General features: G+C 42.1%; 2 protein-coding genes across 5 annotated transcripts; one reads left to right on the top strand and one right to left on the bottom strand.

The window, feature by feature from the left end:
- Nucleotides 1–3937: 3937 nt before the first annotated feature.
- On the bottom strand, nt 3938–14243 carry DUSP13B (dual specificity phosphatase 13B). Of its 3 annotated transcripts, XM_065894100.1 has the most exons (6): nt 14157–14243; nt 11648–11851; nt 10536–10630; nt 6685–6858; nt 5058–5278; nt 4181–4383 (listed from the first exon to the last, which is right to left on the bottom strand). In XM_065894100.1, the coding sequence occupies exons 1-6, from the start codon at nt 14241–14243 to the stop codon at nt 4181–4183; spliced, it is 984 nt and encodes a 327-aa protein (XP_065750172.1). The 3 variants fall into 3 exon arrangements, with proteins under 3 accessions (XP_065750173.1, XP_065750172.1, XP_065750171.1); XM_065894101.1 differs by lacking the exons at nt 10536–10630; nt 11648–11851; nt 14157–14243 and adding exons at nt 7732–7821; nt 8131–8229 and having other exon boundaries at nt 3938–4383; XM_065894099.1 differs by lacking the exons at nt 10536–10630; nt 11648–11851; nt 14157–14243 and adding exons at nt 7732–8103; nt 12899–12933.
- Nucleotides 14244–36058: 21815 nt separating this feature from the next.
- Nucleotides 36059–60581, top strand: SAMD8 (sterile alpha motif domain containing 8). Of its 2 annotated transcripts, XM_065894797.1 has the most exons (5): nt 36059–36642; nt 51116–51211; nt 55046–55163; nt 59954–60104; nt 60277–60581. In XM_065894797.1, exons 1-5 carry the CDS (start codon nt 36065–36067, stop codon nt 60579–60581), a joined length of 1248 nt encoding a protein of 415 aa, XP_065750869.1. In that variant the 5' UTR covers nt 36059–36064. The 2 variants fall into 2 exon arrangements, with proteins under 2 accessions (XP_065750869.1, XP_065750868.1); XM_065894796.1 differs by lacking the exon at nt 60277–60581 and having other exon boundaries at nt 36065–36642; nt 59954–60118.
- The last annotated feature ends 10904 nt before the right edge of the window (nt 60582–71485 follow it).

Below are 71485 nucleotides of genomic sequence, written 5' to 3'. Positions count from 1 at the left end.
AGGTTTTAAAAGGATAACATGAATTTGCAGTATTTTAGGCCTAAAGCCAATAATAATGGCACCATTTTAATTCAGAATAGTTCCTAAAACCCATTTGCTGATGGCTTTCAAAACCTAAATATAGAGAATAGAATGTTTCTAATTTTAAAAGTCAGTCAATTTATCTTTGATTTTTTAAATTAGGAAATATTTTAAGAATACAAAAAAAATAACAGACACCTATATTCCCAAAGCTCAATATGGTCAAATCTTAACATTTTGCTGTATTTGATTTGTGTTTTTTCTAAAGAAATAAAACATCACGAATGAAACTGGAAAAAAAAAAAAAAAAGATGTATGACGTATCTAAAGCATTAAGCAAAGTACCTGGCATATGCAAAGCAGTCAGTAATTGTTAACAAATTTTTAAAACGTTTTACTTTGAACTAATTTTAGATTTACAGAAGACTTATAAAGATAGCAGAGACATTTCTTAGACACGCTTCACCCAGCTTCCTTTAATGTTAACTTCTTATATAACCATGGTCCATTTACCAAAGACATTAAAATTGGTGTAACACTATTAACTAAACAACAGAATTTTTTCAGATTTCACCAGTTTTTCTGCTTAAGTCTTTTGCTGTGCCCAAATCCAGTCCGGGGTACCGTGTTGCATTTAGGTCAGCTAATTTTTTTTTTTTTTTTTTAGGTCAGCTAATTTTTTTTATCATTCATTCATTCAATTCACTGAGAGTGCTGCCAGCCTTTAGTCCAGGACTGGGAGTTCCTGTGCAGCAGGTGATGCCAGGGCCCCCGTACTACGTACTATGACAATAGTCAGAGCTCTCATTTTTGAGAGCTTGCCACATGTTGTACAACGCACTTCCTATGTGCCCCACTTTATCCTTACAACAATCCTGTATGTTGGCTATTATTACTCCCATGTTACAGATGGGGGAAACTGAGGTATGGAGAGGTTAACTGAGTTTACACACCTGGTAAGGGGCAGAGGTAGAATTTCAACCTAGGCAATCTGGCTCCAAATTCACAGTCTTAACAATACCTCACTCCTTTCACGAGGCTGCTCTATAGAACAGGAAGAGTAGATGCATCATCGCAGACTTCCTGGGCCAAGTGTGGCAGGCAGGAAGGGTTCCCGGTGGAGGCGTCAGTCTGGAGCTCAACCTCTGTTTCCTTGTGTGCTCTGGGGAATGTGTGGCTTTCCCTGCCTCGTCTCCCCATAACCCCAGAATCTGAGCCCAACCCTCGGAGCCCCAAGAAGGTAACCTGCTGAAACTCAAGCCGCAGGCCCAGGGTGTGGCTCTGTCCCAGGTTCAGGGCACTCTACCCCAGCCAGCAAGGGCAGGCTGCCCACAGTCATAGACCCGGATGTTGATTTAGAGACTGGCTTCTGGAGCCACTATTTTGGATCCTGCTGACCATGCATAAGCAAGAGATAGCAACAAGGGCTGAGTTGTCAGGCTGAGTGGGGGGACCCAAGGGAATTGGGGGTGCGCAGAGTACTGACGGGACTAGCTTTGTCTGCTCTGGAAAATTATAGGCCCCACCAACCTGAGGATGAACTGAGAAGTTTTCCATCCTGCCTGGTTGGACACAGCAGCACCAGCCCTCCTGCCAAACTCCAGCTAGGACATGTGCTTACCCTTTGGAAAAGGCCCAGAGAGCACCTTAGGTAGCCAACAGCCAGCTGGGATTAGGACCAAGCACTGCAGGCAGCAGAGCAGGGGATCTGCTGGGCAGTACCTGCCCTTTGAGGCCAGAGCCCGGAGATCCTGGATCCAGGAGGCAACATCCAGCCTCATTTTAGCTTCTCTGAGCATCAGTTTGTTCATCTGTAAAATGGGGCTATGAATCCCTTTGGCCCAGGGAGGGCTGTCTACATTTGTGCAGTTTATAAATTGAAGGAGGAGTAAATGGGCCTAAAACCCAGCCTGTGCTCAGCTCACGGAGTTGGCCAGCGTAACTTGGAACTACGTCTACCTGGGAGGAAGGGACACCTTTTTCTTGACCAAACTGTTTGCCCAGGAGTGCTCCTGCCTAAAAGGCTGGTTTGGTCAGAGGGTGCCCCTTTTTGGATTTGCACAAAGGAAAAGCACTTGCCCTCTGGAAATAGAGCAGATGGTGGAGAAGGGCAAAGGGCCCTTAAGTTCCCAGGAGAAGGCAGGGCTGTTCCCAGAGAGCCTTGGCAGGGGAGCAAAGAGGGAAGTCAAAGGTGGCCCAAGGGGGACAAGATGAGATGGGAAGAGGGTGTCAGGGTGACCAAATGGTGAGATGCTGTGTGCACGTGGAGCTGGGGGGAGAGGAGGTGCCCTCTGGAGGCTGGCCCAGTCCCAGGGGCAAGTCCTCTCCCCCTGGTGGCCCCTGTAGAGAGGGCCCAGTAACACGGAACTCTACCTGATGGCAGGGTCGTAGCCAGAGAGTGTGGGAGTCATGGGGACCTTGAGCCCAGGGAAAGCCTGGTGAGAGACAGCCAGCTGGAAGAGAATGACAAGGCACCAAGCAATTATAGTTCAGTGTGACAGGTGATCCCACAAGGGGTGGATGGACATTTTGGTAGCATGAGGAAAAACACTTCACTCAGGTTTGCTGGGTCCAGGGGCGTCCCCAGAAGTGACATCTAAACTGAGACCTCAAAGAGACCCCAACAAAAATGAGTGAGGATGTGCATTCAGGTGCTGCAACCTGAAGCATGTGCAAAGCACCAAGAGGTAAGCAGGTGGTACATTCTGGAAACTGCAAGTGTATTTAGCATTTCTTAATTACATGGCATGTATGGGAACAGAATTAGAAGAGAGATGTCTGGAGACATGAGACGGTCTCAGAAAATGAAGAATCTTTATGCTTTGTCAAGGTGTTTGTCCTTCAGGGGTTGTAAGTGTCGGGGTGATGTGATGCGATTTTCCTCTTAGTAAGCTGTCTGGGGCCCACATGGAGATTGGAGGGGGCAAGGCTAGAAGCAGAGAGACCATCAGGGGCCTGAGCAAGAATCCAGGTGAGAGGTAAGGTGGCTTGAACTTGGGTAGTCAGCAAAGATGAAGCTAAGTGAGCAGGTCTGAGCCCTGTTTAGGAGGTAGAGTTGGTAGGCCAATTGGAAGAGTGGCAGAAGTCCACCACTGACTTGGATGACAAGGCCTATCAGAGCCCTTCACTAAAGTGGGAACTAGGAAAAGGAGTGGGTCTGGGTGGGAGGTGATGAAAAGTTCAGTTTGAAGCTCAGGTTCAATATTCAAATGAAGGTGGCCAGTAGGATACAGAGGTTCTGAACTCAGAAGAGAGAATTGGGCTGCTGTAGGGGTCTGAGAGTCATCAGCCTAGAGATGTGAACTGAGGCTGTGGGGACAAGAGGATCCCCAGGAGAGCGAGAACACTGAAGGAGAGAAGAGGCAGAGGCCAGCGTCCTCGGACACCTTGATGTTTAAGGGTCAGCCGGAGGAGGCCAGGGCTGCATGGAAACAGCCAGAGAGGGAGGAGGAATGCCAGCCCATCTAATCCTCATAAATACCTCACGTACGGGTGAGGAACCTATGGGCTTTTTACATTGTTTTATTTTATTAGGGTACAAACAGTAAGAAACTCACAGCCAAATGTTGCCCCATCATATAACCGTCCCTCACCAGGAATTCTGGCATGTCTCCTCCCAAACCCCTGTGCTATTGTTTAATGCTTCTATTAGGTTTCTGTGACTTTTGTCAGTCCTTTTTGGAAGAAGAACGAAAATGAAAAAACTGACCGGATTCAGGAGATGCTGTTTGTGCACAGCGAGTTTTGATAGTCGGTGTTTGATACAGGGTGGGCATGGAAAGGATGGTGATGCATTGAACTTTGGTCTTTACTCAGACAGTTGACTCACACCCCACCTCTAGGCTGCCCTCATGGGCTGGCAAGCCTTCTGGAGCCTCGTGACCACTGCCCCACAAACCACCAGAGGTCTCCTGTCTTTATTATGATGAACCTTTTATTATAGAGACAGACTGAACTCTTTTCTGCATAAAGAATCTTTGGATTGGGTCAGGGAGATACACCTGCTAAAGGTCACCACCCAGCTCTCCCTGCCTCTGCCTCAGCTAAGCCCCCACTTGCTATTTACATCTCAAGGTCACTGGAAGCAAGGTCCCCAGGGCCAGGCTGGTTGGGTGGGCCATGCTGGCTGGAGGGTCAGGGTTCCTGGTTGCCCACCAGGTCACAGCCGCCCCGTCTCCTGCCCCAGTCGGTTGTCCAGAACCTGGAGCTGCCGGAGGAAGCCTGAGTTGGGGCAGATATCCCGGTGCGCTTGCACTGTCTGGATGGCCTCCACCAGTGTCATGTTCTCGCAGATCATGAGGAAGGCCAGGACAACCGTGGCAGAGCGGCTCACCCCCATGGCACAGTGTACCAGCACGCGGCCTGCGGGGAGACCCAACCTAGCATCAGCTATCTGTCCTCACACCGCCTGCCCCTTAGGGAATCAGGGATGCTTCTGCCCACCTATCACAGCATCCTGGAATACTGACACTGTCCTCATTGTCATATGGGGCAACTGAGGCCCAGAGAGGAAAGGGACTCGCTCAAGGTCACAAAGCAAGTTAGTGGCAGGGTGAAGGTTAGCAGCGGGACTCCCTTCTCCTGGTGCAAGGTGCCTCCTCTGGCATCCCTTGCCACTCTAGCACGGTGGGGGGTCAGTACTCCTGGAGTCCCCTGGGTTTGCAGGGGGTGTCCACCTCCCTCCCTTTCCCCCCAGTTCTGCCCTCTCCCCAGCCCCTGCAGCTCTACACTGAGGCCTCATCTTAGCAAACGCTCTTGAGCAGTTTTCTCTAGGTCCTGTACCTTTTGCCCAACACCTGGCCTCTTACCAAGCGATATGGTTACCCTAACGACAACACTGGACCTTAGTTATATCTATGATTGTTGGTTTCCAGGGTGTCCCTGAAGGGGATGCTCACTAAATGGTAGTAGTGAGCCCCATGCATGAGGTGGGAGGGTTGCTGAAGAACCCCACCATCCATGCTCCTGGAAAAGTAGATAGCCCCAGATCCTGCCTGCACCCCACCTCCACCCCAGTGCCTTCCCCAGCAGCTGACCTTGGGGAATGATGAGGGCACTTTGGATGTATCGAGCAACGGGCAGAAAGTAGACACTGAGGTCGAAGAAGGGGTTGTCATCAGCCTCAATGCCATAGTACTCCAAGGGCATTCCACGGTAGAAGTTGGCACCTGTGTCCACCTGAAACTTTCCTGCGGCAACATTCACGATGTGGGTGATGCCCAGCTGGGTCAGCTTGTTCTTGTCCCGGGCTGCGTACCTGGGGGGGAGGGGCACGGGGGGAGTTGGGAGGTGGGGTAGAGCTCACTGGGTCAGCTCTGGCTGGCCTGGAACTTGCCCCCTTGCCTCCTCTGCCATCCTCCTCCAAGGGTAGACTGGAACCAGTGAACTGGCTCGGGTGTAGGGGCTCCTCTAGTAGGAGTTCAAGACTCCCTTTCACTCAGCCCAACTTTTCTGGAAGGCAGGTCGGCCACATGGCATCAGAAGCCTCGAAAATGTACACTTACTTTGCCCCAGCAGGTCTCCTAGGAACTTAAAGAATCCCAAATGTGCTCACAGACAAATGTAAACTGGATCTAATGTTTAAGATAGAGAAAAAGTGGGGAAAAAAATCACTAAATAGCCTATAAAAGAAGATTGACTATGGTATAGCTAAATGAAATACTACACAACCACTAAAATGTGGTAGATAGATGCTGGTGAACCAAGAAAGGTGTTGCTGCTATATTGAGAAAAACGGAGGATAACAAAACAGAACATTGTTTTAAAGTGTTTTAAAAGTATGTTGTGCAATTCCATTTAAAAAGTTTTCTATATAAAGCAGATTACAAGATGGGATTATAAAGCGATACCATTTTTGTATGCATTTTTAAAAAGTCAACAAGGATTTTATTACTGGTTATCTGTGTGTGTAGGGGGGATACATATTTGCCCTATTGTTAATAGGATATTGATCTATATTTTCTAAATATTAAGGAAAACATAAAATGCACATATATTCATCCATATGTTCTAAATTTTAAGAAAACTTTTGGGGAAAATGACTCACTTTCCACTCTATATATACATCCTAGAGAAACGTGTGTGTTCCCAGGGCACATGTACTAGCTTCTAGAATCACCATTTATAATAGCCCCAAAGTGGAAACAACTCAAATAGAATAAATAAACTATGGTGTATTCATACAAACGAATAATATATAGCAACCAAAAATGAATGAACTATAGCTACACATAATGTCGGCGAATCTCCCAATTTTGAGCAAATGACGCCAGGCACAAAATACACAGTATGATTCTATTCCTATCACTTTAAAACATAGGCAAAACTAACACAAATGGCGAAACTAAAAAGAAAAGCAAGGAAATTATTATTTCAATACTGAGTGATTATCTACAGGGAAAAGGGTTATGATGAGAAGGGTTCCACAGGGGCTTCTGAGGCACAACTAATGTCCTATTTCTTGACCTGGGGGATGAAACTGTTCGTCTATGCTCTGTGTACTTTTCTTAGGTGTGTTCTATTTCCACAAAGTAATAATAGTGTAAAAGGAAATAAACATGTGGAAAGAGATGGTTGGAGGCAAAGAGGGTGCCAACTCTGCCCCTTGGCTCTGGAAGAGGCTCCCCTTCTGTTCTCCCAACACCCACTGTGGATCGTACTTACGCATCTCCCAGGAAGAGGTTGGGCCAGACTTCGTTGATATGGCTCAGCACGGCAGCCCGAGGGACCCACAGCAAGCGCTGCAGTGAGGCCAGCGTGGGTGGCTGATAGGGGGTCACCCGGACTGCCCCGTGGATCTTGGGCCTCCGGAGGTCCTGTTTCTGCAGCGAGTCCATCCTGGAACAGAGTGGAAACTGTGGTGGCGAGGGGCAGCCTCCCTGCAGGTGGGTCCAGCTGACAGGGAGGCCCAGGCATGATGCAGTGCCCAGGTGCCACTAGGATGCTTCAGAAGGGCCTCAGTTATTTCACATGAGGTTATTAACCAGCTCAGCTGGGGCTGAGGCCTTTCCCCAGGGAACAAGGGAATCAACCCCTCGTCACCGCTGTGGAGCTGGGAAGCCCTCTCTCCTGCCCTCTCCAGAGGCCCCTGATGTTGGAAGCTTTTTTCAAGGGGCTCTTGGAGTTCCCTGTTTGTAACAACTAGTCAGTGCAGACCCCACCCCTTAAGTCTCTGGTTACTTGGGACTTCGTAGGGGTGGGGACTCCAGATGGCTGTGGCCCTCACAGGGCACCTAGGAAGACCCCTGCCAACTGGGCAGCTCATCTCAAGCCCCCTTCTCCTCTACTTCCAGGGCTGGTCCTCAGACTCCCATCCCTGTAACAGGTGCTTGAAGGTCAGAGCCCGTCTCTGGAGGAAGGGGCCTGGGCTATGAACTGACATTTGTTAGCACTTCCGTACTGAATGAGCTAATGCCTCTTAGGGGCCTGGTGCCTCACGCATGGTAGGTCCCTATCATACATAGGAGGAAGCTGAAGCAGGAACATGAAGGTCACAGAGAATAATTTTTAAGTAATGCTCAGTCTTACGGCTGTTAAGGAGCAAGGCCGGGGTTTCAGTCCAGTTCTGTTCTCCTTCAGTTCCATCCCCAAGCCTTCGAGTTACCACCTTCAGGGACTCCAGAGAATCGTCGCTAACTCATCTGTCTCTACAGGGGAGCCTAGTGTAGCTGTTCCATATCTGCCTATAGGCCCTGGGATTTCATTCCTTACCCGCATGACTCAGGCCAGTGCTGCAGGTCAGGCCTCACCCAGGTGGGGTGGCTTGTGTCAGGAGTCAGCTGGCTGAGGGGGTCCGAGACCCTGCAGAGCTGGGATGTCAGTGGCACCAGAACCTGGTTCTGGTGCTGGGCTTGGAAGGAGTGCCTCTCTTGGCTAACTGTCCCTGGTCCCCTCAACCAGTAACTAGGGAAGGTACAAACTGGGAAGAACTTCTTTGCTCTTTGGTAGGCAGTGCCAGGGCCAGGAAGAGAAATGGGAACCTGGAAGGCCACTGGTTTGGCCAAGCTCACCCAGGGAGCAGTGGGAGGGCAGGGCGGAAGCGAAGGCCCGGCTTTCCCTTTCATCCCCCACTGTGACCTCTCAGGACAGGCTGAACTGCCTGCCACCTACCTAGGGCATGGTCTGGGCCTGGGAGTCGGGGTGTGGGTGCAGGGACAGGACTCAGCACGTGAGCGGAATGGGGCCGGGGCAGGTTCTGCCCGGAACACAAACACTATGAAGCAGCTAGAATTCCAGGTCCTCCCCTTGGAGCCCATGGGGGTGGGGCCTGAGAGCAGACCTAGGCCACTGCTGACTGAAGTGCAGACCTTCCAAACGCCCGGACCCCTCTCTGCTTGGTGTCTCTTTGCGATTAAAGGCTCTTGGCCCTGGGACTCCCCATGGAGATGGGAGGCTATGTGAACTGGTGGGAAGAGAACTTTAGAGGGAGCGGGGAGAGCCTGGCCACAGCTAATTCCGAGGTCAATAGCAAGTCTTTGCTCCTGTCTGGGCCCCGGTTTCTCTTTCTGAACTTAAAGATGCTGGCCTTGCCTGACTTTAAGGAATCTCTGGAGGGTCTGACCTGAGAATGAGAGAGGAGAGCCTGGGTTTGCAAAAACTACAGGGTACAGCACAGTGTATTGTGTTGGGGTGGGGAGAGTCCAACAGCGACACTGGGCTGGAGCTACCAGCTGGGCCTGCAGGAGCCCCAGGTCGGTTGCGTTGGGGCTTTGGGAAGTCTGGCAGGCGCCGCTGCAGGCCTCTGAGCTTGGTGTGGGGTAAGGCTGCCACCCAGTGGCCAATTGGTGCCTTGCAGCCCAGCGGTGCCTGGGCGCGGATAGCCAGGCTCCGGCTGAGACAGAACTTGTCCGTGCTCCTCCTGGAGGCTCCTGGGAGGAGAAGGAGCCAGTAGAGGGGTCAGGGATGAGGGCTGACCCCTCTACTGGCTCAGCCTCTTCTACTGGCTCACTCCTCAGCCTCTTCGGGGCTTAGGCCCAGGTCTGGAGAAGGGGGCTTTTTCCTCGGACTTAGGAGTACCCCTTGCTAGGCCTCACGTTGGACCTCACACCTGATGCTCATGGATGTACCCCCTACCTGTCTGCTCTATCCCAGAAGGGTCCAGCCCACCTTTTCAGCCAAGGTCAGGCCTAGCCCCCACCCAGCGACTCATCCTTCAAGCTCCGGGCACACCCAAAGAAGGGGAGTTGGTGGCTGCAGCAGCCCCCTGGTTTCTGCCATCCCCAGACCTAGATGCCGAGTGCCCCGCCTGACACCTCCTTCCGCATCTCCTCAGCCACAGCAGGGTGAAGCCTGGGCCCAACATCCAGCAGGGACAGGGCCGGCCTGGCTCTTCTCTCCCTTCCCTCTGGTACTCCTCCTGCGACCTTCCTGTGTCTCCTCCCTAAGCTGAGCAGCTGCCTCTGTGGGCAACGGTTTTCCTGAGTCGCAGCTGTTTACAAGTTCAGACATCTGTGTTCTGCCTTTGTTGGTGCCTCTCTGTGTCGCGCTCCTCGGTTGCCTCTGTCTCCCTGCCTCTCACAGGAGCTTGTGCTCCTCCAGCAGCCTCCCAACACACCACCCAGCACGCCGGTAGCCTCAGGCCAAGGTCCAGGCCTCTGCAGGGCAGGGGGCCTCTGTCTGCCATCCACCTCCTCCCTGAAGCTCCAGACGTGCTCCCCTGGTCTTCCCTCCTGTTCACTCTCCCTGCTTTCTCCTCCTCCCCTCAAGGTAGACCACAGGGACTGTGGCCACAGGACAGCTGGGGCTGGACATCTCAGGGCAGGACAAGTGAGGAGTCTGGTGAAGGAAGCCTTGGGGAGGGTGGCCGGCGGGTGGCCTGTGGTGAGCTGCCTGAGGCTCTGCACTCTGTGTGCAGGCCTTGGAGGAGGGCAGACCTGAGCCGAGTTCTCAAGTCTGGGGCTTGTTTCTGTGTAGTCTTCTCTGAGCTAGTTTTCTCAGTGGAGCTGCTGTGAGAATTCCATGAGATAAGAAATGTTCAAGGCACCTCCCACGGGGTCTTCCTCCTGGTAGATGCCCCATAAATGGTGCATCTTACTATTATTATCATCACCATTATTACTCTTTCCCTTTCAAGACTCAGCCATATCCCATGGACTAATGAGGCTTGGTCTGTAACTCTTTGTATTTCTTGATTTTTCTTTCTCTGTCCAGCAATAATTATTGTATTCACCACTAACTAAGGACGTACTATGTATCAGAGCTAAATGCTTACATTTTTTTCACTGAATCTGCACATTACCCTTATGAGGCAGATGATATTATCATCCTCTATGCCGTAGGTCACACAGCCAATAGGTGTGGGAGCCAGGATTCAAGCCCAGGTCATTCTGACTACTCTGCTTTGTCTGTGCTTCTATCTCTGACCCAGTCCCTCCCCAGATCTAACCCACCCCCCCACCACACACACACACACACACACACACACACACACACACACACACACACAGGCACAGGTGTTCTGGCCCTCATTACCCAGCATGCTCTGCAGCCCCCCTGAAATAGGGGCACTCACCCACCTGTGGGGGTATCTGGCCCAGGCTGAGGTCTTCTCTGACGGGCACTTTTTGCTCCCGGCTTCCAGCCGCCTGTCTCTGCACGCTTGATGCTGTTTCTATTTTTTGATCGGAGTTTAATTATAAAGCATGATGTGCTGCTCCCCTCCTCTGGCCTCCCCCTGCCACTCCCAACTCACCCACTGGTCCCCTGGCATGGTCAGTGCCAAGCCCAGCCAGGCACCTGGCCCTGCTGGGAGTAGAGACAGTCTGGCAGGGGTCTGCCTGTGGTATGTGTGGATGTGGATGTTGCTTGTGAGGCAGGAAGAAGGAAGACTGAATAAGCCATTTTGAAAGGTCGGTTGGCCTTCAAGGGTGATGTGGAGCGTGGGCAGAAAGTTAAAGCTACAAGAATCTTCCATGGAGGGGGACAGGGAAGAGAACAGCCAGATCACACCCACACTGGCCGCACTGCCAACATCACAAGCCAGGTCCAGGGGCCCTTGGTTGGGAGCCGAGGATTACAGGACTGGCCCAGGATAAAGATCCAGAAGACTCAGGCTGAGGGAAGTGGGGGCAGACAGAGATATAAGTGGAGTTCAGAGCAGGTCTTTGGAGCAGGCCCGGCCTTCAGTCAGAAGCTGTGTGTCTGCAAACCACTCTGCCCTCTGCCAAGCTCCTCCCTCCCGCAGAAGACGTTCCTGCACAGGCCTCACTGCTCCTCCAGGCCAGTGAGATGGTCTTTAAAGTCCCTTCCAAGGCTAACGGCTCAGTGAGGGACCTTGGATTTGGGCCTATTAAGAACACTCCCTGCTCTCCAGAGACCCTCTTCATATACCCATACTTTAATACCCTTCCCCACTCATACTCCCAGATGACTGACACACACACAGACGTATGCATACCCGTAGCCATGCCTCCACGGGGTCTCTGAAGCCCGAGCTCCAGGGAGCTAGGGCTCAGCCCCTACTGGGGCTCCCTGAGCCCTGGGGAGAGCTGATGGAGACAGCCGTGGCCAGGGGCCATCATAAACGCTTAGAATCCCCCCTCCCGTGTCCCCCCACTCCTGAGGGGGACAGGGAAGAGAACAACCAGATCACACGCCCAAGGGGCCTCAACCAGGAGCCCCTTCCCACCTGTGAGAACTGGAGACAGTGGCTGAGAGGGGGTGCAGGCAGCAGGAGGAAGCGCATGGAGTTGCAGGCTCTAGGGCGGACCCCACACTGGTCTCTTACCATCTTCTGGGCACCCACCTGGGCCAGAGCCTCCAGCAGCACCAGCAGGGCCAGCGCCAGGGTGGCAAAGTGGCAGAGCCCTGTGGCAGGGAGTAAGGACCAGTTCTGGGGGAGAGATGAGCTCCATGTTACAGGCAGGTAAACCATGGTTCAGATTGGCCGGGACTCATCAGGGCAGGGACAAGAGCTGTCAGATAAACCTGCTTCTGCCTTGAGCCTCTGTGTAAGGTCAAGTGGGTACGGGTGCCGAGAGAGATGAGGCAAGTTCGGGGCCCAGGGCTCATGGAGGGAGATGACCTCCCCAAAGCCCCCTTATCTCTCAGAGTCCCCAGCCCCAGGGCTGCTGTGTACAGTCACACAGGTTGCTCACTGCACAACTCCTGGGGCTCCAGCTGTTGGATACACTCCCAGTAATTGTGCAATGCTGTAGTCCAAATGATTCTCCCAAAGCTAGCTGCCCGAAGGGAGAGATGCTGAGGGCTGAGGTCAGAGTATTTTAGGGCCCCAGGCCGCGGAAGTGGGATGATTGGGCATGATCAGAGATTTGCTGTTCTCCCAGGTTCCTAAACCTTGTTTAGAGGAAAGAGAGCAGGATGGGAACATGCCATTCCTGTCCGCCTCTTGGCTCCCACACCTGCAGAACTCCCCACGACAGTTTCCCGCCCAGCTTCACCCCAGGCCTAATCCCAACGCCAGCCACAACACTCATTTTCTTCCTTTACACTCAGCCCCAAACTCTAAACCTCGCCCTCCATCCTGCCCTAATCCCCGACCCCAAGATGCTCATGGTCCTGACAGCATGTGGGAAGGGGTCGATATTGCTCAAACGCTCTCCTTGGTTGGGCTGGCTGTGCATTCAGAGACAAATCCACCTCTTATGTGTGGGGGCAGGGGGAGATTCAGTCCATGCCCCAGGGAAGGTCTTGGCAGGAGGAGGAAGCTGCTGCTCTTCAAACTCCCAGGAGAGCCTAGGCCAGTGCCCCACTCCCACCTGGCAGCGGTGGGGCACAGCCAAAGTCAGGGTTGAGGAGAGATGAAGGAAGGAGCAGTATGGGTAGCAGGAGCTGGAGGCTGGATAGGGGGAATGGAGAGCAGCTCTGGAGGCTTAACCTTCCATCAGATGGCCCTCGGTGGGGATGTTGAGTGTGAGGAAGATGGGCTGTTGGGGACAGTCCCAGCCTGGGCATGATGGGAGAAGAAGGGCAGTAGGAATTCTGCAGCTCCTTCACAATCTGGCACCCTCACAGCCACTGACCCCAGAAAGAGGCACCCCTGCCTCTCCGTTGAGCTGGAGGAAAACACAGAGCTGACGCCAAAGAAATTGTGGCAGCACCTTGGCAACCATTTGTGGGCTGGGAGCCTGAGAAGCATTGTTGCTGCTAGGGGAGCCCAACTCCTTCTACTGGGCAGCTGGGGACGCTGGGGCCTCCGGCGGGAGGGAGGTGCCTTGGGAAGAGGAGGTACTGGGGATCTGTTCCCCTTAGGCAGCTTAAAGACGGGGCGCTCTTCCTCCAAATGCACTGAACATGGAACAGGAGGAAGGCAGAAGGTAAATGGACAGACTTCAGGGAAACCTTTATGTCCTAAAGGGTCCCCAGGACCAGAGAGGGAGGGAGGTTAGGGAGGGGCCTTCTGTAGGTCTCTGAGATCACATTGGGTGGGGTGAAGGTAGACAGTGGGGTGCTGGGTCCAAGGCAGAGAACTGAACGGTGTGGCGACAGAAGAACTTTATATCAAGCAGGGCTTGTGTGAGGAGGTCATGGCTGGCGGCAGGAGCACCTGTTCTCCTTCCCCGTGGTGGGAATGGATGCTCAGGGCTGACAGAATTAACTAAGCTTGGAGCAATAGCTGCAGGACACTTTTTCCCTAGAGCTGGGATCCAGACCTGAGGGGAGGGTGTGCAGAGGCGTGGGAAGGGCCAGACAGCCCTCAGGTGCAGGACTGGCTGTGCTGCTGCCTCGGTGGGGTTCAGGTGAGCCCCACAAGCTTTCAGCCAAGGAGGCAGGACAGATCAGCATTAGGACCAGGTTGGAAGGCCTCACCTCTTCCATTTTATGCTTTCCACCCCTTTCCTTCCTAGCCTTTCCATCTTCTCTGGGTCTGAAGAATCTGGGTGGGCTGGAGAAGAGGGTCCTAGGAGAGGGGTGCCTCAGCCAGGCCCAGGTGAGACCTTGGATTGGTGAGGGGATCCCAGCAGCTTGGGGAACGGGCCAGGCCCCCTTCAACCCTCTCTTCCAGCCACACACAACCTTGATCTCCAACCTCTGAACTGGTCCCATCCATGTCCCCTGCCAGCCCTCACCCAACCCCTTACTTCCAATCGTACCCTTGCCCTCTGCCCAGCCCTCACCTGACCTCTCACTGCTAACTGTACCCAGCCCCGGCCCCTCACGCCCTGCCCGACCCTCACCTGGCCCCTCAGCTCCGGCCTGCACCCCGCAGCTGCTGGTCCAGCTGGCAGAGCTGGTGGAGGAAGCCTCGGTTGGGGAAGACCCATCGATGCTGCCTCACGGCGATCACTGCCTGACGCAGGGACAGCTGCTGGCGCAGCATGAGGTAGGCGAGGACCAGCGTGGCGGAGCGGCTCACCCCTACCACGCAGTGCACCAGGACCCTGGCTGAGAAAGACATCCTGCTGAAAGACCCTTTCCCACCCACCAGCCCACCCAGGGGCTGAGGTGCGGACCCAAGTTCCTTTCCCTCCTCTGCCCTGGGTATATTCTGTGACCCTGAGTAAATCATTCAGCATGTATGGGCCTCCATTTCCTGCTCTGTCAAATGGGCACACCAGCACCTATTATGCCTACCCTTGGGATGGGGTTCACACTCCCCAATGTGGCTCACAGGACCCTCTGTGAGCTGGCCCCTGCTGACCCTGCAGCCTCACCTCAGGCTGTCCCCCCACCCCCCACCCCTCAGCTCTAGGAACACTGCGTAACTTTCAGTTCCTTGAAGCTGTCATGGTCCCTGGCCTCCAGCCTTACCATATGCTATTTCAACTACCTGTAAAAGTTTTCCCCTTCTCTTGGTCTGATTAACATCTACTAATTTGTCAGGTTTTGGCTGAGACATGGCTTCCTGACCACTCATGGTATCACTTGAATCACAGAGCAGCTCATCCTTTTTGCATGTGGACCGGTGAATACAGTTGTAGAGGGAAGTCCCCCCCACCCCACCTCCCTTTGCTCTTCACATTTGCCCACTCATCTGAGTAGCGCTTGTAATACTTCACAGTTTGACTGTCTTTCCACTGGGAGCCCTGCCTTGCCTAAGTGTGGATTCCCAGTATCTAGCTCCGTGGCTGTCACAGAGAAGATAATAGTTGGTGAATGAATGGTGAAGGAAAATGAATGTCAGAGTGCCTTGGATTGAACAGTGCTATGAGCCATAGTCTTGTCTTTCCCACGACACAGAGAAACTGAAGTCCAGAGAAGACACTGGCTCACCCGGGGTCAGGTGGCAAGGGGCATGGCTCTCACCCAGGATGAACATGAAGCAGCTTCCCCAGGCTCCTTTGTTGTACCCCTGGTATTAGAAGATTTTTTCCATTCGAAAGTACTTTGGGGCAGAAGCCAGACATCTAGGTACCAGATAGCAATGTCCCAAGGCTGAGTGATACAGGAAGAACTGTTTTGTTGTTTGGGAGACCTGGCTTCTAGCCCCAGGGCTGCTCCTAGCTCATGGCATGACCTGTATTCTAGGCCTCAGTTTCCCTATCTGTGAAGCAATGCTGTTGGATAAAGTGCTGGAACACTGAGCAGAGAGTTTTAAAAAACTGATGGCCCTTTAAAAACTAGGGGTGTGAGGACACTGATGTTTAAGGGGAAACTGGACATCCCCCCATGACTGAGCAGGATGCGATATGGGTTCAAACCCCAAGTCTTACCCCCGGGTGTGCTGAGGGCACGGTGGATGAAGTCCGCTGCAGAGGAGAAGTAGGCACTGATGTCGAACTCAGGGAGGTCGTGGGCTGGCACCCCCAGGTAGCTCACAGTGCTGCCGTAGAAGTCAGGGCTGCCCTGACAGTAGAGGCCCCCATGGGCAGCATTCAGCACGTGGGTGATGCCCAGCTTCCATAGCTCAAAGCGGTTATTTGCCGTGGCCCTGGGGAGGGGAGGAAGGGGAGCAATGAGGTCCAGGAAGGCTTTGTCTGGACCCCCGCTTCAGAGCGATGAATCCATTAGGGTCCAAAAGGAGCCAGAAGGAACCCATGGGGTCTGCGGCTCACAGCCCCACCATAGGAGCTTTCTGGTAGGGGAGCTGGTGGTCAAGGGATTTAGCTTTAGCCTCTCTTTGCTCCCTGAGGCAATCCACCCTTGCCTTGGCCAGGACAGGAAGGAAAAGGATTGCTTCGGCCCTGGGACCCAGCTGCACCTCCCTTCTTGCCCCATGCCCTACCATGCATATCTGGCCTCTCCTGGCCACTACCTCATACCTGCTTCTAATCTGCAAATATTTAAAGGTGACACCTCCCCTGATTCACCTTCAGTCAGCCTTCCTCACCCACTCTGTGTCCAGAGGAGGGAGGCTGGAACCGGAAAGGCAAGCTCTCTGTCCACCTCATCTCATACCCCAAATCAACATTCCCCAGTCCTTCCCCCGCCCCAGACCCTCCAGTTGTTCTGGATGTGCCAGAAGACTCTGGGAACCTCTGGGAGCTCCCTTCTTTCAGGCAGGCAAAGTCTCTGCTCCCCCTGGTGGCTGCACCTGCTCACTGCACTGTCCCCAGTACAGAGGGGTCCTGGAGAAAGTCCCTAGCCTGGGAAGCTCAGAGAAGAACTATTGCCCTTATACCCACCCCACCCCCATCTCTGGTGAAGATCCCAGGAACTGTCTCTCCTTGTCTCCACCCCCTTATCCCTTCAGTCAGCTACCACTCACGCATCTCCTATGTAAAGGTTGGGCCAAACTTCGTCCACACGGCTGGAAGAAAACTTCCCTGCCCTCAGGAGCTCCTCTAGTTCCAGGACAGTGGGGCAAGGCGTGACTTCGGCATCTCCCCTCAGCTGTGGGAGCGAGGCCTCCGCCATGGGCCGGCCCACCTGCCCCTCTGTCTCTGCGGTCACTCCTCTCTGCCTCTCTAGTGTCATTCCTTTCCTAGAGATTGGCAGGGACAGGTGAGACAGCAGCAAGTGACTCAGCAAGTCACAGGGGCCTCTAGAGAGAACAGGACATTTTCCTCCCCAGGCCACCCCCTAACCCCAAATTCCATGACAACATGGAATCAGACATACCTCTCTGCAAGTCACCTCTCAGCCTCAGTTTCTTCACCTCTGATGTAAGAATTGTGAGGATTAAATGAAACAAAGGATATTCTGCATCTAACACATAATAGATGTTTAATAGATTTAGACTCCTGTGTAAGGCTATTTGGTTCTGAGGACTGAGTTAAAGTAGAGATCTGGGGTGCAGAGGAGGTGATTGCCTCCAAGGATTCGTGATAGGAAAAGTTCTTCAGGCCTGGGTCACAAACTAAGTGGGAGCTGTATGGCTATTGGATGAGCTTCTGGATTATGGGGCTCAGGGGAGGGTTCCTGAGTTATAGAGTCGGAGAAAAGTGGCGAGGAGGCATGGAGGACCTCATCTAAAGGGTGCCCACAGGGTTTATGGGGGAAGGTTTGAACAGTGGTTCTGTTATGAAAATGGCTGATTTCTCAAAAGAGAAGGCTAAAATGGGCTGCATATGTCAAAGGGGGGGAGAAGGGAGATGAAAGTTCCCCTAGACTTTCTGAAGAACCAAAGGGCTATCATCAGAAATATTTTGGGGAGGGGGAGGGAGAGTCCTCTGCCTATAAGGGCTTTTGTCTTCACAACAGAAACAGAGAAAAGTCTGTATCTGTCCTTCTGCCAGAGCTAGTTATGGGATGAAGAAGTGATATGTCTTGCCGGCTCTCAGATGACTTCATGAAGGCTTGATCCGGGGCATGAGCTGCAGTGGGGAGGCTCCCAGCTGCCTCTGGCTTTGAGTCTGCCTCGAGGGTAAAGGCCACACCGGGGCATTCCATGGTAGCAGTTTGCACTCATGTCCACCCCAGAGCCTGTCCCCACCCCCATCAGAGCCACTGAAGTCTGCCTTGCACTGCCTGGGAAACCAAGGCCAAGAAGGGGCTGGAGCCCAGGTCGCAGGTGGTTTTGGACTTGGTTTACACCAATGCTAGGCCTGGGCTGGGGGCTTCCTTCAGGGTGGGGCAGTATAGTAAGGTGAAAAGAGCATAGGTTCTGAAGTCAGGCAGATTTGAGTAGGAATACTGGCTTTGGCACATATTAACTGCCCAACCTCAGGCAAGTTTCTTGGCCCTTCTGTGTTGTAATACTCTGTAGAGGTGGCACAAGCATTAAGTGAGATATTTATATGGCATTTGGCATAGGGACTCTCAGAGAATAAAGGGGCAATAAGTGGTAAGAATGATTTGGAGGTTGGCTATTGGAGAGGAGCTGGCTCCCTCCGAAGGAATTAGGATAACCTCCTCTGGCCCCCAAACACTATTTGCTACTCCCATAGGCCCCGCCCCATCTCTGCTAGCCCCTCATCTTACGCTTCGGCTTTGGGCCTGACGCATGCGCTCTCGGGTTTCCTTGCTGCGGTTTCTAGCCTCCATTCTCCCCTCGCGCCCATCTTGAGCCCCGCGTCCCTTCCGGTTTTGGCCCCGCCCCCGCCCTAGGGCTCCGCCTCCCGCCTGTAGGGCCCCGCCTCCCGAAGCAGTTCCGGTTCGGATTCGAGCGGCTGCCGGCGCGGTTGGGACGAGGGCCGGCTGGGGCAATGCCTGCGCGCAGCCGCCACCGCCCCAGGGTCCACTTATGCTCTCCTACCCGGAATCCACCGCCGCTTCTTGAGGCGTCTCACTCCGGCGAGGCTCGGAGGGCGCCGGGTTCCGACAGCTGCTCAGACGCCGACTCGGAGGTGGGTCTGGGGAGCCCGACTCGGACCGCTGAGGTGAGCAGGAGCTGAGGCAGGGAAGAGGGGCTTTGGGAGGCGCCTGCAGCCAAGGGTTAGTGGAGAGTCGGGGATGGAGCCGGAGGCTGCCACGGACAGGGGTTCGGAGGGGCCCCGGGAGACCGTTGAAGGAGCGTGGAGAGTCCCCTTTAGCATGGAATCTGAGGGAAATGGAGGTTGTTGAGCCGAGGGCCTGAGGGGCGTGACGATGGCCCGAGACAGAGGGGTAAGGAGAGGTCGAGGGGAGAGCGAGAGGGAGTGGGAGGCTGAGGGAGATGTGGCCTCGAAGAGGCAGGGGCTTGAAGGTTTTGGAAAGCCGGGTAGTGAGGCAAAAAGACCGAAGGGGTACCGCGGGAATATGGGACCGGGGGAAGAGATGCTCTGAGATTTGGCACTGGGGGCACGGAATCAGAGGAGCCGGACCAGGGTCGATGTTACCACCTGACCAGAGAGAGGGAACCGGGGTGGGACTGACAAGATCGCTGACCAGAGTGGGTGGTGGTAATTAGGGGAAGGATTTAGGCTTGAAGAGGAAAGGGCTATCGGGTGGCAAGTCGTCTGGCTTTAAAGGCCAGAAAAAGAGAAATGGGGTCAAGAAAGAAAAGGAGCCCTTGGAGGCTCTAATTTAGGGCTTTGGCATTTTCACAGGTGTCTTTCAAAGCATGGACGATCACTAGGGTAATATATTTGGGTCATGGGGCTTTCTCATTTGTGGACAGTGAATACTTTTAAGAATCTGGGGTGGGAGGGTTGATGTTAAACACTGATTTGCCCAAAGGACTAGGGGAAGTAGTGAAAAGGAAGTGATGTTTGGAAAAGATAGTGAAAGGAGTGATTCTGTAAATAAAGATAATCATTTGGCTTTCTTCTAACAGTAATGATGTGTTTCTTTTTTTCTCTTTGTATTTTTCTTACATTTAAGTTTATCTTAAGTACCAGACAAGTTTAGACAATCTTTTTTCACAAAAAAAGTTTTAATACATTACCTTTAAATTAAAAAAACTAAACTGGAAACAAGAATTTGGACACTTAGATTTTACAGATACTCAGTATCAACTGATTTCACTTTGGTAGCTTGAGTTGACACATATTGGCTACACGGTAAAGACGTGGTCAATACAAGTGTCTGGGTTAAAAAGGTGCATAGTCCAGGAGGCTACCAGATGTTCCTCTCACCTGTAACTCCAGAATTGGAGTTGTGTCTTGAAAATTGGAAGGAGGGTACCTTGACAGATTTGCAGGACCAACGCTTTGCAGATATTGTATGAATAATACTTTTAGTAGAGTTATCTAGAAGACTAAGAATAGAGGATGCTTGTAGTTGTCAGTTAACAACTGGGATAGGTGGGTACACAGATGCCTTTTATAGAAGACATCGTACCAAAACCATAATTATGCCAGAAAAATAATGATTGCAGTATTTATACTCTCTTTAGTTGAAATAGATGAATTTTCTTTTGTAATTGTTAAATTATAACATGTCTTTGTGAAATGTTGACTTTAGCCACGTCTCATATGTTGTTTTACTTTTACAACCTTTTATCCTATTATAGGTTTGCAAAGTTGTTGGCATTTCAAAACAAACTTTTAATCAAGTATTTCTAGTCTAAATGGGTATCCAACGGTTAAATCTTCATGAGATGATAATTTACTGATTGCAGTAAGCTGTTAATTTATGTGTATTGACTATATGTCATATCTTCAAATGCTCAGTAGACTAATAATTATTTCTTCAAAGGAGAGGTGAATTCTTAACTTTGCTTTTAGCTGATGTTAAAAGATTAACTCCTTTTTCTTTAAATTAATACAAACATCCTTTAGTTGAAGAAGTATATATAGTATTACTATTGTTTATTTATGTTTGTTTACCCTCACTAGATTGAGATTCTCTAGAGACCTTGTCTTCATACTTAGCTCTAAATAAAAGTCTTGGCATGTAAAAATTTGCTGAACTGAACCGAAATATAAGAACTCTCTATTAAGGTTACATCTTAATGTTACTGCAAAATTAAAGAAACTGTTACATAAATTTGTACAGTTAATACATTAGCGTCCCTAATAGTTTGTCTTTGTTTTGCCTTGACAGTTTTCACAGCCACTTAGTTGTAAATAAAATCAGTTTTATGGTAGAGCAGTTTCTCTAAGGCAAGAAAATCTATATTACTCCATTAGAAGCCATTATGACTGCTGTGGCAGAAGATGCAGATATATTTAGATAATCACTTTTGATTTCAGTAGCATCATCGCCATTCTGCAAAGACTCTTTACTTTGCACAACTACTTGTAAACATTTTTATTTTGTTAATCACTAAGATCTTCAATGCTTTTTCAGAACTTTGCCATAGCTGACTTAGAGACATTTTCATGACTTTTCTGAGAAATGAAATTTGAACATTGTTTTTGGGAAAATGTTGAATCACAGATGTTCTAATGAATATCATCATTATTATTTTGTCTTATAAGAATAACCATATTAACTAGTTATTGTTTCAAAATTCTTACCTCCAGGCCTGATGTAATACTATGGTGTTAATAGTAGGATGTACCTAGCACAGCCATTAATTGTAACAGTGATTCTTACTTTAGGTCTTATGATTCTCTTGGCTTTGAGAAATCAGGAGGTTAACTAGAAATTAGAGGAGCATGGGCCAGGCATCCTTTGAGAACAATTCAGTGTTTACATGCTGCCTTTGTCACTGGTAATTTGCCATTTGAATATGTGGATATGGATTTGTGACAGACCTGTACCCCCTCCTCCCATACACATAGCACCATCATAAGTGGATCTTAACCTAGCTGAGTCTAGACTTCAGGCTTCCATATTTGAAATGTTTTGTTAACTTCACTAAATGCTGGGCCCTACTAGTAAGAAAATCACCTCACTGCAGAATGTAACATAATATGAGTCTATCTTGGCTTTTGTTTAGGATGGTAGAAACTAGGAAAACTTGGTCATAATAGTTTCAGCACGGTGTTTCACTGTTAAACAGAGTTTTATGACGTGTACCTTAGAAGAATGTTGTGGAGGCAGAGACCTATGTTTGTATTTGTCTTGAATATTTATTGTGGGCTTAGTGTAGCTTTTGAATTGTGGCTGAGGACAAGAGATTTATTTATCTATTTATTTATTTATTTATTTAATGCTCTGAGATTTGGCAGTGGGGGCGAGGAATTTTTATTTATTTTTGGCTGCACTGGGTCTTCGTTGCTGCACGCAGGCTTTCTCTAGTTGTGGTGAGCGGGGACTACTCTTTGTTGCGGTGTGAGGGCTTCTCATTGTAGTGGCTGCACTGTTGTGGAGCACGGGCTCTAGGTGCACGGGCTTCAGTAGTTGTGGCCCACGGGCTTAGTTGCTCCGCGGCATATGGGATCTTCCCGGACCAGGGCTCTAACCCGTGTCCCCTGCATTGGCAGGCAGATTCTTAACCATTGCACCACCAAGGAAGCCCTATATCTATTATCTTGACCCTTTTTTCTGTTCTTTTAAAGTTCTTGACAGGTAAGAAATTCTAGTAGGAGGTGAGAACCATGAATTCTGCTAATTTAGGGTCTTCCTAAAGTTCCTAAGTTAAGCTGTGTCACTGAGTTATTGGAAATGCCTGCAAATTGGCTTTAGTGTGGAACTTTGAGACTAAATTAAATCTATGTCAGTTTCATCAATACAACATTGGTATGAAAGTCAGAGATTGCCAGACCATACATTAAATTTTGGGGCCAAATCCAGTATATTTGCACAATATTGTAATGGAGTTTGAAGTCTTGAGCAAGTTTCTCATTTTCTCTTATGTTGATTTGATTTGGGGGTGTAGCATATTTAAAAATGAAGATTTTTACCAATCTGTCAGACCACAACTACTAGCCTGCCCAAATATTATTTTAATGATTAGAATAAAAATTTGAATTTTATACACTTGGCTTCTTTACTGGTGTGCTCTGACATTTTGCCAGGTTAAGGATTTTTCCTCAAACTTACCACTAAATTTTGACCATTGTGTAAAAACTTTTACTACAACTGAGGATATAACCTGCACAGTGTTGTCTGATTCTTATTCATTGAACTGATTCTTATTCATTGAACTGAGACAGTTCTGAATGTGGTAGAGAATTAGGTACAACCAGATAGTGGAAGTCTTAGTTTAAAGGCAAGTTGGAGTCAGAAAAGGTTTGTGTTCTTTGGTATACATGACAACCTTTTTTAATAACGGTATATAATAGTGCATGGTCTGTGCAGCAAAAAAAATGTCCCAAGGCTAAAGTGCGGCCAATAGAATGATAATGTAACTGAAAAAACAATTTAATTTATTTCAAATGTGCTACCCCAAATTCTGCTGCTCAGTGGGACATAGTAAAACGGTAGAAGATCACTGCTAGAGTTTCAAAACTGGTAGGAAGTGGTTCTGGGTCTTTGAAACTTTTGTAATTATAGCAGATTCAGATACTTGGAAATAGTGCTTACTAAGAAAAAGTAAACCACTTTTTGATAACTATAAAGGGAAAATAATAGTTTTTTGTTTGCTCAATGAAAAGATTTTAATTTAGGATTAAAAAATTTTAATGGGATTTTTTTAAAGCTGCATAGGGACTTCCCTGGTGGCACAGTGGTTAAGAATCCACCTGCCAATGCAGGGGACATGGGTTTGAGCCCTGGTCTGGGAAGATCCTACATGCCACGGAGCAACTAAGCCCATGTGCCGCAACTACTGAGCCTGTGCTCTAGAGCCCATGAGCCACAACTACTGAGCCCGAGCGCCACAACTACTGAATCCTGCGTACCTAGAGCCCATGTTCCGCAACAAGAGAAGCCACCACAATGAGACGCCTGCACTCCACAACGAAGAGTAGCCCCCGCTTGCCACAACTGGAGAAAGCCTGTGAGCACAGCAACCAAGACGCATCGCAGCCAAAAAGAAATAATTAATTATTAAAAAAAAAATAAATAACAAGTGTTGGTAAGGATGTGGAAAATTAGAACACTTGTGTGTTGCTCGTGGGAATGTAAAATGATGCTGCTTTGAAAGTGGTATGGTGATTTCTGAGAAAATTAAACAGAATTACCAAATGACCCAGCAATTCCACCACTAGACATATACGCAAAAGAAGTGAAAGCAGGGACTTCCCTGGTGGTCCAGCGGTTAAGACTCTGCACTCCCAATGCAGGGGGCCCAGGTTTGATCCCTGGACAGGGAACTAGATCCCGCATGCTGCAACTAAGAGCCCGAATGCCACAACTAAGACCAGGCGCAGCCAGATAAATAAATAAATAAATAAATATTTTTTAAAAAATGAAAGCAGGACTTGAAAAGATATTTGTATACACCTATGTTTATAGCAGCATTATTCACAATAACTGAGAGTTAGAAGCAACCCAAGTGCCTACTGATGGATGAATGAATAAACAAAATGTGATATATACATAGAATGAAATATTATTTAGCCTTAAAAAGGAGGGAGGTTCTGATATATGCTACAACATGGATGAAGCTTGAAGATATTATGCAAAGGAAAATAAGGCAGACACAAAAGGACAAATATTGTAGGATTCCACTATTGTATCTAGAATAGTCAAATTCATAGAGACAGAAGGTACAATGGTGGTTGACAGGAGCACAGGGGAGGAGACAATGGGGAGTTATCGTTCAATGAATATGGAATTTCCATTTGGAATGATGAAAAAGTTCTAAAAATGGATGGTGGTGATGATTGCACAATGTAAATGTACTTAATTCCACTAAACTGTACACTTAAAAATGGTTAAAATAGTAAATATTCAGTTATGTATAGTGTAACACACACACACGCAGAGAACGCATCATCATATCTGTGATGCAGGCATTAGAAAGCCAGTACTGCCACTCTACAACTTCAGCTGCTTCCTGACACAAAGTCAGTGACTAGAAACTGGAGAATTACTTGTACACTCACATACAACCAATATTTCAATAGTCTTTCTTGTGGATACCCAAAACTTCAGGAAAATGGCCCCTACTTCACTTTCTGCCTTCCTCTCATGTCAGAGCATCTAGTTGGCTGAACCTAATTCACATTTAGAACCCTAGTTGCTAGGGATCCTGGGGAATAATTTTTACCTTTTTAACCTCTGTAGTACAAAAGACAACTAGAGGGAGATCGGACAGGATCATGAGTGCCATTTCATCATATTTGAGAAAGGATCCTGAGTGCCAATTCATCATATTTGTCACAGGCACTGAGTCAATGGTGATTCATAGATGGTAATACTCCTTGTAGTCAAGTCATCATTTCCAGTAGTTGGCCAGATTGTCCTGCAGCTGTTCAGTCACAAAGATAGGATAGGACAAAACAAATAGCTTCAGTGAGGCAGAATAGGGAAAAAGTTTGTTGATAGTTATTGTCTCCTTTTGCAGTTCTGGGCTGATTGTGCTTAGTTTGTTAAACCTAATATACAGTATTTGCAGTTTTAATTTGGTAACTGAGTTTTAATAAGTAAATGAGTTATTTATATTATCGTGAAGATAATTTAATGTATATCACTCCATTGGTATGCATTAAAGGCTCATTGATTAAAGAACAGCCATGCTACTGTTAAGAAATACCAGATAAGCTGTTTTTATTGTATTAAGTATGGAGATAAGATCATGGGAAATATGCTGAGCTCTTTTGCTGTCAAGCTGCTGACATCTTTAATTAGTATGAATTAAATTTGGAGAGAAAAGAAATAAATTTTCTAGTAAATGAACAAGTTGATGTGCTGAAAATTGCATTTTTTAATAGTTTTCAAGAGACTTCCCTGGTGGCCTAGTGGTTAGGACTCTGCGTTCCCAATGCAGGGGGCCTGCGTTCAATCCCTGGTCAGGGAGCTAGATCCCACATGCATGCTATAACTAAGGAGCCCGCCTGCTGCAACTAAGGCCTGGTGCAACCAAATAAATAAATAAATAAAAATAAATATTAAAAAAATAGTTTTCAAAAATTTCTCACCAGAGTCCATCCAAAAGATAAGAAATGTTTTGTTCCACTCTGTACAGAGCAGTCAGCTGCTTTAGTTTATCTGTTATCTATGAGTTGGAACTAAGTTTGAGTAATGCCTCTTGATGGTAAGATTCTGCATGAGTGGACTATTCTCTCAGTGCCTTGATAATAACATATTGACCTTTGATAACTAATTTCTTAATTGCTCATGATTTCAGAATAAACTTCTTTTAAATTTTATCTCAAATTGAAATGTTTCCTTTATGTACCAGTTAACATTTTGGACAAGTACCATGCTTTGCACACAGTGCTTTTTGACGTGGATCAAACTTTAATGACGTAGCTAGGAGTTAGTGTCTAAATAATATGTCAGATTTTTTTGATTTTTTATTCTACTTCTATAAATCTAACCCAAGGCACTGCAGTACTATTTGTAATAGTAATAAAATTGTGAACAGTTGCTGACAGTGGGGAAATGGACAAATTATTGTATAGCCATACAATGGAATGTCCTTTTCAAAGGATAGTTTGATAACATTAGACAGGACTCATGCAATAATGTTAAGTAAAAATGATACAGAATTACCAATGGTATGGTTTCTCTATAGAAATTTTTCCTATAGAAAGTTCTGTGGATGAAAGATAAATAAAAAATTACAAGCATTAGTTCTCTGGGGGGTAATTTTGAAATTATATTTTAAATGTTCTTCAACAAATATGTATCGCTTCTATATATTTTTCTGTCTTTTTATTGTAGAAGTGCATTACTTTTAAAGATCCAAACAATGCAGAAATTTGTAGACTAGAAACTATAAAAGTCCTTCAGTCACCTACCTAGGCAAATGAAGTCCAGTTTATCAACTTGTTCTTTTATGAATTTTGCTTTTGTTGTCATATCTAAGAAATCTTTACCTAACCTAAGGTCAGAAAGATTTTCTCCTGTGTTTTCTTTTTTTTTTTCTCCTGTGTTTTCTTTTAGAAGTTTTCTAGTTTTAGATTTTACATTAGGTCTGTGATCCATTTCAAGTTAATTTTTTATATGTGGTGAGAGGTATGGATTAATTTTTTTTGCATATGGATATTCATTTGTTCTAATACGATTTGATGGAAAGACTGTCCTTTCTCCACCGAATTGCCTTTGCATGTCTGTAGAAAATGAGATATCCATATGTATGTAGGTCTATTTCTGGATTCTCTATTCTGTTCCATTGATTTGTTTATCTTTATGCCTTTACTACTTTGTCTTGATTAGGGTAGTATGATAGAATTCTAAAATGACCTCCAGTGACCTTTGTATAGTGGGAAGGACCTGTGAGTCTGATTGTCACTCTGATTATGTTATGTTATATGGCACAGTTGACTAAGAAAGGGAGATTATCTTAGTGGACCTGACCTAATCAGCCAGCAAAGGACTGGGCTTTTCCTGGAGAAAGAGATTCTAAGTACAAGGGGCATTCAACAAAGAAAAACAACAGAGAAAAAGCTGGTTTTCAGAATAGGAGGAGGCCCTAAATGCCAGTGGCCACTAAATTTACAGTAATTTGTTACACAGCAGTAGAAAACAAACACTGTATATAGTAAGTCTTGTAATTAGCTATCTAATCTCATTCTTTTTCAAGGTTGTTTTGGTTATTCTGTGTCCTTTACATTTCCATATCAACTACTGAAATAAGTTTATCTATAAAAAAGTCTGTTGGGATTTTGATTGGGATTCCTTGAAATATATAGATCAAATTTTGGAAGAATTGACGGATGTCAATGAAAAATTAACCAGTCAATCTAAGAAAAAAATGGAAAATTTTATCTGAGCCAAATTGAGCACTGTAACCAAAGAATAGCACATCAGAAAGATCTCAGAGCTGTTCCACCAATAAGAAGTGTAGGCATAGTTATATAAGTTTTTTTGAGACAGAGGGCTGTACATTAAATGACGTTTTATTGACAGTTACACAGTCCATATCTAAAAGTCGTGTGGCCCCTTACAAGATGAAGAAGGAATGTTATCTTTCTTTTTTTTATACATTTATTTATTTTTGGCTGTGTTGGGTCTTCATTGCTGCATGCGGGCTTTCTTTAGTTGTGACGAGCCGGGGCTAGTCTTCATTGCAATGCGTGGGCTTCTCATTGCAGTGGCTTCTTTTGTTGTGGAGCACGGGCTCTAGGCGCATGGGCTTCAGTAGTTGTGGCACATGGGCTCAGTAGTTGTGGCTCACGGGCTCTAGAGTGCAGGCTCAGTAGTTGTGGCGCACGGGCTTAGTTGCTCCGCGGCATGTGAGATCTTCCCGGACCAGAGCTTGAACCCTGTGTGTCCCCTGCATTAGCAGGCAGATTCTTAACTACTGCACCACCAGGGAAGTCCTGGATATTTTTTTTTTTTTTTTTTTTTTTTTTGCGGTACGCGGGCCTCTCACTGTTGTGGCCTCTCCCGTTGTGGAGCACAGGCTCCGGACGCGCAGGCTCAGCGGACATGGCTTACGGGCCCAGCCGCTCCGCAGCATGTGGAATCTTCCCGGACTGGGGCACGAACCCACGTCCCCTGCATCGGCAGGCGGACTCTCAACCACTGCGCCACCAGGGAAGCCCTCTGGATATATTTTTGATAGGCTGATTGTTGGATAAAAGAAAGAGAGGTGACAAGGATGATTCAATTTACCAAGTTCAAAGGTGGATTCTTAACCACTATGCCACCAGGGAAGTCCCAAGAAGGAATGTTATCTTTTAAGGAGTTGTCTTGCTGGTGCTAGGAGAATGTTGCTCTTTATGGCTGAGCAGGTATTTATGCCCATGGGGGAGGTTTGGTTGATGCGTAATATAGATACACAGTTCTCAGTAGTGGGGAGAGAGGAGGCCAAAGGGCAGAGAAAAAATTTTTATGTTTGAATTCTTCTTGTCTGGACATAAAATATGAATTTTATTTCACAGCATTTTTATTTTCTTAAAAATTTGAGTCTTTTGACCCACCCATGTCACTATTTATTTAGATCTTTAATTTCTCTTAGCAATGTTTTATAGTTTTTAGTGTACAGATTTTTCCCATGTTTGGTCAGATTTATCCTTGGGCGTTTTATATTTTTTGGTGCTATTGTAAATGGTATTATTTTGTAAATTTCAATTTTTTGATTGTTTATTTCTAGTATATAGAAATACAATTGATTTTTGTATGTTGATATTAAGCAATCTTGCTAAACTAAATTATTAGTTCTAGTAACTTGTGTTTGTGTGTATGTGTAGGTTCCATTGAATTTTCCACATAGATTATCATGTTGTCTGCAAATACAGTTTTGTTCTTTCCTTTCCAATCGTATGCCCTTTATTTCTTCTTCTTGCCTTATTCTACTGGCTAGATTGCTCAGTGTTTTACCAAAATGATGAGAGTAGACAGTCTAGCCTTGTTCCTGATATTAAGGGGAAAGCCTTTAGCCTTTCATCATTAAGTATGATGTTAACCATAGGTTTTTCAAATATGTCCTTTATCAACTTGATGAAGTTTCTCTTTATTTCTTGTTTGCTGAGAGTTTTTCATTGGGAATGAATACTGGATTTTGCCAAATGCTTTTCTGTCTTTTGAGTTATTGTGTGGTTTCCCTGTTTTAGCCTATGGTGAATTATTTTTATTTTCAAGTGTTAAACTAACTTTGCACTCCTGAGATAAACATCACTTGGTGATGTTGTATTATCCTTTTAAAATATTGTTGGATTTGATTTGCTAAGATATGTTTAAATTTTTTGCTTTCACGTTTGTAAGGGCTCTCAGGCTGTAGTTTTATTTTCTTGTAATGTCTTTGACTGGTTTTGGTATCAAGGTAGTACTGGCCTCATGGAACGGATTCAGAAATATTCCCTCCTCTTCTGGAAGAGTTTTATTTTAGTAGTCCAGTTCTCCCAACTTTTGTGCTATTGTTGACATATTTTACTTACATATTTACCCAATATATCTACCATTTCTGGTATTCATATTTTCAAATGATGGCATTTTTGTTCTGCCTGAAGGACTTCCTTTTCACATTTCTCGTAGCTCAGGTCTGCTTGAGATGAAATTATTCAGCTTTTGTGTGTCTGAAAAAGTATTTGTTTTACCTTTGTTTTTGATCGACATTTTACCGGTCATAGAATTATAGGCTGATCATTTTTTTTTCTTTCAGTCTTTTAAAGACATTGTTTCACTGTCTTCTAGCTTGCAATGTTTCCAGTGAGGAATCTGCTATCATTCTTATCTTTGTTCCTATGTGTATAATGTGTGTATCCTCTCTTTTTACTTTTAAGATTTTCTCATTGTCATTGATTTTGAGTAATCTGATTATGATATGGTGTGGTATAGTTGTTTTTGCTTGTTTGTTTTTTATTTATTTTCGGCTGCGTTGGGTCTTTGTTGCTGTGTGCGGGCCCTCTCTAGCTGTGGGAGCAGGGGCCACTCTTTGTTGTGGTCCACGTGCTTTTCACTGTGGTGGCTTCTCTTGTTGTGGAGCATGGGCTCTAGGCATGTGGGCTTCAGCAGTTGCGGCTCGTGGACTCAGTAGTTATGGCTCGTGGGCTGTAGAGCACAGGCTCAGTAGTTGTGGCGCACGGGCCCAGTTGCTCCGCTGCATGTGGGATCTTCCCGGACCAGGGCTCGAACCCGTGTCCCCTGCATTGGCAAGCGGATTTTTAACCACCGCGCCACCAGGGAAGCCTTGGTGTGGTATAGTTTTTTGTGTGGTTCTAATGTTTGGAATTTATTGAGCTTTTTGATTTGTGTTTATAGTTTGCACCAAATTTTGAAAAATGTTAGCCATTGTTACTTCAGATATTTTTTTCTGCACTCTCCTCTCTCTCTCGTTGTTTGGGGACTACAATTATGCATCTATTAAGATGTTTGAAGTTGTCCCACCTCTCACTGATATTCTTTTCATTTTCATTTTTTTTTTAATCATGGTAAAATATACATAACAAACTTATATTTTAACCATTTTTAAGTGCACAGTTTAGTGGCAGTAAGTACATTTACATTGTTGTGCAACCATCACCACCATCCATTTCCAGAACTGTTTCATTATCCCAAATGGAAACTTTGTACCCATTAAACAGTAATGGGTATTTGTCTCCTACTGCACAGTCCCTGGAAACCAACATCTACTTTCTGTCTCTATGAATTTGACTACCAAGTGAATCATACAATATTTGTCCTTTTGTGTCTGGCTTATTTCACTTAGCATAATGTCTTCAAGATTCCTTTTAAAGGCTGAATAATATTCTCTTCATTTTTAAAAATTCTGTTTTTCCTGTGTTTCATTTTGAATAATTCCTATTGTTATGTCTTCAAGTTTACTATACTTATGCAATATCTGATCAGCTGTTAATCCCATCCAGTCTGTTTTTTATTACATATCTTGTAATTTCATCTCTAGAAGTTTGAGTTGGATCTTTTTTATGTGTCTCTATCTTTAACTTTTTGAACATATGTAATACAGTTATCATAACTGTTAATTTCCTTGTCTGATAATTTTATTATCTGTGTCCTGGGTCAATTTCAATCGATTTTCTACTCATTATAGATGAATTTTTCTACTCCTTTGCATGCCTGGTAATCTTTGGTTGGTTGCCAGACATTGTGATTTTACCTGTTGGGTGCTGAATACTTTCTTATTCCTATTAATATTCTTCTGCTTTGTTGTGGGATGTAGTTAATTAAATTACTTGAAAACAGTTTGATCCTTTTGGTTGTGCTTTTAAGATTTGTTTGGCTGGACCAGACATGTTTAGGTTTAGGGCAGGATTTCTCAATATCAGCACTATAACACTTTGGGTCAGATAATTCTTTGTTGTGAGGGGCTGTCCTGTGCATTGTAGAGTGTTTAACAGCATCCCTAGCCTCTAGTCTTTAGATGATCCCCTAGTTGTGACAACCACAAATGTCTCCAGAAATTGCCAAATATTTTGGGGTGGGCAAATTGCCCTCAGTTGAGAACTACTGTTTTTAGGGTTAATTTTTCCTTACTACTATGGAAAGATCTTATTGTGTACTCTACCCAGTGCCCCATGAATCATGAGATTTTTCATTTTTTTCCAGTCTGGTTGTTTATAGTAGGCACTTTTAGTGGTCTTGTGTGAATACTGGGCGTTATTGCCTCTAATCTTTCTGGGTGGTTCTTTTTTCAGTCTTGTTTGGTTTCCTCACATACATGTGCTGATCAGCATTCAGCTGCCTATTCAAGGGAGATCCTTTGCAAATCCCTGGAGTTCCATCTTAGTCTGCTTAGGCTGTTATAACAAAAATACCATAGGCTGGGTGGCTTAAACAACAAATCTATTTCTCACAGTTCTGGAGGCTGAGGAGTCCAAGATCAAAGTGCCAGCAGATTTGGTGTCTGTGAGGACCTGCTTCCTAGTTCATAGGTGGTCATCTTCTAGTTGTGTCTTTAGATGACAGAAGGGAAGAGAACTCTTTGGGGTGTCTCTTATAAAGGCATTAATTCCATTCACGAGGGTTCTGCCTTCATGACCTAATCACCTCCTAATACTATCCTATTGGGGGTTAGAATTTCAACATATGAATTTGGGGGGAATATAAACATTCAGTCCATAACAAGTTCTCTGTGTATCTTTCTCCTCTCTAGTATTCTATCCCAGGTACACTGCCATCTTGATTTCCCTAGATTCTCAGTTCCATTGCAACTCACCAAGTCTGCTGGGTCTCACCCAGTTTATATCCTGTACCACTCATGGCTGGGGCAGTAGGGCTCACCTTGTTTCCTACTCTCAAGGATCTCCTTTGTTGTCTGGTGCCCACTGTCTTGAAACTGGTTTTCTCCCCATATATTTAATCTATTTTTTGGCTGTTTCAGGTGGAAAAGTAAATCTGGTTTCTCTTATTTCATCTTGGTCAGAAGCAGAAGTCCCTTTAACTGATAGTTGATTCATATTAATTATTGGTTAAAGCTGAAAGTATTCTGAAACATTTACTTACCTAATTTCTTCATTATGTATATTTGTATGAAACTTATAGCTCTCATATTCTTCGTTAAAAGTCTCCTGTCCCCTGTAGTTCCTGTGGTACAATGTAAATATTAAATTGCCTTGAAGCCTTTTATCATCTGTTAATATACATCTTTAATGCAGGTTTTCATAGTGTTATCTAAGTATGTAGTAGCACACAATTAACGGTTGTGCCCTGACCTGATGAAGCACAACAGTGCAATGTGTCATGCTTTTAGGGCATTGCCACAGCAGGCTCAAAGACTTCCAGGAGGCTTTCTTGTATGATAACTCATATTTTCTAGCAGCTAAAACATCAGCATCAAAGCCTGTTTGTTAGCCAGATTGAGGGTGTAAAGAACAGATTGTTAGCCAGATTGAAGGTGCTATAAGACAGGAAAAAAAAAAAAACCATGAAAGAGATCATTTTGAGCAGTGTGTGAGATGAAACTACTGAAGAATAAGGCTAAAAGGATGGGGGTGACTTGGAGCCCGTTGGTGGTAAGCTGTTAGAAAAAGGAGAATGGTAGCAGAATAGAAGTAAAATGACAGAAGGAATCTGGCCTTATTTTGTATGAGAAGAGCTTCTCATACTTATTACATCGTAATTGTTGCAGAGTTTGTAGCATGTGTTTGTTGGATATTCAGGGATGAAATAATTTATTCAGAGAATACCTTGGGGGAAAGATATGTATGTAGTGTGTAGGATGAAGCCATCTGGCTATCTATATGGACTAAAACATAGCAAAATCATTTAAAATGGAACTATATATATGTAATACGTGATATAAAATTATATATATCAATGTGTATAAATTCCATGAGTTGAAAGTGAATAAATCATAATTCCTTGGCCTTTGGGATGACACTGATATACTGTAAGTAAAAATAAAAAAGTTGAGTACGATTTTTTGTAGCTCTGCAGTATATAAAACATGTCCTTAGAGATGCATGTACTGTTAATTTTTTAAGACTGAAAAGCTATTGTGGATTAATACTATTAAAAGCTCTGTTTTGAAACACTGTGATTTAAGGTTTCCAAAAACTAGGATTGCTTTTTAGTCATTAAGAAACAAATATTTAATGGGCATGTTTCTTGTTGGCTGAATACTTTTGATGGTATAAGAGGTACTTGGGTAGTTGAGTATCTGCCTTTTTCAGGTGATTATAGGTATTCATGGCAAGAGTTTGTGTGGATAGAAGAATGCAGAAGTAGCAGCTTTTTACTTTCCTTAGCATAAGGAAGCATAGAAAGTTTTTCATAGCCAAAAATGCATGTTGTAAGGGAATGATAAGCACTAAAATCAGGAATTACTACATCTGAGAGGAGAGGAAGGGGTTGCTATCAGGGAAGGACATTCACTCGTATTGATGTTTTGTTTTGCTTTTAAAGCAAACTTTTAAAATCAAGTTCAACATATGTAAAATGTAGATCATACGTATACAGATTGATGAATTTTCACCTGTATAACTAATACCCAGATTAAGAAACAGGACACATGTATTGGAACTGTTTTTTTTTTCTTTCAAGCTGGGTAGTGGGCACATGGGTGTTTGTTGTGTCATTCTTTCTCATTCTTCTTCTTCTTCTTCTTTTTTTTTTTTTTTTGCGGTACACGAGCCTCTCACCGCTGCGGCCTCTGCCGTTGCGGAGCACAGGCTCCGGACGCGCAGGCTCAGCGGCCATGGCTCACGGGCTCAGCTGCTCCGTGGCATGTGGGATCTTCCCGGACCGGGACACGAACCCGTGTCCCCTGCATCAGCAGGCGGACTCTCAACCACTGTGCCACCAGGGAAGCCCCTCTTCTTCTTCTTCTTTTTTTTTTTTCTTCTTCTTCTTCTTCTTTTTTAATGCTTTAAAGTTTACCTACTGTGGGGTTTTTTTTTAATATAATATTTATTTATCTATTTTGGTTGCACCAGGTCTTAGGTGCGGCACGTGGGCTCCTTAGTTGTGGCATGTATGTGGGATCTAGTTCTCTGACTAGGGATCAAATCCGGACCCCCTGCATTGGGAGTGCAGAGTCCTATCCACTGCACTACTAGGGGAGTCCCCTTACTGTGTTTTTTAAAAATCATCTCAGAAGGAAATATGGTCTTTAGAGATCTGGAAAATGTCAGAAAGCCCACAGGCTTTAGTAGTTGAGAAAGTACTTTAGGGAACTAGGTTTTTTTTCCATGTAGGCCTTTGTCTCCCGTATATCTGATAAAGTTTATAAACCTGATATAGGCCCAAGTTACTGAACATTTTAAAATGGAAAAAGAGCATAAACAGAACTGTGTGGGATCAAAGTAGTAAAAATTATTAGTACTTTTTGAAACAGTACATTGTTGGCCTTTTATAATTGCAGTATAGGGAATTCCCCAGGGGTCCAGTGGTTAGGACTCTGTGCTTTCACTGCTGAGGTCCAGGGTTCAATCCCTGGTCAGGGAACTAAGATCCCGCAAACCACGTGGTGAGGCCAAAAATTAAAATTAAAAAAAAAAAAGGAAATACTATAATTGCAGTATAAAATATGGCCCCTCAAATTTATGGTACATTGAAATGTTTTATCACTAAATCTCAATGATAGTTTAAGAAGAAAATTCCTTTTTCAGTTCTGTACTGGAACATTCAAGGTATAGAAAGAAATGAGCTGTTAAAATATTTATAGATACTTAATATCTAGTAAAGACTTTATATCTGTTGTAGAAATTATTTGTATAGTAGATAGAAATATGCTTAATCTAAGGGGTTTCCTGCAGTTAGTTATCTATCTGCCTTTGTGGGGTTGTGTGTGTTTTTTTTTTTTTTTTTTGCGGTACGTGGGCCTCTCACCGCTGTGGCCTCTCCCGCCGTGGAGCACAGGCTCCGGATGCGCAGGCCCAGTGGCCATGGCCCACAGGCCCAGCCGCTCCGCGGCATGTGGGATCCTCCCGGACCGGGGCATGAACCCGCGTCCCCTGCATCGGCAGGCGGACTCTCAACCACTGTGCCACCAGGGAAGCCCGGGGTTGTGTGTTTTTTTGGAGGTGGGGTGGGGGGGATACTTATTCCACGAACGTGAAGATTTCTGAAATTTGATTTATTTTTACGTATAACAAATCTTTCTATATATCTCATTTTATGAAAAGTGTTGAGTTATTTTTCTCAATTGTTCTCACCAGTAGGCTTTTTCTAATTAAGTTATGGCTTGCTGTGGTGTGGAAAAGCCATTTGTAAAATATTACCAAAAAAACATTTTGCAAAAATGTTCGGTCATTAGCTTTCCTTTTGCTATTGGGGTTATATGCATATAATTATTAGAATGTTAATCTGTTGAGAACTACTCATTAATGAATAATTTTTGTTTCTTTTACTCTCGTCTGGAAGCCAATAGGACAGTGTAGATGAATTACTGTTTCTGATGTGTTTACGTGTATTTTGTCTTCAAAGGAGTTCTTAGGATACCCTGAAATTTTTGTTTTATTTTCCTGTTTTCCCTTGACAGGCAGTGGAAGAGGAAATGGCTTTTCCTAATCAGCTCTGCATTCGCCGCTGGACTACCAAGCATGTAGCTGTTTGGCTGAAGGATGAAGGCTTTTTTGAGTATGTGGACATTTTATGCAATAAGCACCGACTTGATGGAATCACATTGCTAACATTGACTGAATATGATCTCCGGTCTCCTCCTCTGGAAATCAAAGTCTTAGGGGACATTAAAAGGTTAATGCTGTCAGTCCGAAAATTGCAGAAAATACATATTGATGTTTTAGAAGAGATGGGATACAACAGTGACAGTCCCATGAGTTCCATGAGCCCTTTCATTAGTGCTCTTCAGAATGCAGAGTGGCTCTGTAATGGGGAACCTTCACACGACTGTGACGGACCCATCACTGATTTGAATTCTGATCAATACCAGTATGTGAATGGTAAAAACAAACATTCTATTCGAAGATTGGACCCAGAGTATTGGAAGACCATATTGAGTTGTATATATGTTTTTATAGTGTTCGGATTTACATCTTTCATAATGGTTATAGTCCACGAGCGAGTGCCTGACATGCAGACCTATCCACCACTCCCGGATATATTCTTAGACAGGTAAGTTTTGTTTCTAGTTGCCAAGTTTGTGGAAGACAGCTGTACTAGCAATGATAATGATATATTCATGATAATTACGTTCTTTATTATTGTTGTTTTGGTTGATATATACTTCCCATTTGCCTTATCTTGTGCTATATAAAGATATGCTTTAGAATTGCCTTTTTCTCTTAGAGTAAACTAGACCTTAAGCCTAGATGAGTAGGAAGAACCACTGCTTAATTTATTTTTCTACAGCTATGTTATAGCTCCTTGGGCACTTCAGATTTTAAAAGGGTTTCCTGGAATGTTATATGTAATAAATGGAATTTGTTTACTTTTTTTTAAAAAAAGATGAACAGGGTTTTGCTTCTCTTAAAAATATGGGGAGGTCTCATGTATCATCAGATAAATTAGAACTATCACAAATACAAACTGATTCATGGATAGTATTCTGTTTTTATAAATACTGAGTGCATAAAATAGAATACAGTATATTATATGAAAAAATAAGAATAGAACAAAACTCAAAACTATTAGTTTTTATATTTGCGGGTTTTTTTTTTTTTTTTTTTTTTTTGCAGTACACAGCCCTCTCACTGTTGTGGCCTCTCCCGTTGCGGAGCACAGGCTCCGACGCGCAGGCTCAGCGGCAATGGCTCACGGGCCCAGCCGCTCCGCAGCATGTGGGATCTCCCCGGACAGGGGCATGAACCGTGTCCCCTGCATCAGCAGGCGGACTCTCAACCACTGCGCCACCAGGGAAGCCCTATATTTGTGGTTTTAAAAAATCTTTTGAAAGTTTGTAGTGCTGTCTTGTTTTTGTAAAACGTTGTGCCCCTGAAATTGAAACTGTGATTAAAAATCTTCTAACAAACAAAAGCCCAGGACCAGATGGCTTCACAGGTGAATTCTATCAAACACTTATAGAAGAGCTAACACCTATCCTTCTCAAACTCTTCCAAAATATAGCAGAGGGAGGAACACTCCCAAACTCATTGTGTGAGGCCACCATCACCGTGATACCAAAACCAGACAAAGATGTCACAAAGAAAGAAAACTACAGGACAATATCACTGATGAATACAGATGCAAAACTCCTCAACAAAATCCTAGCAAACAGAATGCAACAGCACATTAAAAGGATCATACACCATGATCAAGTGGGGTTTATTCCAGGAATGCAAAGATTCTTCAATATACGCAAATCAATCAATGTGATACACCATATTAACAAACTGAAGGAGAAATACCGTATGATCATCTCAATAGATGCAGAGAAAGCTTTCAACAAAATTCAACACCCATTTATGATAAAAACCCTCCAGAAAGTAGGCATAGAGAGAACTTTCCTCAACATAATAAAGGCCATATATGACCAACCCACAACCAACATCCTCCTCAATGGTGAAAAACTGAAACCATTCCCAGTAATATCAGGAACAAGACAAGGTTGCCCACTCTCACCACTCTTATTCAACATAGTTTTGGAAGTTCTAGCCACAGCAATCAGAGAAGAAAAAGAAATAAAAGGAATCCAAATCGGAAAAGAAGAAGTAAAGCTGTCACTGTTTGCAGATGACATGATACTCTACATAGAGAATCCTAAAGATGCTACCAGAAAACTACTAGAGCTAATCAATGAATTTGGTAAAGTAGCAGGATACAAAATTAATGCACAGAAATCTCTGGCATTCTTATACACTAGTGATGAAAAATCTGAAAGTGAAATTAAGAAAACACTCCCATTTACCATTGCAACGAAAGGAATAAAATATCTAGGAGTAAACCTACCTAAGGAGACAAAAGACCTGTATGCAGAAAACTATAAGACACTGATGAAAGAAATTAAAGATGATACAAAAAGATGGAGAGATATATCATATTCTTGGATTGGAAGAGTCAACATTGTGAAAATGACTCTACTACCCAAAGCAATGTACAGATTCAGTGCAATCCCTATCAAACTACCACTGGCATTTTTCACAGAACTAGAAAAAAAATTTTCACAATTTGTATGGAAACACAAAAGACCCCGAATAGCCAAAGCAATCTTGAGGACGAAAAACAGAGCTGGAGGAATCAGGCTCCCTGACTTCAGACTATACTACAAAGCTACAGTAATCAATACAGTATGGTACTGGCACAAAAACAGAAATATAGAGCAATGGAACAGGATAGAAAGCCCAGAGGTAAACCCACACACATATGGTCACCTTATCTTTGATAAAGGAGGCAAGAATATACAGTGGAGAAAAGTCAGCCTCTTCAGTAAGTGGTGCTGGGAAAACCGGACGGGTACATGTAGAAGTATGAAATTAGAACCCTCCCTAACACCATACACAAAAATAAACTCAAAATGGATTAAAGACCTAAATGTAAGGCCAGACACTATCAAACTCTTAGAGGAAAACATAGGCAGAACACTCTATGACATAAATCACAGCAAGATCCTTTTTGACCCACCTCCTAGAGAAATGGAAATAGAAACAAAAATAAACAAATGGGACCTAATGAAACTTCAAAGCTTTTGCACAGCAAAAGAAATCATAAACAAGACGAAAAGACAGTCCTCAAAATGGGAGAAAATATTTGCAAATGAAGCAACTGACAAAGGATTAATCTCCAAGATTTACAAGCAGCTCATGCAGCTCAATAACAAAGAAGCAAACAACCCAATCCAAAAATGGGCAGAAGACCTAAATAGACGTTTCTCCAAAGAAGCTATACATATTGCCAACAAACACATGAAAGAATGCTCAACATCGTTGATCATTAGAGAAATGCAAATCAAAACTACAATGAGATACCATCTTACACCGGTCAGAATGGCCATCATCAAAAAATCTAGAAACAATAAATCCTGGAGAGGGTGTGGAGAAAAGGGAACCCTCTTGCACTGTTGGTGGGAATGTAAATTGATACAACCACTATGGAGAACAGTATGGAGGTTCCTTAAAAAACTACAAATGGAACTACCATACGACCCAGCAATCCCACTACTGGGCATATACCCTGAGAAAACCATAATTCAAAAAGAGTCATGTACCAGAATGTTCATTGCAGCTCTATTTCCAATAGCCACGACATGGAAGCAACCTAAGTGCCCATCAACAGATGAATGGATAAAGGAGATGTGGCACGTATATACAATGGAATATTACTCACCCATAAAAAGAAACGGAATTGAGTTATTTGTAGTGAGGTGGATGGACCTAGAGTCTGTCATACAGAGTGAAGTAAGTCAGAAAGAGAAAAACAAATACTGTATGCTAACACATATATATGGAATCTAAGAAGAAAAAAAAAAAGGTCATGAAGAACCTAGGGGTAAGATGGGAATAAAGACACAGACCTACTAGAACATGGACTTGAGGATATGGAGAGGGGGAAAGGTAAGCTGTGACAAAGTGAGAGAGTGGCATGGACATATATACACTACCAAACGTAAAATAGATAGCTAGTGGGAAGTAGCCGCATAGCACAGGGAGATCAGCTAGGTGGTTTGTGACAGCCTAGAGGGGTGGGATAGGGAGGATGGGAGGGAGGGAGACGCAAGAGGGAAGAGATATGGAAACATATGTATGTGTATAACTGATTCATTTTGTTATAAAGCAGAAACTAAGACACCATTGTAAAGCAATTATACTCCAGTAAAGATGTTTAAAAAATAAAAACAAAACGTTGTACTCTTCTGAAAGTGCCTTATAGTATATGGGTTTTTTTTAAAATGAAATGAATTAAAATGTCCATGTTAAGATAGCAGGATGACATATATATAACATTTTATTCTCTCTCGAGCCCTGACTAAAAGTATAGTAAAGAAGTTGTGTTTGTTTGTTGGTCTTAAGTTGTAAACTTACAAGGAAGGGGTAGATAAGAGAGGAGAAAACAGCCATACATTTTTGGGAGTTTGAAAGCAGATGGGTGAGGGACTTCCCTGGTGGTCCAGTGGTTAATGCTCCGCACTGCAATGCAGGGGGCCTGGGTTCCATCCCTGGTCAGGGAACTAGATCCCATATGCTACAAAAAAAAGATCCCGCATGCTGCAACTAAGACCCGGCACAGCCAAATAAATAAATGAATGTTAAAAAAAAAAAAGGAAAAGCAGATGGGTGAGTGGCAACTAGCAGAGCTAAAGTAACCTAATTCTAAAGCAGCAGTTGGGAAAACTGAGAACCAACCCAAACTATCTTGAAGATTTCTCAAAGCTCTGGATACTGTGGGTGAAAGGGTGGTGCTAAAATAAGAAAGCTGTTTAAGAAGCTGTTAGATTCCTATATCTCCTTCCCTGTTCTATCGTACACAGTTTTTCCAGCAGAAGACCCTAAGGAAGTAAGGAAGACAGCATGTGGATATCTGATGAAAGAGTACTCTAGGCAGAGGAAACAGCAAGGTGCAGGAATCCTGAATTGGTAGTAGGCTTAGCATGTTTAAGGAACAGCAAGAGAGAGATGGAGAGAACAGTTAGAGGTGAGATCTGAGAGGAGACAGGAGTCCAGATTTTGTAGGTACTTGTAGACAATTGTAAGGACTTTAGCTTTCATTCTAAGTGAAAAGGGAAGCCATTGGAAAGCATTTAGGAGAAGAGTAGAGCTATCTAACTTCCATTTTAAAAGGTCAGTCTAATTGTTATTAATAGAATAGCTCAGTGGTGGGGATGGGAAAGTAGAGGTTAGTTAAATTATTGAATTTGTCTAGGCAAAGATGGGGTGGATTGGATGAGAAGAGTAGTGGTACATACGTGTGTGTGTGTAGATATACATATATGTATATATATGTGTGTATGTATGTATGTACATACAGGCAACAAGATTTGCTTATGGATTTGCATGTAAGGTGTAAGAGAAAGAGAATTCAAGGATTATTTCAAGATTTTTTTTTTAAATTAATTTATTTATTCTGGGTTGTGTTGGGTCTTTGTTTCTGTGTGAGGGCTTTCTCTAGTTGTGGCAAGCGGGGGCCACTCTTCATCGCGGTGTGTGGGCCTCTCACTATCACGGCCTCTCTTGTCGCGGAGCACAGGCTCCAGACGCGCAGGCTCAGTACTTGTGGCTCACGGGCCTAGTTGCTCCGCGGCATGTGGGATCTTCCCAGACCAGGGCTCAAACCCGTGTCCCCTGCATTAGCAGGCAGATTCTCAACCACTGCACCACCAGGGAAGCCCTATTCCAACATTTTTGACTTGATCATCTGGAATGATAGAGTTGCCCTTTATAGAGGTGGGAAGACTGTGGAAAGACCTGACTTGAAGAGAAAAGTAAGGGTTTGGTTTTACACATGTCAAGTTTGAAGTATCTTTTACACCAAATCAGAAGTCAAGTCAGAGATGGAAAGATGAGTTAGTGTTCAGAGAGATCTTGGCTGAAATTTGGGAGTTACAAGTGTAGATAAAGCCATGATATTAGATAATGTCTACTAGGAAGTGAGTTTAGAAGGGAAAAGAATATTGAAGATTGAGCCCAGGAACAGGTATAAATGTTTAGAGGTCAGAAAAGTAAGGCAAAACTAGTAAAGAAGACGACTGAGGAAGTCAGGGCAGAGAGAGTGAGAGAGTATTATGGAAGCCAAGTTAAAAAAAATTTTTAAGAAGACAGGAATAAATTATAATTAGCTGTGTCAAATGCTGCTGAGGGGTCAAGTAAGATGAGGATAATTGACCGTTGACTTTGACAAGAGTTAATAAGGGCAAAAGCCTGATTATAATGGGTTCAAGAGAGAATGTGAGACTGGAATTTACCTAAAGGTGTATCTCCACAAATATGAAACAGCATATGGACCGAGTTATTCATTGTGGCATTAATTGTAATAATTATAAATATTGGAAATAATCTAAATGCTTATCCATGGAAAACTGGTTGAATACACTGTGGTACACCTACACAATAGAGTACTATTTAATCGTAGAAAAGAATGAGGAAGATTTCTATGAACTGATGTGAAATGGTTTGTAGGAAAAACTCAGTAGCTGTGAAGCACCATGAGCATCCAGATCATGGTTTCTAAATACCAATCTGTACTAAAGGAACAGACCAGGGCTCCTTAGAGAAAGGAAAGGGTAGCATGTGGATATCTGATGAAAGAGTACTCTAGGCAGAGGAAACAAGTCTGGGGCATGGTAAGCATAAAATTAGCCTGAAATAGATTTTGTGCCATAAAGCAAGGAAGTAGAAACCTATCAAAAGAACATATGAACTGGTTTTAAGGGGCTCTCATTGATCAAGTTAGGACAATTGGAACATCAAAAAGCATAATAAGGGCTTCCCTGGTGGCTCAGTGGTTGAGAATCTGCCTGCTAATGCAGGGGACACGGTTTCAAGCCCTGGTCTGGGAAAATCCTACATGCCGCGGAGCAACTAGGCCCGTGAGCCACAACTACTGAGCCTGCGCGTCTGGAGCCTGTGCTCCGCAACAAGAGAGGCCGTGATAGTGAGAGGCCCACGCACCGCGATGAAGAGTGGCCCCTGCTTGCCACAACTAGAGAAAGCCCTTGCACAGAAACGAAGACCCAACACAGCCAAAAATAAATAAATTTTTTAAAAAAAGCATAATGATGGTAATGGATTATAATATACTGAGTAAGAAAAAGAATCTATGAACCCATAGTGATAAACAAAACAAACAAAAAATGGTTGACTGAGAGGGGAAGTTCTTCAAGGGAATTATAAGGGAAGTTGAAGAGCCATAACCAGGCTCAGTACATGAACTTTAATTGAATCCTCAATCAAGAAAAAAAAAATACTGCTATAAAGGACATTTTAGGGACAGTTAGGAAAATTTGAATATGGATGGCATATTAAATGATACAGTTTAACACTAAATCGGTGTTACAGTTTCCTGGGTGTAATAGTGTATTGGGTTATGAAGAGGGTATCCTTGTTCTTAGGAGATACATGTTGAAGTATTTAGAGGAGAAGTGTCATAATGTCTGCAACTTATTTTGGGAAGGGTTTAGTCTCCTCCAAGAGTGTGTATGTGTATTTAGGTTTGTATAGAAAGAGGGAAGTAAAGCAAATATGGGAAAATGTTAATTATTGTAAACAATTGATAGATTTAAGTGAAGAATATAAAGTGTTTATCTTTCAGCTTTTCTTTTGTTATGATCAGAATTTTTCAAAGTAAAAAAATTGGGTAAAGCAATGAGAGAGGGGAAGAGAATGGGAAGAGAGAAATTGGAAACAATCAAGTCTTACAAGCCCTTAAAAGTTTTTCTATAAGGGCAACAGAGAAATGGAGTTGTATTGAAGAAAGGAGGAAAAGATATGGAATCTCCAGGGTTTTGTTTTGGATGGGCTATATTATATAGCATGATTGTTGTACTGATGGTAGGAATGACCCAATTTAGAGGGAAGGAGATACTGTTAGAGGAAAGAGAGGGTATAATTGATGGAAAAATATCCTTGAGTAGATGAAAAGGGGTAGGATCTAGTGGGTGGGAGAGGCTGGTCTTAGGCACAGGGTCTATTAATTCATAACAGAGGGTAAGACAGAAAATATGGGAACAGATATAAGGTTGCTAGATGTGATGTAAAGCATGAGGAAGTCCTCTGATGATTGTTTTTATTTCCTCTGAAAACAGGGATTTAGAAGAGAGAGAAGGTCGGAGGTTTGAGGAGAAAGGATGAAGTGTAAAATAGTCATCTATGAGAGTGAATAGGCTTGTGTGATGTAGTAGCAGCACTAAAGACCTCCTTGAGGTTAATAGTCATGTTGATATTGTGTGTTTTTACCAGCCTCACTCAACTGCACAGATACAGTTATAGAATATGTAGATAATTGGATTTAAGTGGGCTTTAAGTTTTGCTAGGCAATGCAATGAAGGAAAAAGAGGAAAGGGAGTGATTATAATGACTAACTGTGGACATAGGTAGATAAGGAGGGACAGGGGGATATGAGGTAGGTGAAGGACTGTGAAAGTGTTATAAGATCTATGGATTTGGGGTCTCAGAATTATTGAAGTTGGAGTACTAGAAGGAATAAGATGGAAAGACAAGAGGTGTTGGTTAGTATAGAATTCTTGGCGTTGAGATTATGAAGAAAAATCTTGATAATGACGAGATCCAGTTTATAACCGTGGATGGTGTGTCGCTGAAGTAGAGTAAAAGACAAGGTCATAGGAGGAGAAGTAAAAAGAGGAGTGAGAAGGATATGTACCACAACAGGAGAAGTTTTGGAGAGTGACAGTGAACCAAAACCTAAAATCTCAAGAAATCAGAGAATGGATGCTAAGGTTCTATAGATGACTATGAAAGGCATAATGGGAAAAAAGAGGGAAATGATTGATCGTGAGGATTTTATTTTAAAGTGTACAATTCAGTGGTTTTTAGTATATTTACAAAGGTGTGCAACCATCACCACTAATTCCAGAACGTTTTCAACACCCCAAATAGACTCATATCCATTATCAGTCACACCCCATTTCCCTCCTCCCTCGAGACCCTGGCAACCACAGTCTACTTTCTGTTTCTATTTCTATGGATTTGTCTATTCTGGACATTTCATATAAATGGCCATTACAACATGAGGCCTTATTTTGTGTCTGGCTTCTTTCATTTAGCATAATGCTTTTAAGATTCATCCATATAAGTAGCATGTATCAGTACTTCATTCCTTTTTATTACAGAATATTATTTCATTGTTTGGACGTACTACATTTAGCTTATCCATTCATTAGTTGATGAAGGTTTGAGTTGTGTCCACTTTTTGGCTACTATTAATAATGCTGCTATGAACATTCATATACAAAGTTTTGTATAGACATATGTTTTCAATTTGCAGTGGGGGTTTGAAACCAAATTTTGCCTAACGAGTCTACAGTTCCACCAGCTACAAAGCCCCATGCTCTTATGTAAACTTTATTCACAGGAGAATGGTAGCAGGTGCTGTCAGCATTCCTCCTATATCCCCTCAGATCTCTTTTCCATTTTCTTGCACACTTATACTTCCAGCATCCAGCAATTGTATGTCTTTGTTGGAGAACTGCTCTTGGGCTGCTGGAATACACTTTACCTGCTTAAAAAGAGAGCCAAACATACTTGGAAATTTACATCCCTTCAGCTGCAGCCCTTAACCAATAACTGATGAGGTGGGGTATAAATATTTCATTTCTCTTTGCCCTAATTAAGACAACTTTTAGGTTGGACGTACACTGTCTCCCAGATCCCTTGCAGGATTGAGCCAAAGTTACCCTTGCCTGAGTTTACCACAGGGCTTTGCTTGATGTCTCACTCTTGCCTTGCTTCCTTGCCTTCCTGATCTCATTTCCCTACTACCCTATATTTTCTCTTGGGAACATTTCTAATAACTTTCACAGTGATCTTTGTTTCAGAGTCTGCTTCTGAAGCTTACTTGACACAATTCCAAGAGCTTCAGCAGATCATAAACAAAAAATTAGGAGATAGAGATGCTTCTAGAGGCAGGCCCACTTATATGTGAGGAAGGATAGCTAATAGAGAAAACAGAAGCACTGTAAAAAGCACACATAAATAATGGAAAAACCACATTAATCTGGGGCTTCAATGCCTTTCATTTCTCAGTAGTCTCTGAGGTCATTACCATGTCCAGTGTAATAATCAGTGTTCACAGTGATGACTCTGAATTATGAAAGAAAATTAAATTCTATCCAGAAAAAAAAGGCATAACATGTATAATGCATTTTAGAAAGCATTGCATCAGAATAAATATGAGATATTGAAAACACATTTGACAATTTCCTTACAACACTTCACTAAAAAAGAAACAAGAAAAAGTGGGGGTGGGGGCCCCCAATAATCCCATGAAGGCAGAAGCAGTGATAATACTGAAAATTTGGAAAGTAGAAAGCTAAGTGTCTCTTGTGAGGTTGGGAGTGGGGACTAGTGGTGCCCAAGAGGTGAGTTTATTTGTACTGCAGTACTCCAGAAAAACTCTCAAAACAGGAGGCATCAAACATCTCTCAAGACTGGGTATAGATAGGAGCTAAATATGGGAGAACTGGTTGAAAATCAATTTAAGACCTGTTCTACTGCAACAGAAGACAGGTGGTTTGTTCTCCAGAGTAGTTGAATGTGAGGGACTCTGGACTCTGGGACACCATGCCCAGATGAGAACAAAGGTGCCTGATTTCGTTGTATTTTCTGTGATTAACTGTAAATTAACTGATTTAATGTAATTAACTTGGTTAACTGTAAATCTAGATCACATAGACTTCCAGCTCCCTTCCTTAAGTAACCAGACTTAACTTCCCAGCCCCAGTCTTCCAAGCAGGAGAACAGATTCCTCTCCTTGGAAAACTTGCACAAGAGAAAAGGACTATAGATAATGTGGTAGGAGAGATATCCCTATCTCATCAACTAGACCTCTGTTCTATCCCAGTGAAACCCATACTTCACAACCTCAGTCCATGCACACAGAGCATCACATTATTATTTTTTTTTTAGTACTTCCCTGTCAAATATGAACGGTCAGTCAAGAATCACCAGACATTTGAGGAAAACAGATCAATGCAAATAGAAAAAAAGCAAACTGGGAAACACAAAATAGGGAGCAGAAGAACACTTCAAAAAAAAATAACCATTCATATACTCACAGATAAGAGATATTGCATTCTATGAGACAGTAACAGTAGACTATGAAAAAGGAAAATTCAGAGAAAACTTTTGAAAAATAAGAAATGAAAGTAGAAATTTAAAATCCAGCAGGATGGGCTTCCCTGGAGGCGCAGTGGTTGAGAGTCTGCCTGCCAATGCAGGGGACACGGGTTCGAGCCCTGGTCTGGGAAGATCCCACATGCCGCCAAGCAACTGGGCCTGTGAGCCACAGTTACTGAGCCTGCGCATCTGGAACCTGTGCCCCGCAACAAGAGAGGCCGCGATAGTGAGAGGCCCACGCACCACGATGAGGAGTGGCCCCCATTCACCGCAACTAGAGAAAGCCCTCGCACAGAAACGAAGACCCAACACGGCCAAAAATAAATTTAAAAAAAAAATCCATTAGGATAATTGGAACATGGATTTGATGAAATTGCCCAGCATGTAGAGCAGAGATCAGAAGTAGAGGAGAAAAAGTAAGATGAATCCAATTGTCCCAGCAGTGGAAAAAATAGGGGTTTTAGGAAGCACATAGAGAAAATGAAGAGGAAGATATTATCTAAGCTATAATAAAATGAAATTTCTCAGAGTCAAAGAATGTGACTTCCTAGATTGAAAGAGCACCCAGTACAAGAAATGAAAAATTTCAGAACACTAGGTATAGACAGAAGATCCTAAAAGCTTCTTAAGAGACAAAACAAATAACACACACAAAGATTGGAAATCCAAACAGCATCACACTTCTTAGCAACCGTGGAAGTGAGATGACAATGGAATAAATGCCTCTAACATTCTAAGACAAAATAATGTCTAACCTAAAATGTTCTGCCTAGGCAAACTACCAAATAGACATAAGGCTAGACCCAAGGGTATTTTAAAATTTGCAAGTCTCAAAAAAATTTACTCTCCAACCCCACAGCTACTAGAATTGCTAAAATGAAAAAAATTGCTAATGACAAGGCCTGACGAGGATTCAGAGCAACTGATGCTCTCATACTATGCTGGTAGAAATGCAAAATGGTACAACTGCTTTGAAAACAGTTTGATAGTTTCTTAAGTTAAACATAAACTTAACATAGGACTCAACAGTTTCATTCCTAGGTATTTACCCAAGAAAAATGAAAACATACTTCCATGCAAAGACCTGTATGTGGTCTTTATTCATAATCACCCAAACCTGGAAATAGCCCAGAATACGCATCAACCTGTGAATGGATACGGAAATTGTAGACAAAGAATAGATAAAGAATTAATTGTACATGCAATAACTTGGATGCATCTGAAACATATTATGCTGAATGAAAATAGCCAGATACAAAAGGTATTTGGACAAATACTGTGTGATTGCATATATATATATATTCCTATAGGAATCAGAAATCAGATCAGTGGTAGCCCCACAGCTGGAAGTGAGGAAGGGAATTGACTACAAAGGGACACAAGGGAACTTTTTGGAGTGATGAAAATGTTGTCTTTATTGCGGTGGTGATTACGTGACTGAATGTGTTTGTCAAAACTCTTTGAACTGTATAGCTAAAAATGGTGAATTTTTCTGTTTGTAAATTAAACCTCAGTAAATCTGACATAAAAAAACAAGTTTATCGTCCATCCCTCCTCTGAGAAAATAATTCAAGGATACACTACATCAAAACTAAGGAGTAAACTGAGAAAGAGGAGGACATGGGATTCAGGAAACAGAGGATCCAATATAGAAAAGAGAAATTCCCAAGATGAGGGTTAAGTTTTATTCCAAGAAATAGCCATGCAAGAGGGACTAGAAAATGCAGCCTTTCTAAAGAAGGAGCTCTAGGAGAGATTTCTCCAAAGGAAACATTGAAATTGATAGAATAGTCTGAAGATGAATTGGCACACAAGAAGATGAATTGGCACACAAGAAACAGAACAAACTTTTTTTATTAGCTCTGGAGAATTGTAAGAAGTTGTACGAGAAAGGGATTTAATCTTTACGTTTCATTGTCTTAGCTATGAACTATACTTAAACATTTCCATCAAGTAAAAGCCAAAAATTATTTTAAACAAAATTATGAAATAATATTGAGAGCATGGGAGAGAAAGAGAGAGTGTGTTTATGTGTATGAATGTGTTTTTGTGTGTGTGACTAGAAGATATAACGTCAAATAAAACAGAAGAATGAAAGTGACTGCCTCTGGAGAGCAAGAATTAGGTTTAGGCTGGGGGTGGGGCAGAAAACTTACTTTTACCATAAACACTGTAAAACTATTTAAAATATATACATATGCACATGTACACATACATATATAGGTTTTTTTAATGTTCATTTAAAAAGTTTAAATTTTTAGAAGTCATTGAAAGGGATCTTTTATCTGAAAATTTCTATTATGTGAAATAACCCTTTCCCCCATAATGCCAGATAAATAAGGCAGCAATAGATTAAAAATTCACAAGAGGAGTCTTTATTTTCTGAGGTAATAGGTAAAAGATGAGTCCCTGAATGAAGACGATTGACTCTCTTCAGTTACTCTGAATAAGGTTTGGAGTAGACTGTTAATACCTTTCAGACTTCATGTCTTCTTTTTAAAAATACCTTTATTTCCTTAGTTATAAAATGAACATGCCATTGTATAAAAATTTTTAGTGTAAATTTACAAAGAATAAAAATAAAACTATCAATAATCTTACCACCCAGAGATGACCTATTTGGACTAATTCATTTCCGTCTCCTCCCTTCCACCACTCTCCTCCTTCTTTTCTTCCTCCTCCTCCTTTTCTCCTTTTCCTTCCTTCTTCTTCCTTCTTTTTCTTCATCTTCTTCTCCCTGCCCCCTTCTTTCTTTCTTTTTAATTGGGAATGTGACATGTCTTTTACTAGTGGGTAATCACAGGAGCTGTAGATTTGGTGAGGAAAGACAACAATGGAAAAGATAGAAGTAAACAAATATAAAACAAAGGAGGGGGCTTCCTTGGTGGTGCAGTGGTTGAGAGTCTGCCTGCCGATGCAGGGGACACGGGTTTGTGCCCCGGTCCGGGAAGATCCCACATGCCGCGGAGCGGCTGGGCCTGTGAGCCATGGCCGCTGAGCCTGTGCTCCGCAACGGGAGAGGCCACAACAGTGAGAGGCCTGCATACAGAAGAAAAAAAAAAACAAAAAAACAAAGGGCAGAGAGAGAAAGAAAGGAGTAAAACAAAATAAAAACTCTGTTTACTTGCTTGAAAACAAAATATACTAAAAAAAAGAGTAGTTGAGTTCAAGCCCTGACTGTCTGGATCCTGAAATGAGCACACCATTTAAGAAGTGAGCCTTTTCCCCCCTGTCTTTTGGGGGCAGTCCTGTATACAGGTCTGCCATGTTATGGGAAAGGAGAAAAAAGTTATTTCTTTACAGAGAACCATGACTGGGAATCACAAACAACAAAGAGGTCCTGGTAAATGAGGTACTTTATGAAACAGTTTTTTTCCCCAGGTTCTCCAGATATCATCTTCTAAAAGAGGTAGAAGTTAAAGAAAACAGGGACTTCCGTGGTGGCGCAGTGGTTAAGAATCTGCCTGAAAGTGCAGGGAACATGGGTTCGATCCCTGGTCCAGGAAGATCCCACATGCCGTGGAGCAACTAAGTCTGTGCTCCACAACTACTGAGCCTGCGTGCTACAACGACTGAAGCCTGCGTGCCTAGAGCCGGTGCTGCGCAACAAGAGAAGCCACCACAATGAGAAGCCCGCGCACCGTAACAAAGAGTAGCCCCCACTTGCTGCAACTAGAGAAAGCCTGCCTGCATGCAGCAACGAAGACCCAACACAGCCAAAAATTAATTAATTAATTAATTTTAAAAAAGAGTTAAAGAAAACAATTTTAAGGTCATTATTAGCAGAGTATCTTACGGACAGGGTGGTGCCGTTTACATACATATACTTCTTGTCAGTCCAAAATTTTAATTTTTTTCTGTTCCAGCGTTCCTAGAATTCCATGGGCCTTTGCCATGACAGAAGTATGTGGCATGATTCTGTGCTATATTTGGCTCCTGGTTCTTCTTCTTCACAAGCACAGGTACCTGTCTTATTCCATTAAAAGACTGAAAGTGTTTTGACTGTCTTATGCAAAGGTCATCAAACCTTGTTTCTTCCTTTGCTGTTTCCTTGTTACTTTCCTTCTCTAGTCATTGTGACATTATAATTACTGACATAGGAAAATGTTTGGGTTTGATCAACAAAAGAGTCAGCCTGAGGTTAGTACCTACATATTTAGTAATATTCTGAAGGTATTTTGCAGGGAAGGATTAGAGATGGCGATATTCAGCCATGGGCCAACCACGACAATCTAAGTCTAGCCTTGCCTTTCTTTGGAAACAAATCGGAAATGTCACTTCCTATAGAAGGCTAGAAACTCCTCCAAGGGACAGTCTTTGGTCAGTTGTTTGGGTGGAAGAAATTATTCTCTGCTTGGAGGAGGCGCATTAAAAAAGAGGTCATTTTGCACACCGTGCACATCTAGCAAGTGTAGTTTACTTCAGATGGTATAGGAAATTGCTGAATAGGGAAGGTGCTTCTTTTGTGCTTTCACAAGAGATATAAAGGGAAGAAGTTTTTTGCATTAAAAAAAAGGAGAGAAGCATAAGAGGAGGCTACTTTCCTATTTTAATGAGGGGAAATTATTTAAGTAAAAAAATAAGCATAGTGTGGAATCTAAAGAGTAATACAAATGAATTTATTTACAAAAGAAAAGCAGACTCACAGACATAGAAAACAAACTTACGGTTACCAAAGGGGAAGTAGAGGGGGGAGGGATAAATTAGGAGTATGAGATTAACAGAGACATACTACTGTATATAAAATAGACAAACAACAAGGATTTACTGTATAGAAGGGAACTATATTCAGTATCTTATAATAACCTATATTGGAAAAGAATCTGAAATATATATGTGTGTATATATATAAATATGTATATAACTGTATCACTTTGCTGTACACCTGAAACTAACACAATATTGTAAATCAACCATTCTTCAACAAAAAAAAAAAGGCATAGTGAAGAAAAAAAAGATCTGATAAAGTTGTGGGTCTGCTATCCATTGTCTTTGGACACTGAAGAGGAATAGGGACACTTTCGTGAATTTTTTATTCTTTCTCCTCACCAGGGAATGGTTGAGGTAAACTACAGTGATGAGCTTTAGGTCCTAAGCAGCAGTTATTTCAGTGCTTTGAAGGTGAAAAGAAGCATTGATGATTGCTATTCTTGTCACACTTTTAGGCCATATTGTACTTCATTCTCTCTCACTTTGCAACAATATTTATAAGTGGATTGCTTAAAACCAGAGGTGGTTTAAAAACACATGTATCTGGGCTTCCCTGGTGGCGCAGTGGTTGAGAGTCCACCTGCCAATGCAGGGGACATGGGTTCGTGCCCTGGTCCAGGAAGATCCCACGTGCTGCAGAGCGGCTGGGCCCGTGAGCCATGGCTGCTGAGCCTGCGCGTCCGGAGCCTGTGCTCCACAACGGGAGAGGCCGCAACAGTGAGAGGCCCGCATACTGCAAAAAAAACAAAAAAAACCCCACATGTATCACTGCTGCTTTCTGGTTTAACTTTGCCTCACAAGACCCTGTAGATTTGAATTTATCCACTCTTCAGAACAAGAAAGAGTTTACCTTATATAGGAAACCTTGGTAGGTTTAGCAAAGTGTAGCAGTGACCAGCTAAATGCAAGTTTTGATGTTGAATTAGTCAAAGTGTTTCTCAAAGTGTGGTCTTTGTAGCACTTTCTAGAATCACCTGGGCTCTTGTTAAAATTCAGATTCCATGTTGTCTTCCTCAAAAAGCTCACAAAATGATGGCGTGGGAAAAAGAAGGCAGAGACTTTTGCTCTGGACTTTCCACCATATGGTAAGAAGATTCACCATAAATCCTGTGTTAAGAAAGGATTGCATCACTGAACTTGCAGGAAGAAAGGAAAATCTTCAAGAGCCCCAAACACACAAACACATGAAAAAGAAAACACAGAAAAAATAATCTGTGGTGTACAATCAGAGGAATGAGTAAGCATCTCTGAAAAAGCATTCCACTGGTTGTGATGCCAGAGCTAAGATAAGGAGACTAAGCCTTAGGTATGTAACAAAGTTGAATGGCTGATACCAAGACTCCCAGATTAAGCTGTGGATTTTGGAATGGGCTAGAGTGTTCTCAAGTCAGTAGTGCTAACTGGGTCTCAGAAGAAACGAATTTAATTCTTCTCTGGATGAAAGTATATTTAATTTAGGCTCTTGTGTTTTCCCAAAATATTGGAGAGCAGGGCTATTAAGAAAGGTGAGAAGTGGTAGAATCCTCCTGCTTTGAGTTTGGGACCCTTTCCATTCAGTGTTACTTTTTCTCTTTCTTACCTTCTTTTCTTCTTTTTTTACATTACCACTGCTACACTCTAGAACTGGTAGTGAACCAGAAATGAAAGAAACCCTGCAAGGACTGAAACCTAGCTTGAAATAATTTCAGTTTCTAAAATTGCATTAAGGTGACCCCAGATTGTTAAAGCCCATAACCACTTGCCAAAAGAGATATCAAATCTCTCTTTGGGAAGATAATATAGGCCTAAATTTAATTCTAAAATTTTTTATATACAATATCTGGCACTCAAGTAAATAACTAATAAAGGGGTACATAAGTATGTAAGAGAATATGATCAAAATTTAAGAGAAACAATAAATAATGGAATAGACCCACTGTGGATCCAGAAAATGGAGGTACCAGATACAGATTTTAAAGTAACTCTGCTGACTGTGTTCAAGATAATTTTAACAGAGAATGAAATGGAAACTCTAGAAGTAAACACATTTTTTAAAATCCCTGAAATTGAGAATTCAGTAATGAGTATGACATCAGGTTGAATCCAGCAGAAGAGAGAATTAATGAATCAGAAGATAATTTGAAGAAAAATTTTTTTAAAGATAGAAAATAGATGAAATGTTTGGGGACACTGAGGGGATAGCCTGAAGGTTTACCATATAGATAATTAGAGTTCCTTGAGGAGAGGAGAAAGAAAATAAAACAGAAGTATATTTGAAGTGAAAAAAATTAAAAAATAATAAAATGCAGATTCCTGAGCTCCATCCCAGGTGTACACACTGAAGTTTGAAACTTACCTAACCTTGTATTGAGTACTTTTTTTTGAGGGTGGGAGGAGCATTTCAAAAATGTTTAAGTAAAGTCTCTGTACTTAAGAATCATATAGTCTGTTTTGGTTTAAGACATTAAAAAAAATTGTTAGAGATATACTTAATGTAAAACTTAGTATTAAAAAAACAGTATTTTATAGCTTAAATTTAAGAGATATTAAAGAATGTTTATTATATAATTACTGTCAACCAATTTACAGTGTCATTAATGAGCAAAAAAATTCCCTAGAATCACATATTTAACTTTACTTCTCATTAAATAAGTTATGACAATATATGAGTAATAAAACTAACACTAAGCTAAGAGTCAGTCTAGGTACTATCTTACTTGTCTCTTGCATAACTCTTACTTTCTCTTAGCCATATTTTCTTAACAGTGAAATGATGCTCTTAGGTCTGCACTGTCCAGCATGGCCGGTGCTAGCCACATGTGGCTAAATTTAATTTAGTGAAAATGAAATAAAATTAAAATTCAGTTCCTCACTTGTACATTTCAAATGCTCAAGAGCCACATGTATATAGCTTATTGGACAGTGCAGTTATAGTCCATTTCCACCGTCCTGTTGGACAGTGCTTCAGATGGTCTCTAAGATTTCTGTCCTCTTCAAAGAATCTAATGGTTTTCCTGCTTGTTCTCCCTTTAAGTAAACACTAGATGCCTGAGGTATTTTGGTTTGTTTTCTTCTGATCTTTCTCCCTTTTTGGTCACTGTTCACAGGTCAATACTTCTGCGAAGGCTTTGTAGTCTGATGGGCACTGTATTCTTGCTTCGCTGCTTTACCATGTTTGTGACCTCCCTCTCCGTGCCAGGACAGCACCTGCAGTGCACTGGAAAGGTAGCCTACTGTCTTCTTTATCATTCTATCCTCTTATTCTTGGTGTGTTGATGGCACCATATACGAACTAAGGCTAAGGCTTTGCTTTTAACATTAAAATGTGCTTTTCAGCATTTTCAGTATCTGTAATGAACCTCTAGAAATAATTTGGTAAAAATCTTAAGCCAGAATCTACCTTCCTGTTACTTCTATCCATTGATACTAACTAGTTCAATGCTGTAGAGCTATAGAAAAAAAGTAACTTTCTATTATCATTTTCCCTTTCTCACCATCCTCAACATCTTTAGTTCCTCATATGACGTAACTCTGGCCCCTTCACTGTCCTCATCACTCTTTAAAAAGTGTTGCAATTGGACCATATTCCATTTAAAATGTAGTACCCACTACTCTAAACTTTACTCTTTCTGAGATATATTTAAATAATGGCTAACTTTTGTTTTTGTTTTATACTTTGTTGCTTGTTTTGGTATACTGTAGACATACCTTCTCTTCTGGTTAAATTGAGAGATGATAGATTATGCAGATGGGAACAAAAAAAACAGGGTAATGAATTACTGTAAAAAGTAAAATGTTTAAAAACCCTGAAGATCACCTGTGCTTTATATATAAAATTGGCTGTTGTGATTCATTAAATTTGGACAAGAGAATTTATTAGCCTACTTTTCTAAGCCTCCATGCTTTAGTTATGTGTTCCCAAATATTCAAATGATGTATTAACACCTTTGTTATTTTAATGTTGTTTGTAAAGTGTGAAACAAAATTAAGTGTCTGTTTTTCTACTGCAATATAAGTAGCTGAAATACCTGCAAGGGAAGATTAAGCAGCCAAAGGAGATCAGGAACTAAAAATACAGTCCTGAGCTGCAGAGTGACCAAACTTTCCCCAGGTATAAGGAGACTGACTAGTAAGAAAGGAGGAACGGTTAATGACATTTAGGATTTAGTGTAAAGGAAATGTTTTATTTTTAAGATAAAAGCTGTTTTTGTTTCTTCTTTTTTTCTTTTCCAAAAAGGGAAAGTACTTCTTTCTAGTTACAGTTATATAAACTTACTGTAAAAATTCAAATTTTATAGAAATACATAAATTAAAAAGTAAAATCTCACAAAATTCCCACTTCTTTCACCCCACCCCATAAATAATACTGTTAATAGTTGTGTATATACCACATGGACTATTTTTAACCATGCTTACATATTCATACAAGTTTATATAGATAGATACTTTTTAAACAGAAAATAGGATTATATTGCAAACATTATACTTTAGCTTATATTTCATTTAATAGTATGTTTACTTTCTTCTGAAGAGATATGTATAACTATACCTCATCCTTTTTAATAGCTGCAGAGTATTCCATTGTACAATTTACCAGTCTCCAAATGATGTACATTTAAGTTATTTTCAAATCTTACTATTTATAAACAATGCTGTCATAAACATCCTTGTACATTTATGGTTTTTCACTTGTTTAATCGTCTTAAGATAAATTCCTGGAAGTGGAGTTAGGAAATTAAAGAACATACACACTGAAAATTGTGATACATATTGCTCACATTTTCACTAGGAAAGACTAGTTTTTCACTACTATCACCACTATGTGCATGTCAGTTTTCCCATCACCATGCCAGCACAATTTTTGGAGTCACTGCCATTCTGATTAATGAAAGATGATATCTGAGACTTTTATGGTCTTATATTTTAAATTTAAGTCTTTAATCTGTCGACTGAAATAAAAATGCACAACGTGAGAGCTGTGAGTTTATTTCGAGACTTACTGAGGACTATAGCCCAGGAGACAGCTTCTCAGTTAGCTCTGAGGAACTACGCTGAACACGTAAAGGGGAAGGTTAGCATATATGTGATCTTGGGGAAGGTGTACGTGTAATCAAGCCACACATCTTGGTAGAAGGTTGCTGCTAGTCGTGAGGAACAAATGTCTTAGTTAATGATTTTAGTGCTTTTCTAAGTATGGGAAGATGCAAGAAATTGGGTTCATAAAATTTTCTCCTGAAAAAATCTAACTATCCTGAAGGCCTTTTCTGTCAGTTTTCAGAGAGCATAGAGTGCCTTATTCCTGACTGTGTCCTGAAGTCTTTTCAGGGTATGTTGAAGGTCAGCGACTGCAGTGGCTAATGACTTAATTCTTGTAGAACCAGGTGGCAAGTGACATTCTTTAGTTAGCAAATCTATTGAATTTCTATGCATGGTGTGAAGGAGGGATAGAACAGTTACCCCCAATTATTGTAGTATGCTAATTGATTAGAAGAGATTTAAGAAGAAATACGTAAGCTTATTATAATGAAAAGAGATTTCCTGTAGCTGAGGATTTGATTGTGGATCAGCCACTAAAGAGGAAAATATATGTGCGTAGGGCTGCAATATGTGCTACAAAAATAAATTAGGGACTTCCCTGGTGGTGCAGTGGTTAAGAACCCGCCTGCCAATGCAAGGGACACGGGTTCGAGCCCTGATCTGGGAAGATCCCACATGCTGCAGAGCAACTAAGTCCGTGCGCCACAACTACTGAGCCTGTGTGCTACAACTACTGAGCCTGCACACCTAAAGCCCGTGCTCTGCAACAAGAGAAGCCACTGCAATGAGAAGTCCGCGCACCGCAACGAAGAGTAGCTCCCACTCCCTGCAACTAGAGGAAGCCCATGTGCAGCAACGAAGACCCATCACGCCAAAAATAATAAATAAAATAAATTTATAAAAAATAAATAAATAAATTAGATACCATCCCACTATAGTATGGACAGCCCTTTTTCTGTCTCTAACGACTGTTTTTTATTATCAGTTAGTTTTATGTGGACATATTTATTCAAATCTGCCCTAAATACTGTTAATTGCTTTGAATTATAATATAACCTACTTACTGACCTGTATTTGCAGCAGTCATTAAAATTAGATAGTTAAGGTGATATTAACTAGCAATCAAATCCCTTACAGTGAACTCCGTAGGGCATTTTCATTGTAATAAAGTAATTGCTTGAAATCTCACTCCCAGAAGTAGTAGGTTTGGAGACAGAACCAAGAACATGCCTGTTTTTGAAATTAGACAATGGAACCACCTTAAGAAAAGAAACACTTAGAGCAAATTTCTCATCAAAGTGTCTAAATTCATTCTGTTGTGCTGTGTTTCAATTTTTATTTTTCTGAAAGGATATTTGGGACATTTTAAGCTTGGAAAGGATGGGGAGACTTGAGTAATTGGGCTTTCCTTTTTTCTGTGATACAGTATTTTTTTTTAAATTTTTACTGGAGTATAGTTGATTTACAGTGTTGTGTAATTATTGCTTTCTTTTGCATGGCATCACTTGTTTCCTGTCCTTGGCTGAGACATTTTCCTAGCAATCTCTGTTCTTCTCTGCCTGATTTTTTACTTTCACGAGTGTAGCATCTCTAACCGTATTCTCATTAGAGGTCATGGAAAGAACCAAACCATGTATATTTTAGTACCTTCCCTTTCCTTTTCTCTAATAATGAATTTCTCTCCCTACCATCAACTGAGGCAGAAAGGGAAAACCTGGGTAGTGTATAATCAGGTGAGATTTCTAATGAAATAGTGATTCTAATAAGATTGTTTCTTTTGTTCTTTAAGACATAGGGCTTTGGAATTGGATGCCCTGTGTTCACATCCTTATTACGTTACTTACTAGCTGTGTGACCTCTTATTATTACGTTACTTACTAGCTGTGTGACCTCTCTAAAGCCAGTTTCCTCATCTGCACAGTTGAATCAGTTCATAGGATTTTTGTGGAAATTAAATGCAATGACATAAAAGCATATAGCAGCATGCTGCACGTAGTAAATGCACATAAAATTGCAGCAGTTTTTTATATTATTATGTGTTAAATGCCTTTTTAAAAAAAGTGACCATTGCTCAAACTCTTCCTCAAAATGGATTGCTTTTTTAAGTTTATGCGTGGGAGTTGGGATTAGGTTTGGCTACTAATAACAGGAACTTCGCGGTGGCTATAGTTTAATAAACGAGCAATGATTTATTCTCTCTCATAAGTCTGAAAGTAGGTACTCCATCCAGGTCAAGTGTGATAAATTTATGGAGCCATCAAAAATCCATGATTCTTCTGTCTTTCTGCTCTCCTGTCCTAACACTTGGCTTGCATCCTCAAAGCCACTTTGTGGTCTAAGATGACTGCTAGAGCTTTAGCTATCATGTCTGAGTTGTAGGCTAGAAGAAGGAAAGGTAGAAAAGACTTCCTCCAAGCTGTTGTCTCTTTCGTTTATAAGTAGCATTCCCAGAAATCTTTTACACTTCCACTTACATCTTATTGTACAGAACTTACTCACGTAGCGACACCTAGCTGCAAAGGAGGGTGGGAAATGCAATGTTTTAGTTCAGTTCATTGCCTCTTCAAATAAATTTTAGATTCTATTACCAGTGAAGAAGGGAGAGTGGATATTGAATGGTAGCCATTGTCGCTGTCATAGCCTGTTTCTTATTGACAAGAACAGCCAAGCAAATACTACTGTATTATAGGGTATAAAACTTGGAAATAGTTTTGTGTTGTAGTAACCTTTTCATTATAAAGGAACTCCAAGTAGAGAAGTTTGAATTGCATTGATTTCATTAAATTACCAAAATAGTTCTGAGTACAGCCAAGCTTTGACCACCCATTCTTGGTGTCTGGAATTAATTAGACTGGGAGTCTGGTTGCTTTTGCTTAGATCTTATTTCTAAGTCATTCAGCCTTTGAATTTCAATGGGAGTGGTAGGAGCCTCTGCTGCCCTAAGCATTTGAAGCACTAATTCTTAGCTTTCCTTATAGGTATATGGCAGTGTATGGGAGAAATTACACCGGGCCTTTGCCATTTGGAGTGGCTTTGGTATGACCCTAACTGGCGTTCACACTTGTGGAGATTACATGTTCAGTGGCCACACAGTCGTCCTAACTATGCTGAATTTCTTTGTCACTGAATGTAAGTATCTTTAGTGCTTCTATGCATATCAAATGACTAGCTGCAGAGGAGGCTGTGGGAAGGGCATCAAATTCTGTGAAGAATGGGAGAAACAGGCTGATGGAAGAAGCATATGACTGAGAAACACTGGAAGAAGTGTGGTTTTAAAATGATCTTTCTGTCCTTTTCCCAGATACACCAAGAAGCTGGAATTTCTTGCACACTTTATCCTGGGTTCTCAACCTCTTTGGAATCTTCTTCATTTTGGCTGCCCATGAACATTATTCCATTGATGTGTTTATTGCCTTTTATATCACAACGAGACTCTTTTTGTACTACCATACTCTAGCCAATACCAGAGCATATCAGCAGAGTAGGAGAGCAAGAATTTGGTTTCCCATGTTTTCTTTTTTTGAATGCAATGTTAATGGTACAGTCCCAAATGAATATTGTTGGCCATTTTCAAAACCAGCAATAATGAAAAGACTAATTGGATGAAGACTGTCTTTGTAATGTGTTCATGATTAAATATACAGTCGTTGTTGAAAGTGAGTAACTTTGCTTTCTCCCCCTAGGTTGTTCCTGGATGTCTTGCTTTTTGGCCTGTATGTTGACAAAGTAAAGTTCCCTGTCCTGAGCCAGGCTGTGATTATAGCAAGCAAGAAAGAATAATTAAGAGTCCTTAGGTATCTGTTTGAACAGAAAGCTTAAGTAGATGTCTTCTGCCCCTTCTCTTTAGGCAGACTTAATGTTATGATTGAAGTTAGTCTCTTACCTTTACCTGTTGAGCTTAAGCAAATCAACTTAAGCAATTTGCTGGTTGAAAGATTTTTTTAAAAATTTCCAGTAGGACTCTAGTCAAGAAATAATAATAATAATTTTTTAAGCTCCTTATTTTCTTCAAACGAAAAACCCCTACCAAGTGAGCAGTACTTGTTCTTTGAACTAATCTCTGTGTCTTTCTAAAAAACGCAACTCTGGAAAGTGATCCTTTTTACTAACAAATTAATTTTTGCCTTCTGAACCATCCTTAAGAAAAGTATACTGAATATACCAGGATCCCTGAAACAAGAAGAGAATGAAAGGGGCCATATATAAGGTGACAGAGTACAAATATAGTGCTGGTATTTTTCACCAAAATCAACAAAAGGTGCAGTTCCTATTTTGTTCTGAGGGTTCAGTATGATCATCAGTAAGTATGCATGAAGGGAAGATGGCTGCATCCATAAAAATAAAATCGGCTTGATTTTAGTGATGAAAGTACCTGGAATAACTTTGTACTATGACTATTAGCTAGACAGATGACAGCCCAATTTTATGCTTTTTAATGGTGTTATTTAATGAGCAAAATAATGGAGTGTTTTATCAGATGTTAAAGTTCTGTGTCCTTAAGTAGGGAGGTATGCATGCAAATTTTTCTCTTTCAGAAGTTTATAACAGGTTGCAGGCATTGTGTAACTTTTTGGTTTTTGAAATTTCTCATTCTTGGCCATCAGAACTAAGCCATCTCAGACATATTTGGATATGAAAAGGTTTTGTTGTTTTTTATTTTTAAAACAATTGTGTACATACATTCTTTCTATTTAGTTTTAATTTGGCAGTCAGGAGTGATATAACTTAGTTGCTGTTTACAACACTAGAAATTTAGTACCTTAAGTAATTTGACCTCTGTGATTACATTTGTCACTTTACTTTTAATGATTTTGTACAGTAGTTTTGAGAGTAGGTTGGTTCTAGAATTAGACTTTGAACCCCAGCTGATGAGCTTAGCCACTTGGAATATTAACTGTGTAGCTTTTACATTCTGTTTTAAAACAAGGAGTTAAAAAGGTGCTGGCATATTGAGGTCTAAAATTAGGCCACTTAGCAGAAACCTGCTCCTTAAATGGTGAAATATTTTATTTTTGCACTTTGAGTCATATTCCTACCCCATATAAGCTACAGAGGAGCCTGAATGGATTGGGCAGGAAACAAATATAATGCAAACAAGTTGCAGCTAGTGCTGAGTGATCCCAATTTGGGTGTACTCTGAACATTATTTTTTATTTTTCACTTGAGAAAATGGCACAAGGCAATTTAAGTTTTATTATGCTTTTAAATCTCATACTTTAGAATCTGGTAACATCTTCAATAATTGTTGATTCTTTTACATGCTGGGGATGAAAATGCCAACATTTCATCTAAGGAAATTGCATAATCATGAAGGGTGAAGGATGTTTCCTATGCAGTTAGAGTCTTTGACCCTTGAGGTCAAAAGATATGTAACTCCCATTTTTTTCCAGATGACAGAAGAGGACTGAATTTAGCTAGGGAGGGACTGGCGTTGGCTTTTGGGAAAATGTTTGAAAAAAAATCCATGGCAACATTAAGTCAAGAATGTTGAATAGCTACTTAATGGTAAATTTCCTAACATCAATCTTCTTTCCTTCGTGTGGATTTTATTCTAGAACAAAATAGAAAAAAAAATTGCAACTAACTTTGCAGACCTCTTGATACTGAGAGTGCCTAATAGCAGACTGCAATGAGGATTGTAAAATAACTTCCCACACTTACATTTATCATATCTGTTTTGAGGAAAAGGTAAGCTAGATTTATAATTTATTGTTATAACTATTACAGGGCATTGTTTACATATATTAATCATCTCCAGGTCTCTTCCTTGGAAAACTTTGAGACAAAATTCTTTTCCATTTCTTTTTTTAATACAAAACCTATAGTTTTGTTGCTTTTTGTTTTGTCCAGAAATTTCCAGATTTTGTCTTTGTATTTTTTTCTTGTTAAAACCATATTGAAGGTAGGATATACATTTTGGGTGTGAATATGGCTAGGTAGAGAAGCTACATGCCTTAGGTCTACATATTTTTTACCTTGTCTACAGTTGGAAACGTGTGAGAGGCTTACATCATTGAACACTGAGATTTCAGTATAGAAGGAACCAAGGTTTTTTGTTTGGGGATGCAAACTGGAGGTTATATTGAAAGTTCTCCATGCAATTTCTGTCTTCCTAGGGGCAGCGTTACCTGTTTTTTCCTTTTTTTCCTTTCTTTTTTTTTTTTAATCCCATGAAGAGCAGCATTACTGAAGGGTAATTGAAGTTTCTAATCAGGTTTAGAAGAAGGCAAGTTTGCTATTATCACCAGATAATTTGGGAGAAACCTTTTTTGGCTGCAGAATTCTCAACATGCCTATTTTCTCCATAGTTCTCTGTGGCCAGAATTGCTAGAATAAAAATACAACTTCTGTATGCTAGATCTATTTATTAGTATCCCTTTAAATCAGAAAGCAATGAGCTTAGCCATGGAACCAGTCAGTTAAATAAGTGTGGACTGTTCACAGGAAGAACCCCATGCTAGAGACCTGCTGATAGTGTAACTCTGACACTGCACATGGCATTCTTCCCTACCCTGTACCTGCCTGAGTTTTGTTACTTAGAATTCTAAAAATCTTATAATTTTGTAAATCATAAGGACAGAGGCATCACATCCTTTTATAGCTGATGTGAAACCATGTGTTCTAAGGAAACCTGTTTGGAATGTGTTATTTATATATTCAAAGTCATAATCATAACACTAACCTGCTTTGATGGTATTAGTAAAAAGCAATTTCATCATCAGTTTCATAGTAAACTTTTTTTTAAGGATTCTTGTTCCATAATGTTTGAGAACATTAACCATATTCTTTTTTTAAACTCTCTAATCTAATAAATTTAATTCTTTGATAGTCTTCTTGTAGACTTAAGTTACCCCTTACTAAAAGTAATTATGGTAATAGTCATTTGTCAGTTCTTTACGGTATTCAGGTATTTGAGACAGGAAAGCTCTTTTTTTACAATAGTCCCATGGCTTTCTTAAACAGTATTGGTTTCATTCAGATAGTTTCAGAGCCAACAAAGCATGTCAGCTTTAATGCCATCTTTACTTTGGCAGTTAAGACAGTTTGCATTTGTAAAATGTTTTAATCTGAATTACCCCACACTGCTGTAGAGGAAAATTCTTAATAACACCAAAAGTCAGACTGCTACAGGTGAGCAATGAGAAAGGAAAGAGGTTGAGGGTATTTTCTTTCTCTGTCTTTGAGTAGCTTTGAATGACTGAAATTACTATGGAAGTAGGTTTTGTTTCCCCTCTCACCTATCCCTCACCCCCAGCAAATGCCACCAATTTCAAGTATCTAAAATATGGCCAGTTATTTTGCATCAAGTTCAATGAAAACATCTGTGAAATCTATAATCCAGCTCCCCAAAAAGTTGGTTTTTTAGAATATGTTCTACCCTAAATTGACCAAAGGACTTTTATTCAGTGTACTTCATGTTTAAGCATAAGGAAGCTTTGTGCCTAATATGGATGGAGAAGGAATACTATGTTAATTTTGTTGTTATTTCAGGTCTGTTTCAATCTGAACTACTGGGTTGTCTGAACTAGCCAAGCAGTGTTACCAGTTAGTAATATCATCTTTAAAATGCTTAATTTTAATAATTTTTTATTCAAAGAATCTATGGATTGTTAAGACAGTTGAAGTATTTCTGATATGAAACAAAGGGAGTGGAAACTGGTACTTAATGGGGGAAGCAAAATTAGCTTGGGCTAAAGTGGGCGTGTTTTGTTTTAAGAATGCTACCTAAATGTCACCCAATCTGCAGAGATACTAGTATTACTTGAAAATGTGAAAGTTCCTGTGGTAGCCATACCTTGAAGCACAGTGTTGTATATAAGTAAATATCTTGATTCTAAATTAAATCCAGATTTCACTAATATATATTATTTTATATCTTTGTTGTATTAAAATGTTTAAAAACACTAAAAATAAAACATTTGAAAGTTGGGTTGTAGTCTCTTATTTAAATGCCTTTCCATTATTAATACAGCTGGTTTATTTTTTATGCAGTGAATTTTTATCATTTGCAAATGATTGGGCCCTGCAACTTTAAATCCTAATGTATACCTGGTCCCTGGCATTTACTAATTTTTGGTTGTCTATTGATAAGCCATTTGCCTTTTCTCCTTTCTTTTCTGTAAACTAGGAGAGAAAGGTAATCTTCATGATGGTATAAGAATAATTATAGATGAAGTCGAGAAGGAGGAAAGGGAAGCAAAGCAAATAGCTGCTTATTCCTGGGCACATTAAAGTTTTTGTTTATTGGTTTGGGGTTTATTTTAATTGTATATTTTGTAGAAAGATGCCATCATCCTGTCAGGTTAGCTTTGGAGATAATGATGAACAAGAAAAGAAAACAGTTGTTAGGGGTAGCCCAGCAGCCCAGAGCCATGGAATGGTGAGAACACTAAGTATTGTCACAGGGCCCTATGAGTTTATTAATTCATAACTGAATTTGTCTTCATGATCACTACTAATAGTAGCCTCTCTGGTGCTGGCACCAGCTGGTCTCTCTCAGGAGCTCCGGAAAAGAATAGTCCAAAACAGACTGAGAGGCTGCTTGGTAGAATAGAAAATGTGGTGGATTTAGACTCTGAGGACCTAGGTATGGGTTGCAGCTCTACTGCTGATTAAATTGGGTCTTTTCTTCCAGCTCCACTTAACCTTATGTGTAAAATGTAGGGGGAAATGCCTACCTCATAAGCTGTGTTAAGGGCCAGATTATGAAAGTACTGTGGCCTTAATGGCTCAGTACCTGGTTTATAATGCTGACATATTAGTTGAATTTAGGTCAGAAACACAGGGCCTGTACTCCCAGGGAGTTAATAATCTAGCAGGGAAGATGACCTAAAAAATGGAACTGGCAACATTCATTGGCAGAATAGAGCAGTAGTTTTAAAGCCGCCTGGGTGAACATCTTGTGGGGTTGGGGAAGAGAGTTGGAGCTTGTACCATTTTCATCCAGAGTTGGTGTTTTACATGTTTGGCTTTCCTAGTAGGCTTTCCCTTTGAAAACAGGGTTGAGGTTAGGGGAGGTAAATGTTTGGAAACCACTGAGGCAATAGACAAATTCACTCTCTTCATTTAATAGTAGCTTGGGAGAGGAAGGGCTCACTGGGGACTGAGGATCCAAGAAGAATTCACTAAGCATGTGAAACTTGAACCTAGCCCTCCCTGACGGATAAATTCACTAGGCTGTGATGAAAGGCTTAGAGGGCTCTGTGATGTGAAAAAATTGGATTTATTTGTGTATGTGTTAGGGAACTGTTGACAGGGTATGTGTTTTTTAAATGGAAGCATTGGGAATGCCTATTGCCAGGGTCTAAATTGTGGGGACAGGATAAGTAATTGTGTAAAACAGAAATTGGTAAAGGGCAGAAGTTTAAGTCTAAAAGAGAGAGGAAAGATGATGGAAAGTACACAGAAGATCGCTGGAGGTGAAAGGAAGGCAGCGACCCCAAAATAGTAGGTCAGGGCACCAGGACTGGGCACAGTTTGTAGGAGGCCTTTGTCCCCAGCCGAGGAAGATCAAGACACCAAACAAATGAGCTGCCAACTGCTACTGGCTGGTGCCATATGAATCTAGGATATGATATACCTTGTATCCAAAATTGTCTCTGTTTTTTTTTTTTTTGGCGATACGCGGGCCTCTCACTGTTGTGGCCTTTCCTCTTGCGGAGCACAGGCTCCGGACGTGCAGGCTCTGCGGCCATGGCTCACGGGCCTAGCCGCTCCGCGGCATGTGGGATCTTCCCAGACCAGGGCACGAACCCGTGTCCCCTGCATCGGCAGGTGGACTCTCAACCACTGCGCCACCAGGGAAGCCCCAAAATTGTCTCTGTTGTGCTCATGCACCTAATCTGTTGAAATGCTGACCTGCCAGGCATTAAGTGGAGTGGAAGCTGACTCTGGTGAAGACGTGAGGAGATGCAGTGGTAAGAGATGCCTCAGAGGAGCTCAGTGATCACCCTCAGCTGTAAGTTAGAAAAAGGACAGATGACAGCTATAAGACCTCTGCTGGAGTAGCATGATATTTAAATGCTGTATGTTCTCACCTCACAGAGCTCCCCATGAGAGCCAGAAATACAAAACCACCATGACCTACCTGTTCATATTCCAGCCTTAAGAGCCCTGGATCACACTCTGAAGAGAATATCTGTACGTAATGTTTTTTTTTTTTTTTTTTAATTAGAGTATAGTTGATTTATACTATTGTGTTAGTTTCAGGTGTACAGCAAAGTGAGTCAGTTATACATATATTCATTCTTTTTCAGATTCTTTACCCATATACGTTTTTACAGAATATTGGTTGGTTATCTGTTCCACATATAGTAGTGTGTGTATGTTAATCGCAAGCTCCCAGTTCATCCCTCCCCTTGATGTTTCCCCTTTGGTAACCATAAGTTTGTTTTCGAAATCTGTGAGTCTGTTTCTCTTTTCTAAATAAGTTAATTTGTATCATTTTTTAAATTGGATTCCACATATGAGTGATATCATATGGTATTTATCATTCTCTGTCTGACTTACTTAGTATGGCAATCTGTAGGTCCATCCATGTTGCTGCAAATGGCATTATTTCATTTTTATGGCTATTATTCCACTGTATATATGTACCACATCTTCTTTATCCATTCCTCCGTCAATGGACATTTAGGTTGTTGATGTCTTGGCTACTGTAAATAGTGCTGCAGTGAACATTGGGGTGCATGTATCTTTTCTAAGTATGGTTTTCTCTGGGTATATTCCCAGGAGTGGGATTGCTGGGTCGTATGGTAGTTCTATTTGTAGTTTTTTAAGGAACCTCTATACTGTTCTCCATAGTGGCTGTATCAATTTACATTCCCACCAACAGTGCAAGAGGGTTCCCTTTTCTCCACACCCTCTCCAGCATTTATTGTTTGTAGACTTTTTGATGATGGCCATTCTGACCGGAGTGAGGTGGTACCTCATTGTAGTTTTCATTTGCATTTCTCTAATAATTAGTGACGTTGAGCATCTTTTCATGTGTTTTTTGGCCACGCTGTATGTTTTCTTTAGAGAAATGTCTATTTAGATCTTCGGCCCATTTTTTGATTGGGTTGTTTGTTATTGTGACATAGAGCTACTTGAGCTGTTTGTATATATATTTTGGAGATTAAACCCTTGTTGGTCACGTCATTTGCAAATATTTTCTCCCATTCTGTGGGTTGTCTTTTCGTTTTGTTTATGGTTTCCTTTGCTGTGCAAAAGCTTTTACGTTTTATTAGGTCCCATTTGTTTATTTTTGTTTTTATTTTCATTACTCTAGAAGATGGATCCAAAAAGATATGCTCTCATTTATGTCAAAGAGTGTTCTGCCTATGTTTTCGTCTAAGAGAGTTTTATGGTGTCTGGCCTTGCATTTATTTCTTTGATCCATTTTGAGTTCATTTTTGTGTATGTTGTTAGAGAATGTTCTAATTTCATTCTTTTATGTGTAGCTGTCCAGTTTTCCCAGCACCACTTATTGAAGAGACTGTCTTTTCTCCATTGTATAGTCTTGCCTCCTTTGTCATAGATTAATTGACCATAAGTGCATGAGTTTATTTCTGGGCTTTCTGTCCTGTTCCATTGATCTATATCTCTGTTTTTGCACCAGTACCATACTGTTTTGATTACTGTAGCTTTGTAGTATAGTCTGAAGTCAGGGAGCCTACCTAATGTTTTTTTGATACAGACTAATCAGCTGCCTTTAATAAGATGTCAGAGTACATGAAATTTGATCCAATTTTTCCACAAAGACTGATTTTGGAGGCTTAGCTGGAGAGCATTTTGGCAGTGAGGATGCAATTTGAGGACTTCAGCATGGTTGAAATCTCACATGTAGACATGTAGAAATGTGATAAGTCTAAATGTCTAGGCAAGATTCTGAACTTTCTTCACTATTGATTCCACAGTGGTGCCTGTGATTCTTACTCTCTTTTTTTTTTTTTTTTTTTTTTTTGCGGTACACGGGCCTCTCACTGTTGTGGCCTCTCCCATTGCGGAGCACAGACTCCGGACGCGCAGGCTCAACGGCCATGGCTCACGGGCCCAGCCGCTCTGCGGCATGTGGGATCTTCCCGGACCGGGGCACGAACCCGTGTCCCCTGCATCGGCAGGCAGACTCTCAACCACTGCGCCACCAGGGAAGCCCTTACTCTCTTTTTTAAAAGTTACTAATTTCAAGTAAATGAATCATGAACATGGTAACAAACTGTACATACTGAAGAGTCTTCTCCCACCCCTGTGCCCCAGCCTTTAGCTCTCCTTCCAAGAGACAATCATTTTTTTTTTTGCGGTACGTGGGCCTCTCACTGTTGTGGCCTCTCCCATTGCGGAGCACGGGCTCCAGACGTGCAGGCTCAGCGGCCATGGCTCACGGGTCTAGCTGCTCCGCGGCATGTGGGATCTTCCCGGACCGGGGCACGAACGCGTGTCCCCTGCATCGGCAGGTGGACTCTCAACCACTGCGCCACCAGGGAAGCCCGAGACAACCATTTTTAACGAGTGTGTTTTCCCAGAGCTATTCTATGCATATACAAATATATTTTTTTAAAGATTATTTTTACATTATTTTACACAAGTTGTAGCGTATACACATATGTGCACATATAAACATGGTTTTACACCTTGATTATTTTGCTTAACATGTGCCAATCCCTTCCCCTCTAGGGACACACCTTAGTTGAATGAGTTGAGTTTATTGCTCATTGCAGTAAGGGAGAACACACACCATGGGGAATTATAGGGCATCTCAGTTGCAGTGTGTTGGAAAGGACTTACCGGATTGGGGTTTGGATTAGTTGGTTTTGGGGGAAAGTTTTAAGGAAGCAGCTCATATTTGCTGTGGATTGGATGCTTTCAGGTTGCTGGAGCAATTCTATGATTGCATATTTTAATAAATCTTAACAAGGCAGGAGGAATGAATTGAGGCTAATGTTACAATTCATAAGTGCTGCTGTTACAGCAGTCACTCATATCAGCCAGGATAGAGGGATGTTTGGTCATGTTTGTAGTTACAATAATGTTCGTGTTTTTATCTGTGTTCAGACATCATTACTAAATATTCTTGTTTTTGTCCTGATCCGTCATGGTCACAGATCTCCTTGTCTGATGTTGGGGTGTTCTGGGAAATTTTTTATGTTCAACAGTAAAACAATAAGGCCTAGCTGTGAGTGCCAGGCCAGCTTCTAGCAACATCGAGTTCTCGATGATGGTACCAGGTCATCTCCCCAGTGTCAAGGGGAGCTTTTCTCTTAATGTTGTCTCCACTGCACAGATGTCCTAATTTATTACGCATTCCCAGAGAGATGGACATTTAGATTGTTTACTATTCAAACAGTACTGCAATAAATAACATATGTTACTTTGCCTGTGTGCAAGTTTATCTGTAGAATAAATTTCTAAAAGGAAAGTTGTTGTCAGAGGCTTTGTGCGTTTTAAATTTCATTAGATATTGTCAGATTGACTTCAATAGAAGTTGTACCAATTTATTTTTCCACTAGCAATGTATGAGTTTGCCTGTTGATCCACATCATTGCCAAAATAAGGTATTACTGAACTTTTGTATTTTTGCCAACTTGATAGGTTTAAAAATGGTATCTTAATTCCCTTTCTGCATAAGTAAGCTGCAGAATTATTTTTAAATTGCGGTAAGGGAATGGTGGAATGGTGACAACTTTATTAGCATGTGAATCTTTCTGGAAGACTAACTGAATCACAGACTATGTCGTATATTTTGTTAAAAACCCATATGGCTATAAGATATTGAATGGGAAAAGGAAGATGATTATTAGATTGAGGAGTGTTTCTCCTATTTTATTTGTAGCATAGTCTTTCAACTTGGCCAACTTTTGTCATTGGAGAGTAGTGTTTTTTCATGATAATTATCTTCCCTGAACCCTGATGAAAGCTAAGCGCCATCTAGTCTAGGGGAGAGTCCAGAGGATCTAGTTGCTCTCCTTGTTTTAAAGTTCTATAAAATGTAACTGTTAATACCTGTCTGCCTACCAGCAGCTACTATTGGCTCTGACATCGCTTATGAGACATTCCAAGGACTTGAATTTACCTGTCCCAGATATAGGGCTGTATTGTAGATGTGTAGGACCTGAGGTATGAAAGATGTTTTGAAAAAATAATTATCAAACATTTATTGAACACCTACTATATGCCAAGCACTGGTGACAAAGTCCCTGCCCTCAGGAAGCTTGCTTTCTAAACAATAAACAAATATATGAGAAAGAAAAAAAGCATCCCTGATAGCTGTCAACTAGCGTAGTTACAGTGGTGTTCCCCTACTGAACATAATGTTACCAAATATCAGCAGCAGATGAGGACTCTGCATGATTGTGAAAGGCCATCTTCAGTCATAATTAAGCCTGAATGAACACCATGCAACACAAAAATAACAATACACCCCCCCCCCCCCCCCCCCCGATTAATACTGGTAACTAAGAGGGACTTCCCTGGTGGTCCATTGGTTAACAGTCCGCACTCCCACTGTAGGTGGCATGGGTTCAATCCCTGGT

Source organism: Phocoena phocoena, chromosome 16 (assembly GCF_963924675.1).
Source record: "Phocoena phocoena chromosome 16, mPhoPho1.1, whole genome shotgun sequence".
Classification (NCBI taxonomy): Eukaryota; Metazoa; Chordata; class Mammalia; order Artiodactyla; family Phocoenidae; genus Phocoena; species Phocoena phocoena.
The sequence above is the reverse complement of the archived record's forward strand: the minus strand, read 5'-3'. Positions and strand labels throughout refer to the sequence as shown.

Bases quoted from the DNA above. Each gene is read 5' to 3' on its own strand.
- DUSP13B (XM_065894099.1), bottom strand. From the start codon at position 12,933: ATGCCCAGGCTGGGACTGTCCCCAACAGCCCATCT. The intron at 8,104-12,898 runs TCCTCACACTCA...TTCAGCCTGTCC, and splicing joins CTGTCCCCAACAGCCCATCT to TGAGAGGTCACAGTGGGGGA. The intron at 6,859-7,731 runs GTAAGGAATGAA...ACTCTGTTCCAG, and splicing joins CACTGGCCTGAGTCATGCGG to GATGGACTCGCTGCAGAAAC.
- SAMD8 (XM_065894797.1), top strand. From the start codon at position 36,065: ATGGCTTTTCCTAATCAGCTCTGCATTCGCCGCTGGACTACCAAGCAT. The intron at 55,164-59,953 runs GTAGCCTACTGT...CTTTCCTTATAG, and splicing joins ACCTGCAGTGCACTGGAAAG to GTATATGGCAGTGTATGGGA. The intron at 60,105-60,276 runs GTAAGTATCTTT...TCCTTTTCCCAG, and splicing joins GAATTTCTTTGTCACTGAAT to ATACACCAAGAAGCTGGAAT.